Source organism: Myotis lucifugus, unplaced genomic scaffold, assembly GCF_000147115.1.
Source record: "Myotis lucifugus unplaced genomic scaffold, Myoluc2.0 scaffold_133, whole genome shotgun sequence".
NCBI lineage: Eukaryota > Metazoa > Chordata > Mammalia > Chiroptera > Vespertilionidae > Myotis > Myotis lucifugus.
The window spans coordinates 3,601,182-3,673,270 of NW_005871181.1; the positions used below are offsets into that span (position 1 = coordinate 3,601,182).

The 72,089-nt window shown below is 42.4% G+C and overlaps 1 protein-coding gene across 1 annotated transcript; it reads left to right on the forward strand.

The window, feature by feature from the left end:
* Positions 1-42,234: 42,234 nt before the first annotated feature.
* Positions 42,235-56,905, forward strand: RGS18 (regulator of G protein signaling 18). The gene is made up of 5 exons (XM_006094324.3): positions 42,235-42,596; positions 43,180-43,281; positions 44,256-44,317; positions 54,737-54,903; positions 56,553-56,905. The coding sequence occupies exons 1-5, from the start codon at positions 42,478-42,480 to the stop codon at positions 56,808-56,810; spliced, it is 708 nt and encodes a 235-aa protein (XP_006094386.1). The 5' UTR covers positions 42,235-42,477; the 3' UTR covers positions 56,811-56,905.
* The last annotated feature ends 15,184 nt before the right edge of the window (positions 56,906-72,089 follow it).

Sequence of the window (72,089 nt, forward strand, 5' to 3'; positions counted from 1 at the left end):
TTAGCACCCAATCTCCCATTGTCTATGGGAGGGCACTGCCTGAACTAGAATAGGAGATGGATCGACTCCATCACAGAAGCCATAGGCTGAGTCCCCAGGGCTGTGAGGATAGGACATGTGGGCGTCACTCATTCACAGGGTCGCCAGGAGTCAGAGCCCATAGCCGACTCAATGGCACATCACACCTGTGACAGGGTGCGGTCAACTCCTCTTATTCGTGGACCAGTGGTTGTTTCTCTTGAGAACACGTATGGAATGGGTTGTGTCTGCTTGCCTACGTCAAGCTAAGATTTCTTTCTGTCTTTGCAGCCCTCTTGGTGCATGGCCAGTGATGGGCAGCATATTCTGCTTCCATGTTTCTTCATTAAGAAAGCTCAACCTGTCCTTTTTTTCCCCCTCTTCTAGCTTCATAGAGAGGTTTTCTGGGTGGGAAGGAGATGTTATTTTTAATTATGTTCCCCCAACACACTGCAGGGTAACTGTTCTGTAATCACTGAAAATGTCAAGATCGTGAAAGGAAAGAAAAGCTGGCGACAGGGTCTAAACTGAGGAAAACGGAAAGACAGCAGTTAACTGCCATGTGAGGCTCCAGGCTGCATTCTTTTGAATGGACGCACATACCAGGAGCTGTTAAGCCTTCAGTGGAGCCTAAGTGTCAGATGTATTGGGAGTGATTTTCTTATTCTGGTGGCTTCCTTGAAGAATGTGTTCGGGTGAAATACTAAAGTAGGTATGAGAGATGCACGATTATTTTCAAATGGTTTAGAGAAGTTATTTGAAATACACTTTTCTCTACATAGGAGACTGGTTCACAGCTGGTATTGGAGGGGGAGGGTGGACAGATACAAAAGATATCCTGTTGCCCTAACCGGTTTGGCTCAGTGGATAGAGCGTCGGCCTGCGGACTGAAGGGTCCCAGGTTCGATCCTGGTCAAGGGCATGTACCTTGGTTGCAGGCACATCCCCAGTAGGGGGTATGCAGGAGGCAGCTGATTGATGTTTCTAACTCTCTATCCCTCTCCCTTCCTCTCTGTAAAAAAACCAATAAAATATATTTTTTAAAAAGATACCCCGATATACTCATCAAAAAAGATAAAATTTGTTTAAGTTTCTGCTAGTTGGTCCTTTCTTTAAATAAGCACAGTTACTTTTAAAGTTCTATTTTGGATTCCTATATTCCCTCTCTCAAGACAACTCTTATGTATCATACCCACATAAGCTTATATAATGTATGTTGTTTTGTATTTTAAACCACCCAAGTGGTATCATACTTGCCCACACTTTTGCAGCCTGTCTCTTTAGCTGATGTTATTTGGGGATGTATACACTTTTTACATCTTGCTAATATTCATTTCTCACGGCAGCATCACATAAGCCCCCGCTTGTCCATTCCTCTGCTGACAAACAGGTTGCTTTGATTGTCCCCACTATCCTAAACACTGATGCCTCATTATATAAATTTTAAATATATCTTCTCCCACGGTGTGGTTTGCATGTTCCCCTTAAGAACTGACATTTGACACACAGGAGGTTTCAATTTTAATATTGGCCCATTTGTTGACCCATTTTTTAACGGTTTGTCCTGTCATTTTATGAAAAATTATTTTTTTTGTGTTCATGTATTAAGAATATTTTTAGAGGTACTGCAGGGGGGAAAAATAGAACGGACTTTGAAAAAAAAGCTTGTCCTAAAAAGTAAAGAATATAAATTAACTCGCTAATATACGTATATATTTATCTAAACTGTAGGGTCGACAAACTTCTAAAATAAATACTCGCATAGCATTCCATGTTATGTAAAGAGAAGTTTGAAATTAGTCATTTTCTGTGTTTGAGAAAACACACTTAAGATAGTCAGACTTACATTATTTATCTTTTGGCTAATTATGTGGGGAAATGCTTGAGAATCTTACTATCTAAATCTACTTCTAACTGTCATATATTTATTCTCTCATGCACCCATGCAAGCACACATTCATTTAGTCAACAGATATTTGACGTATTCATATTTATCTTAGCACCTCGTGTCTGCCACAGAGGTCTAGAAGTAAAACAACATTTCTGGCCGCAGAGATTTTGCATTTTGTTGAGAAAATACAGGCCGTAAACAAATGAATCTGCCTCTATAAAGTGGTTGGACCCTCGTGCACTGCTGGTGGGAATGCAGACTGGTGCAGCCACTGTGGAGAACAGTATGGAGTTTCCTCAAAAAACTAAAAATGGAACTCCCATTTGACCCAGTGATCCCACTTCTAGAAATACATCCCAAGAAACCAGAAACACCAATCAGAAAGGATATATGCACCCCTATTCATAGCAGCACAATTTACCATAGCGAAGATTTGGAAACAGCCTAAGTGCCCATCAGCAGATGAATGGATTAGAAAGCTGTGGTACATCTACACAGTGGAATACTACTCTGCTGTAAAAAAGAAGGAATTCTTACCATTTGCAATAGCATGGATGGAACTAGAGAGCATTATGCTAAGCGAAATAAGCCAGTCAGAGAAAGATAAATATGACATGATCTCACTCATTTATGGAACATAATGAACAACATAAACTGATGAACCAGAACAGATCTAGAGACAGAGAAGCATCTATCAGTCCGTGAAACCTCAGAGGGAAGGTAGGGGAGGGGAGGAGTAAGGGGGAGAGATCAACCAAAGGACTTGTATGCCTGCATATAAGCCTAACCAATGGACACAGACAACAGGGGGGTGAGGGCATGAGTGGGGAGTTGGGGGGATTATGGGGTGTTAAGGACACATATGTAATACCTTAATCAATAAAGAAATTTAAAAAAGAAATAAAGTGCTTGGACGATAATGATACAGTGGCTAAGGAGAACAGCAAAGCAGCAGGATGGGAAGGGCGAACTTGGCTCTTCTTTCAGGCAAGGCTTCCTAAACCGGAAGAGGAAGGTGGAGAGAAAAAGAGGGAACAGCATTGCAGAAGAGGGAAGGACAAGTACAAAGGCACTGAGCTCAGCATGCAGCCTGTGAGCCATCCTACCAGGGCGCCTGAGCAAGCCCCATCCCCTGCAGCTGGAGGAGGAGTTCCGCTGACCCCTGCAACTTGCTAATAATGAACATGTAAGAAAATTCATTAGTAAATTACCCTGACTTCTAGGTCCCAGGCCCAAACTTGCTCCTGTGGGGCCATGTTGTTTTGAAAGTGTGAGCTGCACAGATACTCCAGCTGAAGTGTGACTTTTTAAATCATCTCCAGAGTGGGTGAAATACTAAGGAGTGTTGTTAGCGCTAAAACACCCGCATTGCCTGGGGGGATAAGAGAGCTGGAGGCTGGAGGAACAGTTTTGTGGTCTTTTTGCTGTTGTTGCTGTTGTTGTTTTTTTAGATCTCATTGATTATATCTCAGTCTGTTTTAAATGGCAGTTTATAATATTTAGAAGAAAGCATACAGAATGATGTCAAACTCAGCTCAGGTCATGGCATTGATGGGAAAGAAATTGACAGTGTTCACTTAGAAAACACCATAACTACTGGTCAGATGAGCTCATTACGCTGCCCGCTGACTTGCTAGTATCAATATAGATTGAATCAAGCTAAGCCGAAATGGAATTTTATTTTAAATGCTTTGTGATTGAAACAATTTGCAGAAAATATGGGCCTTGTTAAGCCAATATCCAGTGAATGCTACATGCAATTTCTACAACACTACATATATAGTGACACACTCAGCAGAAATAATACATTTATGCATTTCTGTCCTTCTGGGATTAGAAGGTACGAACAGAAATGTCAACTGGACCAGTTCTCCATCTTTCATGTTTTTCTTCCCCAAAAATATTCTATGGAGTAACCAAGGTTCCAAATTGTTGCAAGCAAAATGAATAATTTTTTCAATGAATTTGTTTACTATCAATCTATCTTCACATTAATATTTATAGGAAGTTTAAGAATCTAACTTCATGCTTTAACTGGCAAACATCTCTATTTCCATTTTACAAAAAGAAATTATCAGGTGTGAAATATAACTTATTCTGCATCCAGTTTGCAAAATGCAGCATGCATTCCGAATTATAAAGGAAACTGGAAAATAAAGTGATAATTTATTTTCCAAATCTAAAGTTTTTTTGTTTTTCTAAATACTCTGGTCAGTGTGAATCTATAAGCACTTGGGAACCTAGATGAAATAAAGTAATTACTGATACTAATTCATTAACATAATTAAATAACTATCTTAACTATTATACAAAACATTTTATTTAGAAATAAACCATTTGTTTTCCTTCGTTACCTTGTATTAAACAATATAATTTAGGCTCCTGACTGGCAGTATTACCATCAAGCCCCATAGAGCCAGTTTTTGCATCATCTCACACAGTTTTTCAGAGTACGCCCTCTTTTCTTTCCTCTGCATTTAAATATATGTGTGTGTGTGTGTGTGTGTGTACATACATATATATATAACTCTATTTCCTTATGATACATTCATAATAGAAATGTAATCCCAAATCCCAGTATCAATTGGAGTAATATCAACACATGTATGCCCCCTCCCCAGAACTTATGAAGGTACTATATGTTTCCTACATACAAATCAGTACATTGCTTTTTTTTTATATTTGTATTGATGTCAGAGAGGAAGGAGGAGGGAAAGAGAGATAGCAACATCAATGATGAGAATCATTGATCAGCTGCCTCCTGCACGCCCCCTACTGGGGATCGAGCCCACAATCCCGGCACATGCCCTGACCTGGAATAGAACTGTGACCTCCTGGTTCATAGGTTGACTGACGCTCAACCACTAAGTCATGCCAGCTGGGCAGGATATTGCTTTTAGAGATGAAATTTTAGAATCCTGTTTATCAGAAGATAGAGACACCTGCCATTGTCTCAAGGAGTAACCACCAATCCCTGTTAAAGGTTTTTGTCTCATTTTACATCATTCCTGAGCTGAGTCTGCCAATCAGCCCCCTCCCCCTTCTTCCTAAGTGCTTGTCTTTAGTGCCTGCTCCTTCCCTGCCTCCCTCTTCACTGGCACCTTCACTTCAGTATCAGCTCGCTCATAGTTGCAAAATCTCTCACCATCCCCAGCCCAGGCTCGTGTAAAACCCATGGTTTTCATAATATTCACATTGCCAACATTCACCCCCATATCGATTCCAATAGGCAGCGAACGGTTTGTCCTAATAACGCTGTGTGTGCTGCTCTCGGGTGACTGAGGAGCAGGTCAGTGATTCACCTGAAGGTGCTTTTCAGAGTTTCTCCCGACTCGTTTTATGAGGCGAGTATTACCCCGATACCAAAAACAGCCCCCCAACCAACAGGCACTCATGAATAATAAGGTTAATTCAGCCAAATAAAAGTGATTGCTGGCTTGAGCCACAATTTAAAAAAATGCAATGTTTCTCTAGTTAAAGGCGATATGGCATTTAAATAGAGCACCCCCTTCAAAAATCAGTGACATCATGGTGGCTTGCTAGTGTACCTGTCAGTAATGAGACACTTGTCAAAGGGCCGGATGCCAGTATAAATGCAAGCATGCACCTCACACACCCAAGGAAGTAAATAAATAACCACCGTAGTTTTCGGCAAGTCAACTCATCGCAGCCCCTCTGTATCGAGGCTTTGAATAAATGGCATCTTTGCAGACAAAACAAAACTCATCGTGAACTTGAAGCAACCCTCCATGGCAAGAGGAGAGTGAGAAAGGGATTTGGAAAGTACTCCTCCATCTCCCCTGAAACAATCCACCTCCAGGGGAAGTTAGCAACGTCAACCTCCTTAGCTGAGCTCACCTGAGAACCAGGCGGGAGGAAAAACACGGCCTCGATCTCCCATCTGAGGTTTGTGTCTGGAGACTGAAAAAGAAGCGACAACACGAAAGCAATTAAAATAGTTCTTGGGACGATGTCCTCTGTTAATTACCTTTACAAAGAATCGCTCCTTCAAAGTGACATGCCCTGCCATGAATTAATCTTAAAGGAACAGGGAAGTATACAAGCCTGGCAAGGTTTATTTCATTTTACTCAAAAAGAGCATTAATCATCAACCAGAGTGTTAGCCTCAAGACTGACATTATTCTCGGGTTCTACTCAGGAGCCAGGGGGCATGCATTTATTTTGATGAAATATTAATTTTGTCTTGGTTTATAGACTTCTAGACAAATCATTCCTTCAGATGTAATTACCTCAATAAAATTAATATCTCCAAAAGTAAAATTTAGAGGTGAGGAAGGGCTATAAAATCTATTTGAAATTGCTTTTACGGTTAGTTTTATAATTTTTATCTTACATTAAAAGTGTATTTTATGTTTATTATTACCATTTGCTCATGCAGAGAGAAATTCCCTAAACAGGAGACTTTGTAGGGGAGACATAACATTTTCGTTTTTAAAAATTGGTCGCCCGTTAGATTAGGTAAGGTCCTGTAGCAGACGAGCTGCTGTAACGAACAGGCCCCAACTGTAAATCTGCCCACGCGTAACAGAATCACGCTTTTCCCGTCAGAACGTGCGTGTTCAGAGGAGAGGCCTTGTCCCCTCCAGCTAGCGTGTCAGGAGTTAACCCTTCCCTTCAATCTCATGACTTGGTCCTTTACACATACAACATTCACTGATTTTATTTCTCAAAGGGAGGAGGTGAATCCAGAAAAAGTCAACTATTAAGTAATTGGAGCATAAGCCGTTTGACTGGCTCACAAATAAGGCATGTGGCTGTTTTCTAAGTAAAATTCTAATGAGTCAACATGTTTATTGGTGGAGCCGGCTAAGGCATGGAATTGGAGTGTACAGAGATCTAAAGCCCTTCCAAGGTTACCTTCCTGTAAGTCAAGTCACAGAAAAATGCAGGGTGTCCCCCCAAAATGTATACACACTCAGCAACTGATAGCTCCATGGATGTGTCTTTCTTTTTAGATTGAACCCACTGGAATTAATAGTTATTCAAAGTGTGCATACATTTGGGGGGGCACCGTATATTTCAGGATGAAATGCATGTGGGGTAGATGGGTAAACGATCCCTCTACCTCTCTCTCTGTGAACAACTTTTCTTAGCACCTTTTATTTCCGCCACTTTTTCAAATACACACGCTTCCTAGACAAGGTAGCAACTTCTGGTGCTGCAGACACTGCTGAGGGAGAGAACAGTGTAAAAAAGACACATTCCTCTCACTCCGGAGTGTCCTGCGGGTCATTAAAACGTGTATTAGATACATAATAAATAATAAACTTTATTCCCAGTTATACAAAAGCGGAAATCCTTTTAATAGACAGCAGTAACATTAATCCAACATGACGATTAATTTTATTTAATTTTTTTATATATTTTATTGATTTTTTTTACAGAGAGGAAGGGAGAGGGATAGAGAGTTAGAAACATTGATGAGAGAGAAACATCGATCAGCTGCCTCCTGCACACCCCCGACTGGGGATGTGCCCACAACCAAGGTACATGCCCTCGACCGGAATCGAACCCGGGACCCTTTGGTCTGCAGGCCGACGCTCTATCCACTGAGCCAAACCGGTCAGGGCAACGATTAATTCTAACAAGAAGACGGCGGGTAATGGATGTGGCACAGGCCGGTAATACAAGAAGAGGAGTAACTTTTCCCCATAGTTTCATTCTTTCCCTCTGACATTCTTCTGGAGCCATTGCTAAGTGTGTCTAATCTATGTGCATATGGAGTCACATTTTTAAAATATTACATTTTTAAACCATTTTTGGCATAACTACCTGGCTGGTACCTGGCTGGTTCAGGAGGTTTCATGGTCACCAGACCCTCGCACCACCCGGGCTGGAGCTGGGGGGCCACTGACCCCAGTGGGGTCCACACTTCCCATCGGGGATTTCGCACCTGCAGATTCCACCAGCCTCACATGGTGTTCACATCTGTGGCTGCACATTCTCAGCGCAGATGGAAAACACTGTTTTCGGTCCCCGGTTGGTGGAATCTGCGGGTGCAAAAGGCTGGATGCAGAGTCGCCTGTCAGATGTGGATTTGGGGCTGCACCGGAGGCGGCTGTATTGCTCTGTGGAGATGCTTCATCGTTTCATCCATCTCTCAGAATGGAAGAACTGGACCAGGGGCGAGTGACATCCAAATTATGGCACTTCTGTTTACGTAAATGTGTAGAAATCGTTATAATGCCATAGATAGCCTGCGGCCATACATTCCCCTTTGTTCTTGAGCAATAATATACGTATTGCTCGCATCAGATAGCAAACCACTTTTCAAATATATTCATTTAGATGATTCCCACAGGAACCTTCTAGAAGCAAGGACTCTTCTTTTTCTTCCCACTAGCCTCCTCATCATTATTTTATCGCTGAATGAACAGTTGCTCAGAAGAGAAGATCAACGTTTCAAGTCCATGTAGTTAATAAATTTTGGAGACAGAACTCCGGCCTACATGTCCATATGACAGATTTTTATGCTTTACATAACGCCATGCATCTTAACAATTTCCTAAGATTTAATATAAAAATAATTGGTGAAATAGACATGAACATGCTGGCTATGTGGGGAGTAGTCTTATTTCCCATGTAACTATAATCAAGGTCTGTGGAGAGCTGCAGATGGCAGATGCGGCCCAAATTCATGAGACAGAAAACTAAGAAGAAAGCATTCAGGTTTTCTGAATGAAGGGAACTTTGAAAGTTCCTCAGCATTATGGACAGATCTATGAGCAAGTCAGCAGATGGATCTAATATTTATTGACCTCTAGTATGTTATTCGTTTTCATTTCACACTCAGCTTATGTTATTGGCCATGTTGTAATTTGTACTCAATAAGAGGTAGCTGTGGTATTTTCTTTAACGGCATTGCCCCACAAGGTTAGCACAATAGCAGTCATGTAGCAAGTGTCCAATTGGATTAATCAAATGTATATATTTTATACCATTTGATTTATAAAGTGGAAGATGATGAAATTAAGGCACAGACATCCTATCTAATAAAAGAGTAATATGCAAATTGGCCAACACTCCAACACAGAAGATGGCTGACCCCATGTGGACACAAGATGACCTGTAGGGGAGAGACAGTTGGAGGGACCCAGGCCTGCAGGGGAGGGCAGTTGGGGGCAACCAGGCCTGCAGGGGAGGGCAGTTGGGGGTGACCAGGCCTACAGGGGAGGACAGTTAGGCGCAACCAGGCTGGCAGGGAGGGCAGTTGGGGTGACCAGGCTGGCAGGGGAGGGCAATTAGGGGCAATAGGGCCGGCAGGGGAGCAGTTAGGTGTCGATCAGGCTGGCAGGCGAGTGGTTAGGGAGTGATCAGGCTAGCAGGCAGAAGCAGTTAGGGGCAATCAGGCAGGCAGGCAGGCAAGTGGTTGGGAGCCAGCAGATTGTGAGAGGGATCCCAGATTGTAGAGAGTGAAGGCTGGGCTGAGGAAAACACACACATACACACACACACACACACACACACACACGCGCGCGCGCTCCTGCATAAATTTCGTGCACCGGGCCTCTAGTTTTCAGATATTTGCAAGAGATCTCACAGTAGCTTTGGAAGAGAAAAAAAACAAAACAGGAATATTACCTAATTTGTGCTGTGTTTTCTTTAAGATCAAAACCAGTAAAAGACAATAAGAATCAAAATTAAAGGCCATTTCATTGATCAATATAGATACAGACATCTTGTGATCATTTACAAACCAGTAACCTACATAATGTGTGTAGGTGTGCAGGTGTGTATATAACTCCAGTCATAAAACACATACGTGAGTATATCAAAGCCTTCTTATGCACACCCATGTCAACAACAAATAAAACAGCAGACTAAAGCACACAATTCAGAATATTTCCCTTGACTGGCTGCTCTTCATTTTACATATTTATTTATTCTACTTCCTTCAAGGCAACACTTTTATCTTCACCCTTTTCCATTTCTTCTCTCTCTGCAGCGCCTGTCAAAGGCCTCCCTAACTGCATCTTGGGACTATTCTCGAAACGGTTTACTTTGGGCCTGGCCTTTTTAGTTTATCTATCAACTCATCTCCTGCCTCACTGAAACCCTTTTGCAATTGGATTTCCACGTGTCTATGCATTTCCAAAAATCTGTAAATGACTATCATTTTTCTAAACTCAAGCCATCTCATCTTTTAAAGAATTATCTCGGCTTTATGTTATAATGCACAGAAGAATATATAAACCGCATTCTCTCTCTGCCTGTGTACAGTCATGGGAGTGTATCAAGAATGAACTTACCACTGCAGGGCCTTGGGTTTGTTTACAAAAATGATGACTTGTATAGGTTAGTCAGACATCCTACCTGTCTTCTCTGAATGATGCCAGACCAGGAGGGATCCCTAACAAACCTTCTTTTGAGTCAACAAATACTGAGTTTCCATTTCTTCAGAGCCTGGTATGAAGCCACAGAGACACAGCAGTGAGAGGGTAAGTGAGGTTCTTGCCTCGGATCACCTGACCTTTTAGCCGACCAATGGGCAATATGCTTTCGGATGGCGTTTCGTTCCTATTGACACACATGTCTGTCTTCACACCAGTTTTGTAAGGAACTGAAATCAGGTGGTAAAAGTTTCTAAAATTTCTCCTTCTGAGCACTGTTTTGGCCATTTCCAACTACCAGACAAGAACAGAAGGGCCGGCTGCCTCGCGCTCAGCTTCACCTGGGTGCTAATGGCTGTCTGGCCATCGGCACGGATCCTCCGCCTCCAACTAGTAGTTTGGACACAAATCAAAGAAGCCCTGAAAGAACTTTTATAATTTACAGTTTCCTTCCAGGCTGAACACTCCCAGGAATCAGCGCTGGGCGTAGTCTTAGCGAGTTAATGCCCGTGCTTAACATTTATATGGGATTCTGGTTATTGGGAAAACCCTCCACTCCCGCTGACATCTTGACGTGGCTTTAAGCAGCTCCGTGAGGGATTATCTCCGCTCTGAAGAAAGGACAAAGAATTCTGCTAATTGCAGAGGAATCTTAACGTCCTTTCAGCATCGTGCTCCCTGAATGCGCTCAGAACTTTCATTAAAGAAAAGAAAAAAACCACAGGAAGATTAGTTAATGTTGAATAAAAACACAGGTTAAGCAATTCTATCCTTAGATTATCCCCTCGTGAGGTTAGGTTATTTCTCTCTCTAGTTCCTCTCTAATATTTTGACATTTCTTTTTATTTTTATGACATTTTTCCATCCTTAGCTACTTTAAGTGGATTCGGCTAATTTACATATTAGGTTTAAATCCAGTTTAGGAAACCTCTATTAGAAGTACAGCTGGTTAAGTATTTCTTTTCACCAATAGACATTTTTAGAGAAACCCAAAGGGTAAATATTTTCAATAACAAATAATTCCTGCAAAATTTAAACACATTATTTACTTTTGACTTAAGAAAGTGGGATAAAGATGATTAGTTCTGAGAGGCATTAGAGCAGTGGTTCTCAACCTTCTTAATGCCGCCACCCTTTCATACAGTTCCTCATGTTGTGGTGACCCCCAATTTCATTGTTACAAGTTGAACATAATTAAAGCATAGTGATTAATCACAAAAACAATGTGTAATTATATATGTGTTTTCTGATGGTCTTAGGCGACCCCTGTGAAAGGGTCGTTCGACCCCTAAAGGGGGTCGCGACCCACAGGTTGAGAACCGCTGCGTTAGATTATGATGGGGAATATGAGACATTTTTTGGGGGGGGGTTGGGGACTAGCAATCTGAATCTGTGCCAATAACCTGCCTAAGGCACACTCTTTCTGGCTGATAATTAACTCCATTGATGCCTCTTCTGTCTTGCAGAACCTGTTTCCCAGAATACTCCCTTGGGCCATAAACAAAGAATGGAACAGCTTAGCTAGAGGGGAGGTCCCTGGCACCGCCCACACCAGGCATTTGGATACAATCTAACTCCCCCATTCTAAGGGACTCAGGGGGGCTGTGGAAGCCCACCACAGAAGCCTGTTAGTTAGGAAACAGAGAGAAACCAAAGAAACCAGAGGGTATGCTAGTAAAAGGTAAAGCTTCCTCCATATTCACCCACTCAGGGATTTGGAGAACTGACCTGCTGAGTCACGGTACTGGTACATCCAAAACATCTGAAAATAAATGGGTTTATCCTGGATCTCTGAGTACTCTGTGTATTTTTCGGTCGCCTGATAAATTCTGTAACAATTACTTATGTCAATTCAGTGCTGCAGCATAACTGCATAAAAATATTTTTTAAAAAATAAGTGTACAATCTGACCTCTAAGGTTTAGCCTTGTTATTAGAAAAAAAAGCAATGGGAGAATTCATTGTTAATTGGAGCTCACATCTATATTTTAAAGCATATCGGACCCAAATTACCCACCAAAATTTTACTATTTTTTTCTACACGAAAATTCAGGTTATGGTGAGAAGAAAAGCATTTCCTGGTATCTTCCTAGGGGAAAAGAAAAGAAAACATTGGCCAGAAGGTGTATAATTTTTACTTGCTGGAATGACTACCTAATCTTGGTAGCTTGATGAAGATGCACTGGCTGGTGAGTAACTATGACGTAATTTATTATCTCTGGGACTTACTTTTCCTCAAATCGTACTTTCATTTCCTTTACAAAACTCCAAGATACATTAGTTCTGGGACCTCAGAGGACACGCAAAGGCCGCGGCTAATAGCAGAATTTCAACGAACCCTTTAACAAACCAACTACAAACAATGACATTCAAATAGCATGCTTTTTATAAATTCAGTTCTGACAAAAAACAAAAAAACAAAACAAAACTACCAATTTGTTACTGATTGTCCCGCTGTTAACGGGGAACATGGGATCATCAGCAAGTTTAGGAATCTAGAGAGAAAAGTGCAGAACCAGAAAGGGAATATCAGAACAGGCTATCGGAAGGCTAGAGAAGAATCTTTTGGGGGGTCTCGTTTACAGTATTTGTGATGAGGAGAAAGTTTCTTGCCTCTTTCTCCCCATTTCTACTTCATTCCAGGGACTGGGTTACCTTCTAGTCATGTCAGCCGGAGGGGCCTACCAGAGTCAACCAAAGTCAAATACATTGGCTGTGTACCCCCCGCCACCCCCCATGGAAGGGTGTCTCATCGTTGTCTGTCTCCCTTTTTTTCTCCAGGCTTCTTGGTAACAGTCTCCGCTGCTAATATCACAAAGGAACAAAAAGGATTCTCTTGTCATAAAAGCGCTTCTAACGCTTTTCTTATTATACGCCGCAGCGATAGAACCAGCTTAAAAAGTAATCTTTCAAACCATCAAGAGAGGAAGGAAGCACAGCGGAAACCCCCAAAAAAGGCCGAAATAGAACGAGTGTGAAAACTGCACCTGATCCCGTTCTGATGCTTTCAAAGGCTTGTTTCCTCTTTCGGAGGCTGGAGAGCTTAACGTTTGCAGACTGTTAAGGGTGGACAAAGAGTGACAAATAGAGTCCGCATCTATGGAACAGGTGAACAAAAAGCCAACAAACCAACCACATCAGTCAAGCAAGTGGTTGGTTTTAAACACTATTCCCTCTGAGCCTTTAAAAAAATCATAAAATATATAAAACAAAATTCATTTGTATTATTATAAAGGTTTATTGTCCGTGTGTGTGTGTGTTTAGTGATTTTTTTTTCTAACTAATTTGTGTTGAGGCCTCTAGTTTTCATTAGAGCAAGGTGATACTAGGGGATTTTAGGATACAAGAGGTATGATGTAGCTCTTAGGAAAACAGGCTTTGCAATCACACGTGGAAAAACTCTGGACGCTGGTTCTGATTTTAGCTCTAACGGAAGCCCCAGCTGCACGTCTTCTAGGTCTGGACTGAAAGAAAGGGGACTTTGGACACTCAGGGGTGTAATTCCATCCAAATAAAAAGCATTGGTTCTCCAGTGCAAGTCTCAGAAAATTCTCTTTCTCGGGATATGGCAAGAACCCCACTCCCATGAGCCACCGGGGGAGGTGAGCCCCTGTCCTACCCTGTAACAGGTGGGTGTGCACATGACTTGACTTGGGGGACCCCTTCCCCTGGGAAGTCTAGCACTCCGATACCATATACATTTCGTAGCAACATCAATGTTACTGACTAGAAAAAGCACTGTGAGGAGACAGTGGCCGGTGCGTTGCAATGGCAGGTCCATGTGCAGTCCCGATTCTCAGCAGCCTGCCTCTGGCAGGGCCCTTCCTTCCCAATGGGCCTTGGCACGAGTCTGCTCTCTGTCAGACTCAGTCTGAGCCAAGTCTGACGAACATCCAGTTCAGCTGCCGGGGGCCCGTGTGAACGCCAAAGGGAAGAGGTTGTGTGTGGGCCTTTTCCCCCCCACATTCAATTCAACAATATTTTTCAGAATAAAGGGCAAAAATGAGAATATGACTATTTATTGTCAGGCTCCTTAATTAATGCAAAACAATCCTCAAACAGAGCAGAAACGCAGATGGAGGCAGCGACAGAGTAATGGACTGGGACTGCAGAGACCACAGGGTCCCGGGTTCGATTATGGGCAAAGGGCACGCACCTCGGTTGTAGGCTCCTCCCCAGCCTGGGCCCTGGCTGGGGCGTGTGCAGGAGGCAACCAATTGATGTGTTTCTCTCACATCAATGTTTCTCTCTGTCTTTCCCTCTCTCTTCCACTCTTCCTAAAACTCAAAGGAAAAACATCCTCAGGTGGGGATTAACCAAAAATAAAAATAAAAATAAAAAAACCCACATCCTTCAGGGTGGAAATCAGATGCAAGCTTTACATTTTCCCCTCCCTGCTGTGAGAATAACTTGACCTGGAGTCCTGGAATACCCATCCAGCTCACCTGAAGAAAGGTAACCTGACTCGGCCGGCTTCCATCACCTCTCTCAGCAAACCCTTAGTACTATGAGACTTCTCCATGGCTTCCTTCCTATTAACCAAGTTCTTGATGTTACCAGCATCCTGCAAACACACACTCATAAGCCTAATAAAACCCACATAATTATTGTGAGTGGAAGATTGGGAGGTGACGTTGGAGTTATTTCTACTCATCGAGGACTAGAAGCAACCTGTCTTTTATTTCATGGGTAGCCCTTCCTGCACTTAAAATAGAGGACGTCTCAATTATACCCATCGGTGATCTACACAGACTAATCAAACCTGCAATAGGAAAGTTTATAAATAATACAATGGGAGACCTTGTTAATAGACCAAAAAAAGAGAGAGAAAGAATAAATGCATCTGTCAGAAATACGGAACATCCCCATCTTGTTTAGTAATTGTAAAATTAAGCAATAAAATCATATCAGAAAATGTATTATCAGCTACAGAATCAGAATAAATGGCTCAGCCAGTGTGGCTCAGTGCTTGAGCATCGACCTATGAACTAAGGCAGTGGTCGGCAAACCACGGATCGCGAGCCACATGCGGCTCTTTGACCCCTTGAGTGTGGCCACGAAGTTTCAATCGCACTGTACGTGCACGCCCGCACGTGGTATTTTGTGGAAGAGCCACACTCAAGGGGCCGCAGTTTGCCGACCACTGAACTAGGGGGTCACAGTTCCTTTCCTGGTTAGGACACGTGCCCGGGTTGCAGGCTCCATCCCCAGTAGGGGGTGTGCAGGAGGCAGCCAATCAATGATTCTCTCTCATCATTAATGTTTCTATCTCTATCCCTCTCCCTTCCTCTCTGAAATCAATAAAAATATATTTTTTTAAAAAAGAATAAATGGAGTTGGTGGTGTTGTGTAATATAAATAGGAGAGAATATTACATATGGTTTAGAGCCAACGGCTCTGTATTCACAGACTATAGTGGTAAATTAAGTTTTTGTTCCTCTCAAATGCTTCTCTCTGCGTAGCCTAGAAATATTATCTCAAAAAATTTGCTTAAGATGGGTTCTTGGAGTAACAGGATAGTGATAGTAATAAGATGAGTAGTAAGATAGTGATGATTGAGGACTGTCGGTGAAATCCCAATACATGTCTGAAACACAGAAACATTTATTTTCCTTTTTTTTTCTTTTTTAATAACTGGCTTTCCTGAAAGTGAAAACGGATGTATAGGCTGACAAATGAGTAACTTTGAAAACAGAAATTTAAAAAGAAACAAAGCTAATGAACTTTGTTTACTGTTTCAACTTTAAAGATTAGCCAGAGAGAGAGAGAGAGAGCATCGGTCTTGAGGATCAATGCTGATGCTAGAGATACAATTTCTTTTTACGCATGATCGTGCCTGCAAATTGTCCCATAGAAAACATATTCAACTTAGGAATATTTACATTATCAAAGTGAAGGAGGAAGCCAAGTGAGCATAGCATAAATTAAAACTTAAAATATAGCCATATTAATCAAAAAAAGAAGCTAAACTCCTAGAATTGGTAATGAAACAACAAAGCGTTTTTGCAGATTGTTATACTTCTTCCTATTCCAAGAACAGAGTCAGCACCCTAACACTATTCAAACGCTCTTAAAAAAACAACAACAAAAAAACACCCCAAAACTTTTAGATGCTCAGCACTTAAATTTTGGACTCGACGTATTGCTACCAGGCTGGGCTGTTTAGCTCTTAATCCTTTATTGTTTGATAATCTTTCTTCACAGCTGGTGACATGCAAATTATATTTCCCCCCAGTAAATAGTGCTGGGAGTGCAGATTTAAACCTCAATAAATCAGATTTGTCTTGGGCGGCGATGAAAGGGAAGAGAGGGCCACGCGGGCCTGCCAGGCTTCTTGTCTCATTCCACGCCGTATGGCCTTTCGGTTCCTAAGCAGGTGCAGAGTCACCCAAGCAGATTGTATCTCAGTATTAACTCGATCTTATCAACTGTGTACATTGCATTAGGAGTGAGGACTTGTCAACGCATATAATTACTGGACGATGTCCGTGCCCGCATTGCTGGGGGTGAAGGCAAGGCTCGCTGAACTTTGGCAGACTTACAGGATGTATTCAGCAAAGTCCCTCTTTATCAGCCGTCAGCTCCTTTCCACTCCCAGGCGACACAGGTGACCCCCTTCCCACCGTGATCTGGAAGCCCTGCCCCTGAGCTGTGGTGCCACCAAAGAAAGTGGCTCTCATTCAATTCGGTGGTCCTATCCAGACTATGCACATAATGAAAGGCTAGGATGCCAAGAACCTATCTATCTATAGTAATAAAAGCCTAATATGCTAATTAGACCAGACAGCCGGACAACCTTCCGGATGACCTTCCCGACGAAGCAGAGGCGGTTAGGGATGATCGGGCCAGAAAGGGAGGGCAGTTGGGGGCTATCAGGCCAGCAGTTGGGGGGGGCAATTGGGGGTGAGCAGGCCAGCAGGCAGAGTGGTTAGGGGCAATCAGGCAGGCAGGCAAGCGGTTAGGAGCCAGCAGTCCTGGATTGGAGAGGGTGCAGGCCAGGGTGAGGGACACTCCCCCCCCACCCCGTGCATGAATTTCGTGCACTGGGCCACTAGGCCACTAGGATATAGATATAGATATAGATATAGATATAGATATAGATATAGATTAGATATAGATATAAAAGGCTAAGTGACTGTCCGACCAGCTGGAACATACGATGCGCACTGACCACCAGGGGGCAGTGACTTGGCAGCGGCAGTTCTCGGTTGATGCATCCCGGAACCAGAGAGGAGGGAGCCCGATTCCTCGCGGGGCTGCGCGATTCCACCTTCAGACATGGGTTATGTTGTTGCCGGGGCACTGTCGGCCCCAAATCTGGTTTACTGCTGAGCTGCGGTGACTGGGCAGCGGCAGTTCTCTTCTCATTAATTCCCTTTCAATGTGCAGAAATCCATGCACCGGGCCACTAGTTTTAAAAATAAGAGGTAAGTCGAAGGTTTTTTTTACATGTAAGGTTCTGCCACCATTTCCTCTAATACTCAGAGCCTATCCCAGGCCTTGCTCTGTCCTGGAGACAGAGAAAAGAAAACCCATAGCTTGGCCAGTGTGGCTCAGTGGTTGAGCATCGACCTATGAACCAGGAGGTCGATGCTCAATTCCAATCAGGGCACATGCCTGGGTTGTGGGCTCGATCCCCAGTGTGGGGCATGCAGTAGGCAGCTGATCGATGATTCTCTCTCATCACTGATGTTTCTCTCTCTCTCTCTCTCTCATTTCCTCTTTGAAATCAATAAAAATATATTAAAAATAAATAAAATCCACAATGCAAATCTCTTTATAAGTCGGATTAGCAAAATCAAAATTTCTTTCCCCCCAGGCATTAAATGCCCAATCTAACGAAAGCCCAAAGCATCCCGTCCTGTTTCCTCCTTCGTCCAGCCTCAGCCAGAGGCTCTTAAAGCCTGTGTGGACTTGCACGGCTCTCTCACTCCCTGGGATATCTATTATGAAATTTTTATGGCCTCACAAGTTGGATTAATTTCATGTCAAGTTTCTGATGTACCTCACTTTTAAAGAACACTTAAAGATGACAGCATATGCAAAATTAATAGCGAATCAGTCCCATCCTCTCCAAATAAAAAAACATGCCAACTCTTTTCCCAAAAGCAGCTCCTCAGGCAAAATTATGTTCCTATAATCTGGTGCCTCGTGTTGCCAAAGAGCGTGGCAGAAACTCAGTCATTTCTGAGAAAAAAGTGGCTTGAGAGAGTGAACTATCAGATCGATCCTCTCTGGGATGTTTTCAGACTGTAAGACTTGTGAACGTAAATTCCACTGGGAGAAGTCTCCCCGCAGAATTTTAATTTTGGCAATATGCAATAACCATTCTGGGGAAATCTAATTTTGCACACTATCTTCTCTCTTAGGGAGGGAGCATTGCTGACTACTTGCAAAGTTCTAAAATATAGAATAACGGCATCCAAGTCCATTAACCAAAGTATCTCAATAAACAGGGTTATCCAGTAACCTATGTCCATTAGCCAAAGCATCTCAATAAACACAGTTATCCAGTAACCTATGTCCATTAACCAAAGTATCTCAATAAACACGGTTATCCAGTAACCTATGTCCATTAACCAAAGTATCTCAAAAAACACGGTTATCTAGTAACCTATGTCCATTAGCCAAAATATCTCAATAAACACAGTTATCCAGTAACCTATGTCCATTAGTCAAAGCATCTCAATAAACACGGTTATCTAGTAACCTATGTCCATTAACCAAAATATCTCAATAAACACGGTTATCTAATAACCTATGTCCATTAGCCAAAGCATATCAATAAACAAGGTTATCTAGTAACCTATGTCCATTAACCAAAGTATCTCAATAAACAAGGTTATCCAGTAACCTATGTCCATTAACAAAATCATTTCAATAAACAAAGTTATCCGGTAACCTATGTCCTTTAGCCAACAAACACAGTTATCTGGTAATCTATGTCTGGGTCGACTCCCTATTATTGAAAATTCTGGTAAAATGTTAGACGTTGAGTCTGGTGGAGAAGATAATCAGGAACCGTCCAGTTGAGTTCAAACCATGGTCTGGTTTTAGCACTTTTTGAGGTAAAACCCGTTTCTTGAAAGGTGACTGGAATGTTTGCCTTGCCCCTCTCATGTAAACACTCAGATTGCTCCCCCAGGAATCAGACTGTTAGAAGACACATCGAAGATGTGAAGAGAAGAATAACGGGAGTTTGACTACAAGAACGTAGCCGTCTAGTTCATAGGCAACAGAGGGAAAACATTAAGCTCTGTGGGATCGGTGCTAGAGTATGAAGCCATTTTCCTTGTTACTATAGCAACAGCAAAATGTCAACTATTTTTAGAGCTTTGTTCCAAGATTCAAGCAGCCATGCTAGTTATCAGTGTGTTTAAAGACGCCGGAAACATATGCCAAGCAATAGAGCTGGAAATTTAAGTGTAAAAGGTAATTTATTTCCTCTCAAACATTTTAATAATACGCATGCCTCCCCCCCACACATTTAATGCTTTTTTATGCAAATATAAATCCACATGTTATAAGAAATTATATAAACAGTATTAGTGTATCTACATGCAGTTAATAAGTTATTCCGTGTATGGTGTTTCAACAGTGAGTATAACATTAGAGCGCTCATAGCTATAAACACTGTAATGAACTTGGTGTTCAGACGCTCCATTCGTTGGTCGTAGCTCATTTCTTTCACCTTCAATAAACACCTACTGAAAGCCAGACACCCCACTAGGTTCTGGAAATATAAGGATGACAAAAGTGCCATATTTTTTGCCCAAGTACATAGTTCTAAACCTGAGTTTGACCTTAAGATGCACAATAGGATAAATCCTGACAAAAATGTTAGGACGCACAAATGTGAGCTAAGGAGCTTTTTCTCCAGAAATAAAACGTAGGTTCTTAATTTTTGCCAAGAAGCAGAAATGAAGAATGGGTTCGTCTCTGTGCGGTTGCCTTTGTGTTTGGTGCTTAATGAAGCTCCGCTGGCAAACGAGAAGCTAAAAGCCATCTGTGCAGAACACTTCGCAGATTCGAGCGTGATGGGAAATTAGCGACTTTTATGTTTTTATGGGCGAGATGCAAACCATGCAATTAGGAAAAATGATGCAGTTACAGACATTTTGAATTACCCAATGTAGTGTTCACTCCGAGCTCTGTAGGTCCACGGTGTTTGTAATTCATGATCTTCACCTTCCCTTCTTATATTTTAACGTATAGTGTACATCGTGGGGTTTCACAGACAGAGGTAATTATTAAAAGCCATTTGAGAAGAAAGTGATCTGGCAAATTAATCTCATATTGAGACTTACTTTCTTAGGTTACCACTGTCCCCTCCTGAATGCTACAGACATAATAGAGTAATATTTTAAACTAGAGGCCCAGTGTATGAAATTCGTGCATGGGTAGGTCCCTAGGGGCTGCCAGCTGCCGGCAGGGGCCTTCCTTTATTCCGTACCACCCCCTGGTGGTCAGCACACGTCATAGCGAGCGATGGAACTCCCAGTCGGTCAAACTCCCAAGGGGACACTTTGTACATTAGGCTTTTATATATATAGATGCCTGTATATGTCCAGTGGCCAAAACTCTGGAATTGAAAAATACATCGTTTCTCAGAAGTACCTGTTTTTTGAAAACTGTGAGGGGTCAGGTTTACTTAGAATCATCTATTTAATTCTAAGGTAGTCTTAATGTTTTACTGTTTAATATCCTGAGTACACTTTGAGACATATTCTTTTTCCTTGGCTGTAGATGACCAACAATGAGTGAGGGAATCACTATTGGTCTATTCATGCTCTCCTAAAGGGAAGCCTCAGGTTTAAGAATAACTATCTTATCACATCCGGTGTCCTTTAAAAATGGCTTTCTATATAGACATGTAAGTAATTCTTGTTTTACAAGAATACTCAAAATAAACAACTTTTGAAAGTGAGTTCAAAGTTTATTTTCACGGAGTGGATGAGAAGTTCCTTGGGGGTCAAAGGAGGAAAAAGAGCCAAATTTCTTGGACTTTAAAAGATGAGGCTCCAGTAAAACTGATAAAGGAATATCTAAATTTAAAAATAGATTTTGTATCACCTATGGCTTTTTTATCCATCCAGTTACCAGAAAGTTTCCTTTTTGCTTATTTCTTTTCTTTTCTTTTTCTTTTTATTGATCTCAAAGAGGAAGGGATAGGGAGAGAGAGATAGAAACATCAATGATGAGAGAGAATCATTGATTGGCTGCCTCCTGCACACCCCCTACTGGGGATCAAGCCCGCAACCCGGGCATGTGCCCCGACCTGGAATCGAATTGTGACCTCCTGGTTCCTAGGTGGATGCTCAACCACTGAGCCACACTGGCCAGGTCTTGCTGCTTATTTCTGAGCAACATCATCACTTGGTATTCATACAGTAAAATGTTCTCGTTGGAAGCATATCTTTTTAGTTTTTGTCATTGTGAGTGTTTGATGCTTATGAAAAGTGTCAGATTGACATTCGTCGATACCAAAGTCCTCAATCCGTGCCTTATTTAAGCCTTGGGGAAGCAGAGCCTTCTCAGCATGGCTACCACAGAGAAGTTAAGGAATACCCCAATGGCTTGGGGCGCGGCCTCTCCGCACAGTCTGTCAGCCGATGCACCAATTAACTCAACTACGATTTTTATGATGTGGACCAATTTCGCTGGAAAGTGGAGCCATGGCGGTCGGTTTTACAGTTGCCTCAAGAAACAAAGAGCCTGAACTAATTGCAAAAGCTGTCACTGGTGTCACGGAGCCACTGAGTTGGAAAGTTTACTGAGCAATCTCTCGCAGTCGGCTTCGTACCTAAACACAGTGATTTTACCGACATTGTACTATTTGCCTTAAAGCCGAACATGAGACCAGGAAAAATTAATTGAATCATTATATCAACGTAGACCTTCAGTGTTTTATTTATATGGTCATCAATTTCAGCGGGTAAGTTGAGCAATCCGGTCCTTCTCGGTCATACTGCTTAATCAGTGCATTGCTGAAACTCTCTGTCAAGCAACATTTGGTCTTCATGCAAGGCAGTTTGCAAGGTGTATAAACATATTCTGTGTAAGATTAGTTTCTACGTCTTGATGATAATTCCTGAAAAGAATAAACACATGGATGCCTGTCCTCTTTCGGTGATAAAAATTGGACAGTCTGTGGATATGTGAAACTGACATGAAAACGAGAAACCGCCCTGACTGGTTTGGCTCAGTGGATAGAGCGTCGGCCTGCGGACTGAAGGGTCCCAGGTTTGATTCCGGTCAAGGGCATGTACCTTGGTTGCGGGCACATCCCCAGGGGGGCTGTGCAGGAAGCAGCTGATCGATGTTTCTCTCTCATCGATGTTTCTGACTCTCTGTCCCTCTTCCTTCCTCTCTGTAAAAAATCAATAAAATATATTTTTTTAAAAAAAGAGAAGAAAATGAGAAATCCCCTAAGCCAGTGGTTCTCAACCTTCCTAATGCCACGACCCTTTAATACAGTTCCTCATGTTGTGGTGACCCCCAACCATAAAATTATTTTCGTTGCTACTTCATAACTGTAATTTTGCTACTGTTATGAATCGTAATGTAAATATCTGATATGCAGGGTTATTTTCATTGTTCGCGACCCACAGGTTGAGAACTGCTGCAACAGAAGAGATATGACCTGAGGTGAATATCTGGGTGGATGGGAAGATGGTTGGTGGACAGTTAGGAGCGGAGGAAACTTTATGCTGAGGGAAAATGTGGATGCTATTGTGTCACTCCCATAATACCCTGGGTGGGACATGGTCCACAAAATGTACTTTAAACCTCAAAAAAACACGTTTTCATTTTGAGCATATTTGGAAAACAAACAAAATTGTGCATACTGTCAAAAAAGAGAGACAACAGGCTCAAAATGGAGTCAGTGGTGCTAAAGCCACATTCCCAAACCAAGACCTAATGCCTCATTTAATTATAGGCTCGGCCTCCCCGAGGAGCAGACTCTTACCCCAGTCCATCTGGACTCACCTGGTGAGCACTAGGCAGGGCTTCTGCCTGACAGACCCTGTCATTCCATGAAGAAGGTGACCTCGCCACACACCACACTCTTCGCTAGGAGCTGCCGTGGCCCGCCCCTTCGGCCTAGAGCAGTGATGGCGAACCTTTTGAGCTCGGCGTGTCAGCATTTTGAAAAACCCTAACTTAACTCTGGTGCCGTGTCACCTATAGAAATTTTTTTATCTTTGCAACCGTAGTAAAACAAAGACTTGTATTTCTGATATTTATTTTATATATTTAAATGCCATTTAACAAAGAAAAATCAACCAAAAAAATGATTTCACGTGTCACCTCTGACATGCGTGTCATAGGTTCGCCATCACTGGCCTATACAGCTCTTTCCAGGAGACCCTTTCAATCTTCTAAAGGAGATGCTGCCCAATCCATAGATGTTTGAATAAAGCCAATAAGATCTTTAAAACTTACTCAGTTGAGTTTTGTTTCTTAACAATGTAATCTCCAAGAGAAAATCTCAACAAATTTGACAAAATCAACAACTTAAAGTTATGTTTGCTGATGCTGATAAGATAAAAATTGAAATCATTAAGTATGACTGTATACTATATATATATATATATATATATATTACCTGAAGTCAAAATAAATATATCTATGCATATAGGTATAGATTGCTATCAAATATGTATTATTTGTTATAGAAATAAAGTTGTCAAGATTAATTAAAAATACTTAGAACCAAAGGAAAATGAAAACACTACATTTCAAAAGTATAGAGAGTAGATGATAAAGTGGGACTAAAAAGGAAATGCAAAGTTTACATATATTTGGTGAAAACAAGGCAAATTCTTAAAAATATATATCAAACTATTTAATTTTAAAAGTTGGTGAAATATCAAGAGAGTAAACCCAAGGGAGACAGAAGGGAGAAAATAATAAATATAAGAGTAGAGGTCAGTAACAATAGCAACCAGAGAAAAGGCAACAGGTAAGATTAACAGCATTAAACAAACAACAACTGTGTTTTAGGAAAGAACAATGAAATTTAGCCAAATCTCTGCCAAAAGCATAAAATAAGTGAGAACATGCAAATAAATTCTGAATGTAAAAAGAGGAATAATTCCAAGCACAATAGAAGATTAATAGCTTAATAAAAGAACACAGTGAACAAATGTACACTAATAAATTTGGAAACTTATGGAACTTTAGAGAAAACAAATAGCCTTTGATAGTCTTATATTTTTTTATCCTTTCATTTCCTGCAGATGACTTTGCATTTATCTCCTGGTGCATAATTATAAGGTCTGCTTGAAGTCTTGCCTTCATCTGATCATTTCCATGTCTGAGGGAGCTTGCCGCAGACATCTTCTTGCCTTTTCTGGAGAATAAATCACATTTTCCTGCTTCTTTCAATGTTGAGTGATTTCGACTTTCACCTCGTGCAAATGCTATATAAACTCTGGGTTCTGTCGTAAATCTCTGCAAAATATTGAGCTTTTTGTTTCAGGAGGCGATCAGTCGTGCTAGCCTTAGACTGCAAGTTGTTCTGTGCTCGCTCTTATGTGGGTCTGTTCCATTCTCAGTGCACCTTTCCCAGCCTTTGCTACGCTGGGCAGAGTCAGATCCATGCATGTGCATAGCAGAGGTGAGTCTGGAACTTCTGAGGGTTCACACCGGGAATTAGGGGATCTCCTTCGCTGGTTCTCTCCTTCTCCCATCCTCCCCTCATTTTCCAACCCTTGGGGGCTCCCTTTCCTGTCTTCTGGCCAAAGGATGACACGATTCTGTCAGTTCAATGGAGGGATTTTCTGGTTGAAAGAAAGAGGCTCTGGCCTGGCCTGGCGTGGCTCAGTGGTTGAGCGTCAACCCATGAACCAGGAGGTCACCGTTCAATTCCCAGTCAGGGCACATGCCTGGGTTGTGGGCTTGATCCCCAGTAGGGGGAGTGCAAGAGGCAGCCAATCAATGATTCTCTCTCATTATTGATGTTTCTATCTCTCTCTTCCTCTCCTTTCCTCTTTGAATCAAGATATAGATATAGGCATAGACATAGATATAGATTTTTTTTTTTAAGAAAGAGGCTCCGTTTGGCTTAGCTTAGTTCTTGTTGCCCCTGGAGATGCCTACACGTTTCTCAAGTAAAGATACCAAGTGGGCACTCGAGTAAATGCAACTGGACAAGGGAAGGTCCACGAGGGCTGGATGTCCACCATGAGGAGGGCATGGTGCTGGAGATGTCAGGGGCGGAAGGGACACTGAGCGTCACTGACTTGGTCCCTATTATTTTTCAGAGCAACCTCTGCAAATAGGGAGTTACAGTGACTGGCTTGGGGGACAATCCCAGGCGCGCCAAGAATCCAGTGCCGATATAGATCGGGCTACATCAGAGACATGAGCACCGTGCCCGCTGCACGCTGGTTCCAATGGTGCCGAGTCAGACTGTCTAGAACTGTGGTTCTCAACCTTCTGGTCCTTTAAATACAGTTCCTCATGTTGTGACCCAACCATAAAATTATTTTCGTTGCTACTTCATCACTGTAATGTTGCTACTGTTATGAATCATAATGTAAGTATCTGATATGCAGGATGGTCTTAGGCGACCCCTGTGAAAGGGTCGTTCGACCGCCAAAGGGGTCGAAACCCACAGGTTGAGAACCTCTGGTCTAGAAGCTAAAAATCACAGGCTCGCGTGCCAGATACGTGAGCGACAAGGTGGATTTCATTTTGAGACATTTTTTCAAAAGAGTCACTTTGGTGCTTGCTCACAATTTGTGGTTAAATATCCAAGGATAAAGGCAATGGATGGAGTAGAAAAATATGGGGAAGCCAGCAGAGGGGATGAAGGAATAGAACCTGAGTTTGACTAAACGTGACCAATTTGAAAAATAAGTACCTGCATTGAGAGCAATCTTTCAAGGAGGCAGCGTATATAAAAAGTGCCCAGCACAACCTCTGCAGCCACAGTGAGCTGCCACTCAAGCAGTGGTAGCGTCACCATTAGCTTAAACCAGGGGTCCTCAAACTTTTTCAACAGGGGGCCAGTTCACTGTCCCTCAGACCGTTGGAGGGCCGGACTATAGTTTAAAAAAAAAACTATGAACAAATTCCTATGCACACTGCACATATCTTATTTTGAAGTAAAAAAACAAAACGGGAACAAATACAATATTTGTATTTGCATGTGGCCCACGGGCCGTAGTTTGAGGACCCCTGGCTTAAACACACAGCAGTCCACCCGCCGAGGTTCTGCCTTCATGCTCATTAGCAGGGGAAGGACCATCCTGAACCTACGGCTACAGGAGAGCTGAGCACGGAGCTCTGCGAGGAGGAGGGAGCTCCCAGTGTGCCATTATCCCCCGAAGATGGCTCTCTTGTTCAACAGGTTTCTTCTTGCAAAGGAAACAAGATATGAGCCTCAATGCCCTCACCACTCCTTCCAAAAGCATGTAGGATGCTTGCGCTGGTTAGAAGGTGGCCCTAAAGGCTGGGAAGCCGGCGTATGGCTCCAAACCAGGGCTGTTCTGTTCTAAGAGCCCAAAGACAATGCAGAGCCTTTGATGATTGAGAGAAGACAGTCCTTCTCGTGTGTGGGTGCAATTAAACCTGCCCTCCGCGCTTTAACCAGGATGAATGCTGTGGCCCTTCAAGAGGATCTGAGTCCAGCTCCCCGAGTCCACAGGGCGACAGAGGAGCGGTTAAGTCGAGCGCTGTTTTATTGTGATTTTGGTAAATGTCCGTGACACGTCCAGTGACCAAAACCACGGGCATGGGACAAGCAGCAGGGTGTCGGGAAAGCAGTTAAGCCCCTGACGTGGAAGCTGCACGCCCGGGTGCCTGTCCTGGAAAATACTGTCCCCGCCAGGCTCGTCTGACTGACAGCCAGCCAGGGGTGCGTCTCTAATTGTGATGTATTGAGACAAGTCTGTGCTGATTAAAAAAAAACACACACACACAGTGATAGGCCTCAACCCTGGCAGTTACCAGCCTGCAAGCATTTGGGCACGAAAATGTTTTCTTAACTTCTGGGGATCAAGGCAGAGTTTGGACTAAAGGGCCTCGTACGGTCACTTGCACTCTAAGAATCTACGGTGCTACAATGTGTTCAACTATGCGCAGTTCATACCACATTCATTTCACAAATTTGGCTTTTACAAGTGATTCTACTTCCACAAAGGTTTCCAAGACTTAGAAAAAAAATCCAAATAAAACCTGACTGGAATAGACATCCTATATAATAAAAGGCTAATATGCAAATTGTCCCCTTGACCAGGATTTTGACTAGGGGGCGGGGCTGGCCAGCCAACTGCCCACAGCCCTTCCCCCCGGCCAGCCCTGATTGGCCCCTCACCCCTACCCTGATTGGGCGGGCTGGCCGGACTCTACCTGTGCCCGAATTTGTGCACCGGGCCTCTAGTATATAAAAAATGGGTGGAAGAAATGGATGATGACATCTAGAATGTTCTCGAGGCCTGCATAATTTTGGAGAGGAAGCTAATGGGGCCAGAAGAAAGAATTCTTCCTCAAAATTCAGCATAAAAGAACAATTAACGAGATGATAAGCTGCTGAACCGGAAGGAACAGCGGAAGTCACAAAGTGCAAACATTCGCTTAAGGATGGGCTGGGGCTGGGACTCTGGGTCCTTCTTGCATGTAATTTAAAAACACAGCTGTGCGGTGCCCTCTCTACGTTTAAGAACCTGTTTTCACAGAAACCTCCTTGATATCCCTGTCCTTTGTATCAGAAAGACCAAAGAAAGGATTAGAGTACAGACACACTATGGAAATAGTGCCAGGGGAACAAATGCATGTATTTCCAGGAGAGGAACAGAAATGGGTAAAAGAGTCACGTTTGGTGTGAAGGCATCAGCACCTCTTAAGAGCAACAGCCGTCTATCATTTCCAAAAAAGGGCCCATCCAACCATGCCAGATTTTCTGAAATTATTTTCTGAGAAAAGCAACAAAAAGATTTTTAAATCTAAAATATTTAAGAGTTAACTACTGCCCAGCCAGCGTGGCTCAGTGGTTGAGCATCGACCTCTGAACCAGGAGGTCAAGATTCAATTCCCCGCTCAGGGCACAAGCCCAGGTTTCCGGCTGGATCCCCAGTAGGGGGCGTGCAGGAGGCAGCCGATCAATGATTTTCTCTCATCATTGATATTTCCATTTCTCTCCTTTCCTCTCTGAAATCAATAAAAATATGTTTTTTGTTTTTTTTAAAGTTAACTATGCACTCCTCCTTTTAGAACATTGTGGAGGCAAAACAAAACCAGTGTTGCCTGGAGCCACCTGTTTGCCACCTCTGGTTTCCACAACAAGAGGAACATTTTGGGTTGCACTTTTTAATGCAGGGATTTTAACTCATGAAATGGCTTCGTGCTTCACACTGTACTGTTTTGTACTCTTTCGGAGGGGGTCACTTCCCTCTAACCGCTGTGTCCCTGAGGGGAGAGAGAAGCTTCTATTTCTTTGTGATTTCTCTCAGAAATGAATGCCCAGGAGGCATCCAGTACCTCCTTGCTGGTGGGATAATATTCTAAGGGTTATGCGCAGCCCAGGATGGCCCTTCTGAGCCCTTTGAACACATACCACAACTGGCAAAGGCAATTCGGAAAAGGTTCCACGGGATCCTTGACTTACTCTATCATTTTACTCTTAAATCAAAAGCAATAACACAGTAAACAAATCCTCCTCCAGCTCCATTTCTATGTGTCAAATTAAAAAGTCTGAATCGTGTTAAGTGCAGGCCTAAGCTTTTGATTAAATTCAACTTCATTTATTCATTCGGCTGCTACTTATTGAATTCCTATTAACTGCCAGACCGTCTCCCAGGTGCTGCCGATGGAGCAGTTACGACATTACTAAAGCCAAGTTCTTGCCTTTATGGCTAGAAGGTTTTTACAAGGGACTTTGCAAGTAATATGCTTGTAACAAGATCTGCTTTCCCACCCACCCCACCCCCGGTCTTGACTTGTTCTAATTTTAGGATATATCCAGTGTAGAAGATCTAATTTTTGGATGTATGGTCTATACTTCAGTGAACACAAGAAGCCCTCTTACAAACTTCTAAGTAATTATACTCAATAATTAAATGATCAAGGAAGATCCATTCTATGTTGTTTAAATGATTCAGGGGGAATTGGAAGTAACGGTCTGGCTGGTAGAACTGTGTGTAATTATTTTCCATTAATATTTCCAATAGACCAGAACTCGGGCTTGGCGATACACAGCGCTGGGGGGGATATTGCAGAAGAGACCTAAGCAGGCTTGTATACTGTGGTGCTCAGCAGCATTTTATCGTTGTTCTGTACGGAAACAACATCTTGCCGTGGCCATTACTGCAGCCAGCACGGAGATGCAGGCCTTCAGGAATCGCCCCTGGTGGGGTGACGCTAACTGAGGCTAGTATGTTGCTCTTAGCAACGCACTCTTGCCAACAACACAGCGTATGCTGGCTTTGACCATGGGGGAAACATCGGTTTCCTAAAGATAAACTGACCAACCTATAGAAAAGGCACGTGATTCCAAACTCATCCGACAGAAGACAGCTTAAATAACCGGCCTCAGGAAATGGGCATGTAAAACGGAATGCAGACTCATGTCCTGCTCCCAGGGGCCCTGCGCAGAAGGGGCACGTGTCAGGAGGGTGCCTATGGCTGCCACAAGCACTTCCCTGGTTTTTGCTCGGGCATCTCGAAGGCCACAGCTCTCCCAGGCCGGCAGAATGTTATACCCCAGTGATGGCGAACCTTTTGAGCTCGGCATGTCAGCATTTTGAAAAACCCTAATTTAACCCTGGTGCCGTGTCACATATAGAAATTTTTTGATCTTTGCAACCATAGTAAAACAAAGACTTATATTTTTGATATTTATTTTATATATTTAAATGCCATTTAACAAAGAAAAATCAACCAAAAAAATGAGTTCCCGTGTCACCTCTGACACGCGTGTCATAGGTTCGCCATCACTGTTATACCCTGACCCTCATTCCCTCTGACCCCGCCTGCATGCTTGTTTCTGGGCGGAAGTGGGAGAGAAGTACCCCAGGTGGTCTGGGGAGAGCCTGGTGTGTGGACAATGAGTAGACTGACCTGCAAGGCAGGGTTCAAGCAGCCGTGGGTGATGCTGTGACGTCGGGTCTGTTGCTACTTCTCCTGACTGTGTCTCGGCCACTGGAAACTCCTCTTGCTCAAGGTGGCTCCCTCTTTTCAGGTCACCAGGCGACACCTTTGCGAACATAGTAGCGGTCAGTCAAGCCTCATGGAACAATTTTTCATTGTTTCTCCCCCACCCACCCCTTATATTGATAAACTTACACGAAGAAGTAGATGTTCTTTACTCCATATCGTGAGACAGTTTTATTATTATTATTATTATTATTATTATTATTATTATTGAGAGAAAGGGAGGAAAGAGAAACATTAATGATGAGAATCATTGATCAGCTGCCTCGTGTGCGCCCCCTACTGGGCATCGAGCCTGCAACCTGCCTGGGTATGTGTCCTGACCGGGAATCGAACCGCAACCTCCTGGTCGACGCTCAACCCACGGAGCCAGGCTGGCGGGGCGAGTGAGACAGTTCTTGAAAGAGAAAGTGCCCAAGAGGGGGAATCGATCTGTTTAGGAGGGGAACTCTTTAATCTCCAAAGTTACAATGAAGAATGGGGTGTGTGCTGAGCAACATGGTAACTGCTTCTTGTCCCTGGCAACGAACAGTCATTTCAAGGAACAACTTGTTCCTCGGGCTCAGAGAACAAAGTTCGAGTTAACGTGGGATAATTAATGGGGGAGACTGCAGAACAGGAAGCGACAGAATGAACTCCTGTTCCGAGTGTGCCGTGTATAGAACAAAGGATTGACTCCAAAGAGGTATTTGGAGAAGCAGTGGCAGCCACGGGAATCGACTTCCTGAAACCCCCGACACGGGGTTTTTATGTAGCTTTTCTGCGGAAAGGAACTGGGAGAGGCTCAGGGGTATACTGCTGCTCATGTCTGTTTGTGGCCACTTTTGTTCATCAGAAAATTCTATGCAAAACCAGCCTCTTTGCATATCCACCCGCTGCTGCTGATGGTTCTGCCTTGTGGAGTCACAAGAGCACTTGCTCAGACAGCTTACAAAGAAGCGCAGTATGTGGTGTGAGGGCAGCTCGGGGAACACAGGTCTGATGGCAGATGGTGAGGATTTATAGGAAAGAAAGTAAGTCACGAGTGACCAGATACACAAAGCTACAGAAGGTCAAGTGTCTTGGGAAGGTCTTTTCCCTGCTGTTGGGTTGGCTTTCTTTTTAAAGGTACATGCATATTTGTTCTTTCGTAAACAATCCATGACTCAGTGCATCCGTCTCTTGGGAGATAGATGGAGCCAGAGGAGACACAAGTCCCCACTGCCATCGTAATATTTTAAGAGATTCAAGTTGAGAAAAATATGTGAGCGATCTAAATATACGACGGATCACAATGCATATCATAAAATTATGCAACGACGCGACATATGCACCAGAGGGATTTGAGGTAAATGATAGAATTTTCATAAGCAAGAAGCGCACGCGGAAAAACAGGCGTGGTTTTAAAAACGTGTGATCTAATCACAGTTTCAAAGGTCATAGGAAGACATGATGAATTGAGGAACATTCTTAAATGCTTTACGAATTTATCTGCCATGGAAATGGTCTCTGGATCCATCTGGAAGGTGCTAATCACGTGACAAATGATAAACTCAAATTCAGACACTGACTCCATATAAATAAAAATAGATATATATTTTAAAAAGAATGTGATCACAAATTTAAGAGTGATCTGATATCAAGAGTGGGGTTAATTCTTGCTACACTGACTTAGCAGGATTCTTGCTAAAAATGGGGTACAGGCCAAAGATTAGGCCCAAGGATGAGGCCTACTCTGAGAAGTGCATGACTTTTGCCAGTAGAAAGTCTTTGTCAATAATCTATAGTTAATCACCCTCTTCATAGGAAACACTGATTACTTCACATCCTCACATTTATCTTCTTTTAATCTAAAGGCTAATAAAAAGGGATTTATTAGCTGAATCTCAGTGCTTTCTCTGGAAACGGCTCTTAAATTGTTGCAAAATAAAGTTAGGAACAGCAACTGAGTGACATATGATACAGGTTTTTTGGTGAAAGTGTCCCAAACCAACCTCTGCATATTCATCTGCTAGTGTTTGTCTCCCACGGTTAAAAATACATCCTTCGTTGTCAAAATGTGCGTCAAAGTTTCGGAGACGCAGAACACTGTGCTTACTCCCTCAGCGTTCTTGAATTTTGATTTCGCTCCCATTTTCACGTTCTTTTCTTGACTGTCTGCAGATTCTCTGACAAATGCAAATACGCCTGAACTACTCGGATTGTCTGCAATTCACTGCTGCCCCGTTTTATCTTCAACTAAGACCACACACCCACCGTGATATGTCTTCTTCTGGGAGGAGAGCCTTTGGGTCCCAGATCCTATAAGGAATTATGTTGGCAATCCATCTTCATCCTCTCGTTACTTTAACTTCTTTCCTCATTCCCCTCTTTAAACCTGTGAATGGTATGTTAAGCATAATATATATTGTCTTTTTGTCCAGGAGTTGACTTTTGGGAATGCCTATCTTTGTTTTTTTGTTTTAAATATATTTCATTGATTTCTGAGAGGAAGGGAAAGGTAGAGAGAGATAGAAACATCAATGATGAGTGAGAATCATTGATCGGCTGCCTCCTGCACGCCCCCCACTCAGGATGGAGCCTGCAACCAGGGCGTGTGCCCTGACCGGGAATTGAATCTTGACCTCCTGGTTCATAGGTTGATGCTTAGCCACTGAGCCATGCCGGCTGGGCGGGAAATGCCTATTTTTGCATGATTATAAGAAAAACCATCTTGACTTACCTGTAAAAATCTGAAAAATTATTCCAAGTTTCCTCCATAATTTTATTTCCCCACATTTCAACTCAGAGTCTGGTCTTGTGATGTACATCGGTGCTCAGTGAATCCTGACCTCTGACATTCTTGTAGCAAACTTTGGTGAAAATTCTCCAAAGCGATGTTGAATAATGTCAGAGGCTACTGTTTGAATGGCGTCCCTCTCATACTGTAAATGCCACTGTTAGCATGTCTTGTATCAGGGAGCTGGTCATTTCATCTTCTTCACACACTTCGCTAAAATAACCGGGGACATTTTTCCTCCAAAAGCCCTAAAAGTCTTTGTTCATAAACAATGCCATTAAGGGGGAAGCATTTTAATTCTTATAAAAGCTTGAGTGCAGAGCAACTGAATGGTAAATGCATATAGAGTGTTTACATGATATCGAGGAGTCAGGGAAGATTTCCTACAAGGGTGACATTAATCCGAGGTTGTAATCAAAGAAGGAGCTAGCCTTGTAAAGATGACAAAGAACATTCCAGGCAGAAAGAAGACCAAGGTGGCAGTTTCTTCTATGCCCTTCCTCTCTCCTCTAGGCTTAGCCTTAATGGTTAAATGACCAAATAACTAAAACACTCTATACCTCTCTAACCAATGCCCCCACCACACACACACACACACACACACACACAAAACCAAAAAAAACTTAAAGAGAAAGGAAAGCACATTGGGTGATATTTCAAAATATTTTTCTATATCTATCTAAAGAGTTTGCCATAGTGCTTGGCTAACATATTTTGAGAATTTTCTATGTGCCAGGTACTGTAATTTTTTTTTTTTGGAAGGGAGAGGAGGAGAGACAGAGAAACATCAATGATGAGAGAGAATCATGACCTCTTGATTCATAAGTCGATGTTCAACCACTGAGCCATGCCGGCCAGGCCAGGTGCTGTAATTTTAATTCTCATGACAACTGAGTAAGATGCTATTCTTTGCAAAAATGAAGCTTTATTCTAACTCGACTGCCATGATCTTTCCTTTATGTAGCTCCTAAAAATTATTTTTGCTTTGAAACTTCTTGATGAGACAAACATAGGTTTTCTCTGATGACAAAGTGATGCCTAGTTAGATCTTCATCACAATCACATTATCATGAAAGTGTTGGCAAATTAAGGCTTTTAGTAAAAGTAAACTTACAATGAATATGCATGTGATTTTGATAAATTGCCGAAACATTTCCTAGGAGCAGTAGGCTTCATTCATAGGTAAATTCATTCAAAACATGTAATTTTAACTTTTACCCTTCAACTTACACTGCAGCTAAAATGGAGTCTTTAAGCTATTCTTTCTTAACATCATAAATAGAATCACATCAGGGAGCAGGTTCTATGTTAATTCCAGCTCTACCAACTTCCCCTTCACTTAAATGTAATAATAGTTCAGGGCTATTACACTGTAGAACTTTTAATAGGCTGATAACAATAATTTTTTATGAAAACAAATTTTAAATTAAGTATCCAAATTCCATTGTGAATATCAAAATTTTGAAGGATTTTGGGTAGATCTCCTACTACCTCTCCCAGTAAAGTGTGTCTGGGGAAGGGATTGAGACTTCCTTTCTGTGTCACTCAGGATGGACACAGTCATGGTGTTGTAACAACTCCCAAATCTCAGTGATTGAAACCCCAAATGGCATCGTTTTAGCTGGTATTCTATGGCTCAGTTCATCACAGTCATCCCACATCCCATACCAATCAAGCCCCCTCCACCCAAACTGGTCCTAGTATCTGGGAATATTGCCTGCCTGCTTATCTTCCCCCACCCTCAATGATTCTGTGTGTGTGTGTGTGTGTGTGTGTGCAATTTTATTTTCTATCCTAGAGGCCCGGTGCATGAAATTTGTGCATTCATTGCGGGGGGCGGGTGTCCCTGAGCCAGGCCTGCGCCCTCTCGCAGTTTGGGAGCCCTTGGGGGATGTCCAACTGCCCCCTGGTGGTCAGTGCGTGTCATAGCAACCCGTCTTTCTGCGGTTCAGTCAATTTGCATATTAGCCTTTTATTATATAGGATTTTCTTCCTTGTCCCCAGTCTCTCTCTCCCTATTTCTAACTCTACAATTCCGTCATCCCAAATTTACAATTCGTTAGTTTGTTGGTGACCTCTCCTTTTAGAAGTTTCTAATTGCGGTTGAAAAGAAAGGGATACCATCATCCTTAGAGACTTCAGTACCCATGACGATGCTTTGCCCAGTACCCTGGCTTATCAGTTTCTCAGCCTTATCAACCCCAAAGATCTGGGCTGTTTATCTGACCTCACCCAGTCATCCACATCCTTATCTTGATTCACTGCATGAGTTTATTTCTTAAGCTTTTCCCTCCCGCTTATTGTTAAAATGTCACAATACTGTCTGTTTGCCCCAGATGGTGACCCCGCATGCTTCCTGGGCCTTTGCACTTGCTGTCCCCTCTGCATGGGAGTTTTCTAGATATTTGTGTGTGTCTGTTGCTTCCCAGCTTAAATTTCACTTATTTGTTCAGCACACTGTCATATTTATTTCTTTAAAAAATTTTTCAATGACACTGAAATACAACATTATATTAGTTTCAGGTGTAATATAACTTAGCAAGTGTCACTTTTTAAGAAAAGTGATACATTCCCTGCCTGTTGGAGATAAAAGTACGCCATTTTCTCTTATTACATTTCTTAACAATACTTTAAAATTATTTATGTGTCCACTTCCATTTCTCTCCTATAAAGTAAGGAGGGTTTGGGGAGTGTGTATAATTTTTGCCTGATATATACCAAGGGAGGAGAACAGTACCTTATAAGTGGAAACTTAAATACTTAAACAAATGCCCGGGAGCCAAGAGGGAGAAATGACATTTTGCCCAAAAAGAAAATGAATTTAAATAAACAACACAACAGCTTTCTTACGAACTAGATTATGGTTGAAAAGGCGATGCTGGGGCTGAGAGGTAAGAGGTGACAGCACTTTGGTCAGAAAGATGGAGCAACAAAGGCCTGCAAGAGAGAGTCAACCAAGGTCCTTTCTCCCCAGCAACGGAGGAGAGCTGTGTGAATTCCACTACAAATACAATAGACTGCAGTGCAGGTATAGAAAAGGCAATAGAACCATATTTGTTGATCTAGAAGAGTGATGGCGAACCTTTTGAGCTCGGCGTGTCAGCATTTTGAAAAACCCTAACTTAACTCTGGTGCCGTGTCACATATAGAAATTTTTTGATCTTTGCAACCATAGTAAAACAAATATTTATATTTTTGATATTTACTTTATATATTTAAATGCCATTTAACAAAGAAAAATCAAACAAAAAAATGAGTTCGCGTGTCACCTCTGACACGCATGTCATAGGTTCGCCATCACTGATCTAGAAAGATGTTTCTAATGTAGTGTTAAATACCAAAAAATATATATAAATATGGATAGTACCCTCTTCTTTTCTAAATGCAAGAGAAAAAAACAGGGGATATATCCCAATATTAAAATTTAATAGCTTACATTGGGAAAATATGGGTAATTTATTTATTTTTCATGCCTGAATTTTTATTTTGCTTTAGACTACATACATTAATTATGTTATAGGATGTATTCATGTGCTGAGAACCACCAGTTTGCAATAAATCATTCAAATGATCTACACGCATCCTTGCAAGTGAAAAATACACATGGAGTCACAGGTGAGGAGGGCAGGTCACCTTCAAGGGTCATAATCCTCAGAGCATGTGTCAGGGGCACGCTGATCAGAAATAGTATCTGAGAGATCAGAGAATGAAATATAAGATATAAGAGAATGGCATGTTCACTTTGGAGAGATTTCTAGAGAGCTTCGCTAGTATAGCAAGAAAAAATGCATTTTCCTAAAGTCACCCAGCACCCAGCATTTTTTTTTTACGGTACTGAAGCTCAAAATAAGTTTGACAGATCAAAGCATTTGCTTGAGTTCCTCATGTTACCCATTCTGAGAGTTTACTTACTGTGAGGTATGTTTCTGAGAATGCCCTCAAAATCTAAGAAAATTATATTAGCATCATGGTTTTCTTTTACTTAATCTTTACTTGTAGACAGAATTAGTATAGCCGCCATTTTTTAAAAATATGACTATGAACATGATACCTGGAACAGAGGCTATTACCAGGAAAGAACACAGTGACCAGCCCAGTAGCTGGAATGATAGCCACCCTGCTTTCCTGAGCCTGGGGTGTGGGCAGGGACATGGGCTCAGGGCTCAGGAGATCCCTGCATTTGTATTAATGCTCTGATGTTGCCATCTTGAAATTCTTAATGATTTCTGAATGAGAAACACTTGCTTTTATCTTGCACTGAACTCTACAAATTACCTAGCAGATCCTGCTTTTAGTAACTATAACTAGGTCTGGGGAGAGTTGGGGAAAGTTGACAGGCAGGACACAGAATTGATTCACTGTGTGTTAATACACGGATATTAGAGCCAAATCAATGCCTATTTAGGTATTGACCAAAGTGAATACTAGTTTGACATATATTGGGAAGTTTAGTTTTAAAAGAGTTGGTCGCCCTGCTGGTGTGGCTCAGTGGTTGAGCATCGATCTATGAATCAGAAGGTCACAGTTTGATTCCCAGATAGGGCACATGCCCAGGTTGCAGACTCGATCCCGAGTGTGGGACGTGCAAGAGGCAGCCAATCAATGATTCTCTCTCATTACTGATGTTTCTATCTCTCTCTCCCTCTCCCTTCATCTCTAAAATCAATTTTAAAAAAATACATATTTTTTTTTAAAGGTAGTTGGGTCAAGTCCACCTGAAACATATAATTTTAATGGAGGCCCGGTGCACAAATTCATGCACCAATGGGGTCCCTCAGCCTGGCCTGTGGGATTGGGCCGAAACTGGCTCTCCGACATCCCTCCGAGGGGTCCCAGATTGTGAGAGGGTTCAGGCCAGGCTGCGGGACCCCACTGGTGCACGATTGGGGCTGGGGAGGAACCATGGGAGGGCTCCAGGGCGTGTCCAGCCTGTCTCGCTCAGTCCCAATAGGCCAGAACCCAGCAGTAAGCTAACCTACCGGTTGGAGCGTCTGCCCCCTGGTGGTCAGTGCACATCATAGCAACTGGTCGACAGGTCGACTATCTGCCCCCTGGTGATCAGTTCACGTCATAGCAAGCAGTTGAGCGGCCTTAGCATATCATTAGCATATTACGCTTTGATTGGTTGAATGGCCGACTGGACACTTAGCATATTAGGCTTTTATTATATAGGATTAACCAATGTCACCCCCAATAAATTCAATTATCTATCTATATATATTAGTTTAAGATTTATATATAGGAGGGTACCTAGGCTGTGCAAACATGTATGACTAATTTCAAAAGTGTTTTGAAAATTGCTCCAATTATTTCCTGATAGAAAAAAAAACACTTCTGTGAAGGGTTTAGAATAATCAAATCACGGAGCAAAGCAGGATTTCTAGAATTGGCTGGGTTACTGGCATGACATGGTCAGGTCAGGATGTGTGACCATCTGAAGCTGGCAATTACAGGCAGCCCCTGGATCCCATGAGAGTGGTAGGAAGCACTTAAAAATGGGATCATGTTGCCTGTCCGCATCACCTACAGGATTTACTCGAGTGCTGCTCCTGCTTTGCCAGCGTTTTGTAGAAAGCCTTTCGAAGGGCAGGCTGCAAGCTGAGAGCGGGAGTCTGCAAGGGAGTGGTTAGGTCTTTTTTTTTAATGTGAGAGAGGAGAGATTTTCTCTTCCTAATAAAAGCAGCGCGGAGCTTGGTGACTATGATACCGTCTCTCGAATCCATCAAGAACGGAAGGCCTCGCAGTTTGAAAATACCTCAGGAAAATGTCCATGCGTAGCCTTTCATTCCAAGTCATTTAACTTGCATTTAAACATGCCAGCCCAGCAAAACCAGGCTGCTGGTTTCATTGGTGCAAATGAGAGAGATCTGAATGGAGTGGGGTTTGGGGAGAAGAAAGAAAATTAGAAGTATTGCCTTTAGGAAAATAACACTTACATAACAACATTTTTTTAATAACTTTACCAAAAAAAAAAACCTCTTTTGAACGAGTTTGAATTCAAGCAATTAGTGGACTCAGAGCTAAGTTAGGGCGTGTGTACCTCACAGCGCACTGCCCGTCTGCACCCCTGGGCTGGCTGCTGGGCTTTCCTTCAACGTTGTTTGAAGACTAAAGGTGAAATATATGCGAAACGATTGGCACAGTGTTGATGCACAACAGACGCAACTACTTCTTGGTCTCTATTTTTATCCAATAAAATAATATACACATATGCCGCATGCACAAATACTTGCCTATCAGGTTATTATCTGTCTACTCGGTTGGCATAAAAGAGAATTCAAGGTATCTCTCTCTCTCTCTCTCTCTCTCTGTTTTTGTCTGTCTCTCTCTATGTCTCTGTCTCTCTGTCACTGTCTCTCTGTGTTTCTATCTCTCTCTCTCTTTGCCTCTGTCTGTGGGTATCTCTGTCTGTCTGTCTGTCTCTCCTCCACTCTCCTCAATACTGTAAGTCTCCTAACTCCTCTGACCTCCCCCAGGATCTGACTTGTTCTTTTTCTCGGCCTCTGACCCCATTAGTTGTCCCATCATGTTACTGGAAGAGAAAAGAAGGTGTAGGGTAGGAATTCCATTTGGGGGGTGGTGGGGGGCTGCCCGTGCAACTTTGAAATGAAACATCTACCCAACTCCCCACAACTCAGACCGTCGACCACTTGGCACTCTCTTGGCCGTGCTATATGCTAAGGAGAGTCCCTGTTTTCCTCTGCCAGCCCCCCTGGAGACTGGGGTCTGCTCCCCCAGAGCGAGGGGGCCAGGGCTAGAAGGGAATATGGTGACACCTGCTCTGAGAAAGGGACAGTCCTGGGAGTCAGGAAAGTCCAGCCCAAAAAGTGCAGGGAGGTGCACCTATGAAGACAGCGTGTATTTCACATAATCAATTGGCTGGTAAGGGCGGTGCACGGTGAGCATTTATTGGACAAATGGACTTTCCTGAGGGGTTTGGATGGTTTTACGGTTGGGAGAGGAGAACAGCGAAGCCAGTGCTGTAAATACCGATCTGAGCGAATCAGGCGCGGACTCCACACCAGTTAAACCTTCAGAGGCCCTACTTCCCCCTGAAAGTAAAAGCACGGACGTTATAGAAACAGAGGGAAGCAGAAAGACCTCTGACAGAGGTGGTTAAGGAAGCCCGAAGGGGTCAAAGGAAACACAGCGGAAAAGAATCCAAGAATCACTGCTTGGAATTCTCCTTTGGAAGCTGAGCACGGAAACCTAAGGAATATATTACAGTCAATTTCTGCTCCATGGGACATTTTCATGTGTCCAACGACGACAAAGGAAAGAAAAGCAGTTCAGCTGTTTAACAAAATTAGCTGAATAATGTGAAATAGGTCGATATGCCCCCCTATTTTTGGTCACTAGGCAGATCATAAATTACAGGCCCGGAAAATGCTATAGCTCAGTGAGATTACCACATCCAAGGATTTGCCAAAATGGGAATGTAAAGCCTTATATTCTGACCAAAACTATTTTTAGTTCCCTTTCATATTGCAATATGTTTTAATTAATTATTATTTTACATTTATCTTTATTGTTATATTCATTACAGATGTCCCCTCTGCTTCTTTCCCTCACGGACCCCTCCATCCCGCACCCACCCCACCCAAGCCTTCACCACACTATTGTCCGTGTCCATGGGCTCTGTGTTTTCATCTTTTATGTTGTCAAATATAAAACCTGTCAACATACCCAAAGAAGCTGAAAAACCCGCTTCTGTAGATTCACAGAATCAAAGCTATGGATGAGCTCCAGCCCACCGGTGAGAGCATCGAGACTGAGCAGAGGCAGATGGCACGCTCACAGCCAGCGCATCACTGGCCGAGGGAGAACTGAAGTGGGATTTGTATAACCCTCGGCCTTCCTGAGGGTCACCTGCAAGTGGCTCAGGGCGTTGAGCTGGGAAAATGCTCTGCTCATGTCCCAGGCCTGAACCCCTCTTCGCTGGGGACTTGGGAGACATCCCTGGGGTTCCTTTTCCCCGCCCATTGGGGAGAAATGTCTTTCCACACATCCTGATCCGTCAGGGCCCACTGGCTTCATGGGGTGAACCCCTTCAGAGCATCCCAGGTGTCGATGCGAAGGGTCAAGGGTCAGTAGCAGGGACCCGGGGTGGTCAGCAGCCAATGGGCTGAGTCCACCCCGCTGGCGGCTGTGATGTGTTCCTTCTCCAGAGGCTCCACCACTAGCACTGCTGCTCCCTGGGGGACATCGGCCTCTGCCCCTCCCCAAGCTGGGACCCAGGTTCTAGGGGTGCTCTCCCCTCCTGCAGTTTTTGCCACTGCGCCCAACCCAGGACTTCCCAAGTCACTTCAGAACTTCTCTCTGCTTCCCTGGTATTTGCCTTCTCCAAAGTGTCTGAATCCCCGTCCCACACACCACGGAGGAATTAGAGCAGCGGTTCTCAACCTGTGGGTCACGACCCCTTTGGGGGTCGAACCACCCTTTCACGGGGTCGCCTAAGACCATTGGAAAACACATCTATAATTACATAATGTTTTTTGTGTTTAATCACTATGCTTTAATTATGTTCCATTTGTAACAATGAAATTGGGGTCAACACAACATGAGGAACTGAATTAAAGGGTCGCGGCATTAGGAAGGTTGAGAACCACTGAATTAGAGCATTCGCCACTGGTGATCGAAGGCCCTGCTAATGTCATGCCTCATCCCACCTCTGGGACTTTGTAAAAACACATCACATAGTACCTACCACCTCGGTTTCCTTTTCCATGACCTCTGAGTTATGGACTAGATCAGAATTTCTTAGCTATCGATCTGGGTTTCATGGAAAAGTTACCGAGGTGAAGGCTGAGCCAATGGGGAGCTGCCATTTCTTGGTTAACAAGGACATGAGCACACACACACTGTCATCATCTCTAGGCGTGACGTGGAACTCGGCCGCAACACATCTGAACACGTACTCCCCACGTTAGAGGTCTCTCCCCAGAGTTCACGTGGCATCGGGCCTATCCAGGCATCTGGCTGCTTGCACACACCAGAAAGGGAAGTCGTGCTGTGGTGAAGCCAGCCTTTATCTCAGAGACCAAGAGCCACTTTGCAAATTTGTAGTATCATTTCCCTAAACAACCGGGGCCCGAGCTGTACTTTGGTTCCTCAGTTCTGCATGTTCCTGCCTCTGTGGAGGCAGAAACCCGGCTCTCGGTCTCTTGTTTTCTTTTCAATTATAAGAGCTGCCCCGCAGAGTTGAGCTCACAACTCTTCCTTCCATCATGGGTGACTATGGAATCGCATTTACAAGCGAAGGATGGGGTGGATTAGGCCTCTCTTCCTTTTAGAGAGAAGATGGAAACATCGTTGCTTTTCTTTTCTCAACGGAATATGTGGGAATCAAAGGAAAAAACTTTTTTCAAGTTAATGCCTGGTTCAGCCAAGGAAGAAGCAAGCAAAGAAGCCAAAATCAGGTAAAAGTCGAATTTCTAAAACCTGCCTTATACTTGGTAAAAACATGACTGAAGATATCTCCTAGGCCTAGGGTATCTTCATCTAGTGCAAATGAAGGATATTGGCTAGCCCTTGTTTTGAAAATATCCAATTGAAAATATATTGATTGTACTGCTCCAATTGAAAAAAAAAGTTTTTATTAGAAGCAAACTGTTAAATCGTGTTTTCATTTCTTAAAATTTTTTTAAAAATCTTTATTGTTGAAAGTATTACGTATGTCCCCTTTTTTCTCCCATTAACCCCTCACGTGTTTTCATTTTTTTAAGAAAAAAAGGGGGGGCAACACTTTTAACCACACAGACTAGCAACAGTCTTTACTGAAATAAAATCTTAAATACTTTGCAGTCACGGAGGGAAAAACCAGTATATTTCACATATGCTACCCTAATTCCTCCCTGAAGTACTTAAGTGAAGTTAAGAAAACCACTCTGAGGGTGGGAGGTGGGTGAGAACGGGTGACCAGGTCATTCTAAACCTGAGGGTCACCAGGACAGCTTCTGTCACCCAAACTTTCCTGACACTAATTAATCCCTTTCATGACAGAGCGAAGGAGAAACGGAACCGGCTGAGCCTCCTCCTGCAGAAATCCGAGTTTCATGAGGAGCCGCAGGCCAGGAGGTCTGCGCACTTGGCCGGAGTAACCAGGTGAGTAAGGTTTTGTTACCTGGGGGGTGAGAGGAATTTTGCTGGTTCTATCATGAAAGGTCTAAGAAAGAGGAAGTCGGGAATTTCCATTTTATTTGAAAACTGCACAGGAATGAATATAGGAAGGTTCGAGATCTCATTTCAGAAAAACAAGGAATATTCTATAAAATGTAACCACTTTAATAGTTTGAATTACATAGTCTAATAAAAATTCAAGGGCTCTCTTTTAAAATGATAGAGCTGTCCATTTTAAATGATATATTTGACTCCTTGTAAACTAATACTCATTAAGAGTTCTCACAGTGTACAGTCATAGAGAAGAGCTAGCCACATCTTCCCTCGGTGGTTTGAAAAAATGTTCTAGCTATGACAGCAAGTAAATTACAAAAAGGAGTATTTTGTAATATTTAGCCATTTCTTTAATTCAAACAGAAAATGGAAGAGCCTTAAATACTTGTATAAATTCTTCCAAACGTGAAATATGACCAATAAGAGATCCAGGACAAATATACTCAACTCCCTAAATGATCAGCATTGCTAAAAGAAAATGTTTTCTATTGCTTATCCCTTTAAAAATTCATTAGTCAAACTTCCTGTATCTGTTAAAAAAAAAAAGCTGCATATTGTGGTCAGAGTTTCAAGGAAATTGCAGTTTACAAAAAAAAAATGAAAGATACTATCAGTGTAGGTCCTTCTATTTGCTGAATTAAGAAAAATAATGGACCTGAATTTTCCCCCTTGGTTTTTAACCTAACACACACTCAGTTTATCCTTAGAAGATAATCAAAGACAAAAGTGAAAAGCAAGTTGAGCGGTGTTCTTGAAGCTGCCAGTGTGAATGCAGATTTCGTTATGTAATAGGCCAACGAGAACCCGTGAAGGCTGGTGGGAAGAGCAGCCTCGCAGCGTCTGTAGTGCAGACTCTAGGCAGACTTGCCGCACGCTCCTTACAAAACATGTTGTGTCTTGAACAGAGTCTGCCCGGAAGAAGCAATACGATGGGGTGAATCATTTGATAAACTGCTTTCCCATAAAGGTTAGTGGTATTTTTCCCAGCTACTTTATTCCTTCATGAAAAAGTATCCTAAGTATGCATGGAACTATCTAGATAACAGAGGCCATCATAAAAATTGAGTCTGATGGGTAATTTGTAGCAATCTGAGTTTCTGATTGACAGATCTCTATATATAAAAGCCTAATATGCAAATTGCCCCCATGGGAGTTCAACTGGGAGGCTGATCACTCGCTATGATGTGCACAGAACGAAGGAAGGTCTCGGCCGGCAGCCGGTAGCCAGGAAGGGAGGCCCTGGCCTGCAGCCGGAGGGCCCTGATCACCGGCCAGGCCTAGGAACCCTACCCATGCACGAATTTCGTGCACCAGGCCTCTAGTAACTAAATAATAGTCAACTAATAGAAAACAATCTCATTTTATTAAGAATTACTTATTGTGGTTGAAATATCTCTTTGTGCTGTGGTTAATAGTTTCAAATCTATTCTTTTTTTAATTTTAAATGCAACCCTTGGTTTTATTAAATCCCAGGTTATCCGTGCTATTTTTATTGTTAAGTGAGCTAAAATTTAAAGTAATGCTCTGGATGGACATTCAGGAAACCCTCATGAAACTAGTTTCTTTTTACTTTTATAAATACTTTACTCTCCCTATCAATCATGTGTTTTTATTTTAGTTATTGTTAAATTGATTGGGGTGACATTGATCAACATGAACATATAGGTTTCGTGTGTGAGTTGCTATGTTACAAGATCTGTACGTTGCACCGAGTCAAATCTTCTCCTGTCACCTCATATTAGGACCTCCTTTCTCTTGCACCACCTTCCCTCTGGCAGCCACCACACTGCTGTTTGTGTTCCTAAGTCTCAGTTTAATTTCCCACATATGAGTGAAACCACATGGTTCTTAGCTTTTTCTGTCTGACTTATTTCACTTTGCATAATGTTCTCACGTAACCCTGTGTTTTTAACGCGGAATTGTCTAGAAGTGGTCTGTGCAGGTGGAGCTTTGCAGGTGTGATGGGAGGTTAGGACTGACTTGGAGCCCCCTTTGTCCTACCCTGTGAGAAAGCAGAGGTCAGAGGTCAGGCTGAGGGTCCATTTACAAAGGCAGCAGGTGAGGGAGCTTCTTTGGTCTTCACTCGGCCCAGGATGTATTTCAGGTGGCAAAGCTGACAGGCTGACGTGAGTGGCTATGGAGCGGGGCAACCACAGGCTCCTTGTTCACACTGAACCAGGCAGCGTCTGCTTTGTCATTACCGAAGAGCCACGCACTTCCTCAGGCCTGCAGCCCTCACCGGTATCTCAACGTTTTCCTGTTCCTTACCTCGTTCTTTGAAACCAAAATGCTAAGCAGCCACTTCCCAGGTGAGGCTAACCAGGCTGTTCACAACACTGCTAGTGGGGCTCACATTCCCGGGTGCCTCCTGGAAGAAGGGGTTCCCATCGCTGGGGCAGCGGGGGCGGAGGGGCAGTAATCCAGTGTGCATTCCTTTGGAGAAAACCCTGACTTTCACTTGTTTGTTTTTATTTTCTGTGTGTTTTCTCCTCCTCAATTGTCTATCCTCCTATAAGGCATTGGTGACCAATTCATGTTCCTCTGAATTTAGTGACCTAGGAATCCTATTTCTGCAGACTATTCCTGAAAATGTTCCCTCTTCTAGGGAAAACAGATTCTGTAATATTGACTCTCGAAATAAATTTAAAAAAAAATAGGTAGCGAAATCAAGACTTAAATGTAGACAAGGATGTAATCAATGAAGATGGAGGGCAGGAGTAAGAAAAGACATTCATGCTAACAGAATATAACCTGTTACTCTTTCCCCCTCATTGCCCTGGTACTTCCTACTCTCAGCACCCCCTTTGGAGAAGAGTAAGGTAAACAGGTATCCTCAATGACTTGACTTCATTCCCTATATCCAATCATTTCTGAACTACAGTTAAAATTCTTGCCAAACAGATGTGGAACCTCGCCCATCCTCTCTAATTCCGCTGCCACTAAATTGATCAGTTCTCAAGACGAATTACAACAACCTGTGTAAAATGTTCCCCCATAATCCATGCCCCCCAAATTTGCTTTCAAAGAAATCCTATTATTTCCAATATTTTGGCACACCCAAGCCCTTCAGCTTCTTAGCCAGTCAGAGCAAGGGGCGAGTGGGGGAAAGGGAATTCACTTGGTTTGCAACTTGACTGTTTTTTATAAGGAAGACTAGAGGCCCGGTGCACAAAATTCGTGCACTTGGGGCAGGGGGGAGTCCCTCAGCCCAGCCTGCACCCTCTTGCAGTCCAGGAGCCCTCGGGGAATGGGCCTAAGCCATCAGTCTGACATCCTCAGCGCTGTCGCTGAAGCGGAAGAGGCTCCCGCCACCACCGCTGAGCTCACCAGCTGCGAGCCCGGCTTCTGTGGGAGTGCACTGACCCACAGGGGGCAGCTCCTGCGTTGAGCATCTGCCCCCTGGTGGTCAGTGCATGTCATAGCGACTGGTCATTCCGCTGTTTGGTCAATTTGCATATTAGCCTTTTATTATATAGGATGTCTTTTAAGCCAGCACATCACCTGATCAATATTAAGTACTCAACTAAACCAAATTTGTTGCTAGGAGAAGTTCTCAGGGTCCCTTTGAGCTCTGAGTTCGGGTTCTCTTCTGCAACATAAAGACTGTATCATCTTAGTTCAGCTTCCTAATTACTCTGACCTTCAGCTGCCTCCAAGGCCAAGGGAAATAACAATGTCTTTAGCTCCAGTGGAAACAGATTTCTGGCAGGATTAAATGAGATGGCAAATACGATACCCAGGCCTGCTCGCTGCCACACAAATTTAAATGTCACTGCTGTCATGAAATAGCAACAATGGCTTTAATTACCTTTTCCTGGTTTTTAGTTCACTCCTCACTGGACAAACATGGACAGGACTACATTTCCATTGGGGGGAAAAATAAAGCATACACTGGATTTATTCCTTTAACTTAATAAATCGGTACCTAGTAATTCCATCATACTCTCACAGCCCGTTCAGAGAAAAGAAAGGGTTAGCTAGCGAGGGTAATCAGTCCTATAGAAAATGCTCACCGGGCAGCCTAATCACGCTGCTTTACCAGGAGTCAGAGCCAAACAGAGAAAAACTACATCCCTCCCGTTCACTGGTGGGAAGACTACAGAGCTGTGCAGCGGCAGCACGCGAGGCAGGAGGGGGTGACACGAATAACAAAAAATCCGCCGTGACCCACTTGGACGCTATTATGGGCGCTCATGATCAAAGTGCTAATTAAATTATACTGAATTCACCAAAAATTGTGCGACGGGTGTTCTTTTAATCAGCCCTCAAAAATCCAATTATTTTAATTGGACAGCTTATTGTAATGTTAAATTATAAAGCTTAAAATAATCAGCTACAGAAGTCTGTTGGTGGCAATGGTTAAATTCAGCTCGTTTCTACTGACTTCACTCTAGCCATCCCCCACCCCACAAAGAAAAGGAAATATCTTAGCCCTAACTGGTTTGGCTCAGTGGATAGAGCGTCAGCCTGCGGACTCAAGGGTCCCAGGTTTGATTCTGGTCAAGGGCATGTACCTTGGTTGCAGGCACATCCCCAGTAGGGAGTGTGCAGGAGGCAGCTGATCGATGTTTCTCTCTCATTGATGTTTCTAACTCTCTATCCCTCTCCCTTCCTCTCTGTAAGAAATCAATAAAATATATTTTTTTAAAAAAGGAAATATCTTATACTTAGGTGTGTACACACACGTGTACACACACACACACACACACACGCACACAAAGGACCTTGATCTATCTATCAAATTTTATAGACTTTCCCTTTGGTTAAATGTGTAGGCTTCTTAAATTCTGTATGTCACATGTATAAAGAGGAAATGGAAATTTTATTCAATTTAGTCAAATGGGACATGAAGTGAACAAAACAGAATAGAAATTTGAATACTCAGCTTGACAAAAAACAGCAGCTACTAAAACCACTAGAGACTGGTATTAGCATCTTCAGAAATGGGGCCACAGGAAAAGATGGTTCTTACTCTAGATTTTAGGGGATTCATCAAAATTCACCATCTGGACAAGGAGGAAAAGAGAACATACAGGCAGAGAGCCAGCACAGGCCTGGGGAAGTGACCAACGCAATGAGTTTAGGGAACAATAAGACATAATCCCTTATTGAGGAACAGCATTTGGAAAAAGGTGGCTTAAGGTAGCGGTTAATAGCCAGATGAGACTACATTAGAGAATGTTGTTGCTGTATTCCACAGAAAGCAAACAATCCAGGAGTTTTTGGTATTTCCACTACCTATTCAAATCCCGTTCTTAAAATGTAGTTTAATTCTTTTGACATTTAAGAAAACACAGTCGGTTAAAATCTAAGGAAATCTAAACCAAGAGTGGACTTTAAATAATAACATATTAGTATTTCATAATAGAAGGGAATTGAATGTGGGATATATGGGAACTGTACTATCTTCATAACTCTTCTGTAAATCTAAATTTATTCTAAAATAATTTTTTTTAAAATAAGCTCAAACACATTTAGTAAATTACTGAAATCCCTCAATAATTTAACTGCTGTTCTCCCATTTGTTCCTATACAGGTATTAGAATACATTTTTTGCCATTCCTGTTTGTTGACAAATTTATCTGAAATTGCAAATGAACCATAAAAATCTATAACTTAACTACTTATATAATTAATAATTACTAAATGTTGCTTAGTAAAAACAAAAGGCATGAAAGACCAACATCAGACTATATCCATCATTCATAATTATCGATTTCAAATCTAGTCATCATTTCTTCTCACTGGCTGGCTTTATGAAAGTAAATGCTATCAATATGAAGTTAACCAATCAATCTATTCCAATTACATTACTTATACATGTGTATTATAGGTTTGGTTTGTGCACATATATGTATATACTTCTGTGTAAGACATCTTTGAAAGGAAACACTACTTCTGAATATAAATAATTTTGAAAACAACTGGCTAAATACATTAAAAATGATAAAAAATGTTGCGATCTATCAAGAAGGCTTTAGACTATATAGATATGTGCAAGACTTTAATGGGCAGAAGGAAAGGAAACTTTGAATAGAGAAAAGGGCATGGAAAAGGGTTGGGAAATAGGAGTTTGGGTGCAGCCTGGAAAAGCAAGCAGTTCACTTCCCGGGGCAGAGAGTAGTGACACCCACACTAGGGAGTCAGGGTGGGTGCAGACTTCGGAAGAGTTTGTTAGCAACCTGATGGGTGGAGAGCTAGAGTTCTATGCTTGTCAGAGGGAATACGTATGAGGCTGTTACTAACACAAAAGCTAACCTCAAGGTAAGGACTGTCTTGGAAAGAAAATGGATGGACTCGGTGACTCACTGTATGTGTGCCTACGTCCTAAAGGGAGGTGATGAAGAAATAAGAGAGGAGCCCGGCCCGCATGGCTCAGTGGTTGAGCGTCAACCTATGAACCAGGAGGTCACAGTTTGATTCCCAATCAGGGCACATGCCTGGGTTGCAGGCTCGATCTCCGATGTGGAGCATGCAGGAGGCACCCAATCAATTATTCTCTCTCATCATTGATGTTTCTATCTCTCTCTCCCTCTCCCTTCCTCTCTGAAATCAATGAACATTTTTTAAATAGATATTATTGATTTTTTACAGAGAGGAGGAAGAGGGAGAGGGATAGAGAGTTAGAAACATCGATGAGAGAGAAACATCAATCAGTCGCCTCCTGTACACTCCCTACTGGGGATGTGCCCACAACAAGGTACATGTCCTTGACCGAATTCAAACCTGGGACCCTTCAGTCCACAGGCTGACGCTCTATCCACTGAGCCAAACTGGCTAGGGCTAAACAGATTTAAAAAAAAAAAAAAGAAATATGAGATTAAAAAAAAAACATTAAAAAGATCCCCATATTCTATTCCATATTAAGAGGACGGTGGCCGTGCCTTTCATAGATGAGGAATGGAGATAGAACAGTATATGTGAGACGATATCAGGTTAGAGTTCCAACTTAATTGCCGGAAACCTTCTCAGAAGTTTCGCAGGGTTTTGGAGGCCCACACCTAGAAGGTGGAAGACAGCTTGATCACACACACAGATTCTCTAACCCTCTCACACAGCCGATAACTGAAGATGAGGAAGAGAAGGGATCCTATAAGGGATCCCCATCAAGAGGAGCATCTTCCGACAACTACATGGCTGTTTATTCTCCTCTGCACCCTCTTTCCCTACTCCCGGCGAATAAGTCCAATACTTTTAACCTTTATCCTTAATGACTATTTGCTGGGACTCTTTGCGCCCTGAATTGTGGTCCTACTAAGCTTAATGCTGAGGATAATGAAGAAAGACAAGTAAAGGATGTATGTCATGGCACCCCCTTGATTTAAAAACATGAACTGATGAGACTGTGGAAAATACTTATTACTGAAGTTGAGAGGAAAGGCTACAAGGAAACGAGTGCTTCTCTTTTGGGGAAGAAAAGGGCTACTTCTCCTTATGCTGTTCATCTAGTGGCTTTTGAAGTTGCTCTTCCCCATTTTTAGTTACTGATTTTCTGTGAGATAAGGGATTCCGTTGTTCTGCAAAATTAAAATTTCTGAATCAAGCTTACCCATAACAACACCCAATTCCTTAATCATCTAAAGGATAAAAATAAGTAAAATCCACCTTAAGTTATAAATGGACCGTGTAGGTAAATTATGATGGCGACAGCAACTCCAGTGTGTGGGTCACGCCCGCTGTTCTACAGACTGTTGTTCTGGTTGTGGTTTTGCTTCAGAGACCTACAGGCCGACCACCTTTCGAATTCTACCTCAGCTTTGAAAGAGGGGTTGCAAGGCTTGTTTTGCCTTCGTCTCTGCTTTCCTTCCAAAATCAATATAGAAAGAGGAGGAAGGGGGGAAAGACAGCAATAAAACCAGAAATGATGCAACACAACCACCTTTCCTGTCTCAGAAATAGAAGAGGAAGAAGTGTTCAAGCTGTTACCAGCCAGTGGCCCCAGGATGCTCCTGCCACGCATCCCTGAAGTCTCCGGCCCAAAACTCCAGGTCAGGAGAGGGTGCTGCCACCATTATCATAATCGCTTTCGACCATTAAAGGAACCTCATCTCAAATAACAACAGCGACTCTCAGCTTGTTTTCACAAGTTCCGGGGCTGAGATAAGAGGGTGAAAGGAATTGTGGGGAAGGAAACCAAACAGAAACACCCTTGAAAACCAACGATCCCGTGACTTTGCTGTGAGAATAAACCCTAGTGAAACCCACGCGTCTGACTCCTACACTGTTCATCTTGGCAGAGATTTCGGTTTAAAAAAATACTAAAAACAGAACTAGGTCATTAAGTTTATCCTGAAGTACATACAGTTCTAAGTATTTGGGGGGAAATCTCTCTGTCAAAGTTTTCAAAGGATAACAGTGTGGTGTTGGGTGGCAGGGGAGGTGGTAGAAGGCATAGAGGGGATAAATGGTGATGGGAAAAGTAAAAAAAATAAAAGTAAAAAATAAATAAAAATAATAGTAAAAAAAAAATTTCTTCAAAGAATCATTTGTCCACTCCTGTTTCCTGCTACCTACTGAGAAAAAGCACCAGACTTAGCTTAAGAAATTCATCTTGAAGATCAAGCTCTAAGCTGGAGAAACAAGAACAAGTGTGCGAATCATCACTCACGCTGACCACTCCGGCTTCTGCTCCAAGATCAGAAATGAGTCCATTCGTTCAGGAAGCGCGCAGCACTATGGCCTCCGTAAGACGGTCACGTTGGGCCAAGAACGACCTTACTACAGGCATCTAATGACGGAGACAAGTCCTGAGTCGCGCCCCAGACGCACCATGTCTTCTCCAAGTCTTGTTGAGCCCGACGCTGCTTGTTTTCCTAGTTCCTTCACCAGCGTTTAATCACCATCAGCTGGTGCCCTGGGCCAATTTACTGAGGAGAAGAAATGGCGGACCCTCTCCTCGGGCCAATGAAGACACCCAGGTGGCTCTCATCGAGGTGGGGGTTGGAGCCATATCGTATCTGAGACTTAGGTGATGCCTACAGGGCAGTGGTTCTCAACCTTGGCTGCACATTAGAATCACCTGGGAATTTTTTTACAATCCTGATGTCTGGACCTCATCCTCTGGAAATTCTGTTTCTTTGTTACTAATGTTGTGGCCCCACCCCATAACAAAGAAACAGAATTTCCGGAGGATGAGGCCCAGACATCAGGATTGTAAAAAGATTCCCAGGTGATTCTTTTTTTTTTTTTAATATATTTTATTGATTTTTTACAGAGAGGAAGGGAGAGGTATAGAGAGTCAGAAACATCGATGAGAGAGAAACATCGATCAGCTGCCTCCTGCACATCTCCTACTGGGGATGTGCCCACAACTCAGGTACATGCCCTTGACCAGAATCGAACCCAGCACCTTTCAGTCCACAGTCCGACGCTCTATCCACTGAGCCAAACCGGTTTCGGCCCCAGGTGATTCTAATGTGCAGCCCAGGTTGGGAACCACTGCTCTAGGACGTCACATCTCTTCTAACTACCGGTTTCTCAAACATGACGTTCCTGGATCCCTCATATATTCAAAAGATTGCTCACAACATTTTTTTTAAAAAGGCTTCATAACAGAGAGGGCAAGTTCTATACGTAGGAAAAAGAAATGGGGATGCGGAAAGCACAGTTTGAGGACTGTATTCGTTTTCTGTGGCTGCCATTACAATTTATCACAACTTGAGTGACTTAAAACAGGGCACATTTATTATATGACCGTTCTGTAGGTCGGAAGTGCACTATGGGCCTCATTGAAAGGAAATCAAGGTGTCAACAGGCCGGTGCCCTTTCTGGAGGGTGTAGGGGAGAATCCCTTTCGGGGTAATTTGGGTTTGGGCCAGAATTCCGTTTTTTGACGTTTTGGATGAAGCTCTCCATTCTCCTGCTGGATCTAAACTGAGGGCCATTTCCACCTTCCAGAACCCACCACACGCTTGGCTCATGACCGTCTTCTGCCTTCAAGGTCAGCAATGGCCCTCCCCACACTGCACCTCTCTGACCCACTCCTCTGACAACTTCTTCTGCTTTTAGAGACTCCTGTGATCAGAGCGGGTCCACCTGGATCCCCCACGTGCTCTCCCTTCTCGAGCTCCTTCCCATGGTCCCATCAGCAAAGCCCGTGTCCCCTGTGAGGTCACAGTCACCGGTTCTGGGGATCGGCCCTGGGAGGGCTGTCACTGTGCCTTACCCGAAAGTGCTGCCTTCCAGAGCAAGATCCGTTTCTAACATTCTTTGTTTGTTGGACAAGTAAGGCCTGGAGCAACTGGACGTATCTGAAACTCAGTTTCCTCGTCAATGACGATGAACATGGGGTATATTCCAGGCATTGTTGTAAAAATTAAATGCAGAAAGGAGTATAAACAGCCCTTAGCCCTCACAACCCCTCCACGTGTTATCAATGCAAAACCCTGAGTTACTGCCATGATTCTACCAAAAGATTTATTCTTCTTGCTTCCTTCTGTATTGAACTGGTTATGTTACAAATAATCACTGACCATGAGAAATAGTCCCAGGGCAGTGATGGCGAACTCGGTGTGCCAGCATTTGGAAAAACCCTAACTTAACTCTGGTGAAATTTTTTGATATTTGCAACCACAGTAAAACAAAGACTTATATTTTTGATATTTATTTTATATATTGAAATGCCATTTAACAAAGAAAAATCAACCAAAAAAATGAGTTCGTGTGTCACCTCTGACACGTCTGTCATAGGTTCACCATCACTGTCCTAGAGGGTAGTGAACATGAGAAATGAATATAGCCCTGGCTGGGTAGCTCAGTTGGTTAGAGTATCGTCCCGATAAGTGGATATGCCAAGACTGTGGGTTCAATCTCTGGTCAGGGCACATACAAGAATCAACCAATGAGCACATAAGTAAGTGGAACAACAAATCGATGTCTCTCTCTCAAAAAAAATCAATAATTAATTCAAAGAAGTGGATGTAAGTGAAAATGAGTTGAGCAGACAAACCCTGGAAAAAGAGTCTTAACCAGGGAGATCCAGAGTCCTGGGTACCAGAATATGGTCTAAAAGGGGAGAAGGGGTCCTGGTGGAATGGCTTCTATAGTATAGAGTAACACACACACACACACACACACACACACACAGGAAGAGGCATGATTGAAACAAACCCTAGGCAAGTTCCAGAGTGGGGGTCACTCTTACTCAGGTCTAAGTATGAGCCCAGCCTCATTTCAACAGGAATGATATCTTTTTCACAGCTGTGAAGATTATAGCTAATTTCTATGAGGTCCCTCATGGATACTGTTTAAGAAGTGGGTTGCTGTGCTGCCTTGGAGAAGACCTAGCTGTTCTGTTCGTATTTCTGGCTCTGCTTCAATACCAGGCAGTGCCTTTTCTCCGCATTAATATTTTATAGTTAAAATATGTCACTTCCTTTCTTGGTAGATGGACTGGAGACCTTCACCCGATTTCTTAAAACCGAATTCAGCGAGGAAAACATTGAGTTCTGGATGGCCTGCGAAGACTTCAAGAAAAGCAAAGACCCTCAACAAATGATCCTTAAAGCAAAAGCAATATATGAGAAATTTATCCAGAATGATGCCCCACAAGAGGTAAAGACAACTAGGAAAATGTACAACTGTTTGAAAATTTGGGGAGAGAATCTGCCTATATCAAATTGGTACCTTCCCCCCTACATTCCACCAGAAAGGCCAGGATTTTGTTGAAGCAGAATGGGTCTTTTTAGATTTCTCCACTCAAACAGAACATGTTGTAAGACATTGTCACAAAAAAAAGGTATAATCGAGGTTGCTCCTCAGGGTTATTTTGATTCTAGATGAAAAGTGAACACAATTACTTGCGACATTGAGAGTCAGTCACTTATTCATATTAATCATCTTTTTTATCATAATCTTTATTTTTTTTAATATATTTTACTGATTTCTTACAGAAAGGAAGGGAGAGGGATAGAGAGTTAGAAACATTGATGAGAGAGAAACACTGATCAGCTACCTCCTGCACACCCCCTACTGGGGATGTGCCCGCAACCAAGGTACATGCCCTTGACCAGAATCGAACCTGGGACCTTTCAGTCTGCAGGCCGAAGCTCTATCCACTGAGCTAAACTGTTTAGGGCCATATTAATCATCTTAGCGTAAGCAAACTCTCATAGAAACAAAAGATAAAGGCAAGAGAAATCAAGAAGTTGGTATCATGAACTACTTTAGCTCATCTACCTATACAAACTTTTATTTGCCTCGAAATGATTATTCCTCCTCCTTATGATAGACTAAAAAAAAATCATAATAGATGAGAAAAACGTAATTTGGCAATGGTCCAAGTGACAACACAATTGTGACTGTCTTTGACTGCAAACTCAGTGTGAGGTAATTGTGTGACACAACTGCTAAAAATAGCAAATATTACCTACCCTCAAATATGAATTCAGTAGTTTCTATATTTTTATTATGTGTTCAATAAATAGTGTTTCTTTGCTGAAGGGGTAGATCTAGCAGTCTACACTAATAAGAATTCTACTTGACTACAAATTTGTGTGGTCCATGAGGTGACCTTGTCTATGTGGATATTGGTGCACACTCAAAATAATGATTGTTCTCCTTGCTTCGGGATGTTTCATTCTGTTCTGTGATTCAGTGTATGATTCTGATTTTCCCAGGGCCAACCTTAGACACAGACCAAGAAAAGGCAGCTAGGTGTAAGGAGTTACCCAGGAGGGAAAAGGAAAAACACCCCTGAAAACTCACCCCATCAGAACCTGATATATCAGCGGCGCTCTGATGAAAAGCATTCAGCGATTTACATTTTTTAAACATATTCATTCTCAGCACACATGTGCTTTGTAGGAAAGCATCATCATAGCATGAAAACAAGCGCTGGGATAAAACAAAAGCCCCACTTTGAAATCCCAAATAGGCTCTAAACTCCCTGTTGGCAGTCACTGAACATGATTTTACTAATGATTGAAAATGAGTGGGACCTAATGACCTCTATGGTACTTGCTATTACAACGACCCAGTATTCGATTAGAAGTGAGGGGCAAGGACCGGCAGCATCGGGAGACAAGAGCCACATGAGATGCCACCTAAGAGTCAATCACCCAACCCCTCGACCCATGACAGGCTGAGCACCCCAGCACCCAAGCACATGCCCACTCCAACATTGAATAGTCGTGTGCTGTTTCTCAAAGGTGTTTACTTCCATCTACTGACCCTAATTACCCTTTTGTGACATTATGTTCCAGGTTAACCTTGACTTTCACACCAAAGAACTCATCGTGAAGAGCATCACGCAGCCCACCCTGCACAGTTTTGATGCTGCGCAGAGCAGAGTGTATCAGCTGATGGAACAAGACAGTTACACGCGGTTTCTGAAATCTGACATCTATTCAGACTTGGTAGAAGGAAGACCTCAGAGACCCACCAATCTGAGAAGGCGGTCACGTTCCTTCACCTACAACGAATTCCAGGACGTGAAGTCGGATGTTGCCATTTGGTTTTAAAGAAAATTAATTTTGCTCATTTTGGGGGCGAGATTGTACATCTGCCTCTAAGACATAGCATATGTGAACAAAATAAAATATGTCGTGTAAGAGGATTTTAAGAACATAAATCAAAACTTTTATTCTAACAATACATACTGTACCTACCAGTATATTCAGTCACACCTTCCACTTGACTTCATTCCATACATAATCAGAAAAGTAGATGTGAACAGATACTGATAAATGAATATCAACCAAAAAATAATATATATGACACCTGAAACAATTAAGTAAATTCATTAAAAGATCAAGATTCAACCAATAAAATTTTATTTATCTACTAGAGGCCCAGTGCACAGATTTGTGCACCGGTGGGGTCCCTCAGCCTGGCCTAGGGGATTGGGCTGAAACTGGCTCTCTGACATCCCCCAAGGGTCCCGGATTTCGAGAGGGCAGTTCTCAGGTGCCACACCCCAGAATCGGTCTCCAGATTTGAGAACCACAGCTGCCAAGTCACTGCAGCTCCGCAGCTCCTGCGTTGAGCGCCTGCCCCCTTGTGGTCAGTGCACATCATAGCTACCGGTCAGAGTGTCTGCCCCCTGGTGGTCATTGAGCATCATAGCTACCAGCCAGTTGGCTGGTCAGCGGGTCAGCTGGTCAGCCAGTCGCTTAGGCTTTTATATATTTAGATATAATTCCTAAGCCCATCTATTGTGAAATATAATAAATACATTCACTTTAAAAAATCACGTGAAGGAAACAAGAATTTTACAATTGAGTCTGTTAATTTACTTTTTGTTAGCCAATTTAGGACACGTTTTCTTCTTTTCTGTTTTTTTTTGTTTTTCTTCTTCTCCAGGTGGCTATTTTGACAAGAATTTTAGGTAAAAGAAGTTTTCAGAGTGTTGCACCTACACATAAATAGATCTAGATCAGCAGCTTGATTTTTAAGAGATAAATAAAAATTATAATTATTCTTCAGTCTACTAAGTATAATTGCTCTGCCACAGCACACTATTTCTCCCTCATAAAGGGAAATCCTTAGGCAGATGTTGCAGGTAATATAAACAGACAATATTTATACTTTGCAGAGGATTTTGATTTAAAAATTAGGATTACAAATAACAGATAAAAAGTAATTGGAGAGAAATAAAATCAATAAAACAACTAAATATTGTGTTCTAAAAAAGTCATGTGAAAACAAGTATTTTTTTAATCCCTGAATACTGAAAATATTATTGCATATGTTCCAGCAAGATCAGAGTCTGTCTTAAAAAAGGAAAAGGTATCTTCATTTTCAATTTTTCACACAGAACCTCGGAAGTAGACAGGGGCCTCCGGTGAATGCCTGAGTCAGAAAACGCATCTCTAAAGGTGGCATTACATAGATACTACATAGTTATCACAGCAAAGTAATTGACCAGTGCCCACTAAGTATCAGGATTCTCTTATAAAATACAATATCAGGTGAGTATATCAAATACACCAACCTGTCAAAAAAGTCATCTTGCTTGTTGTACTGGAAATTAAACCTTAAGTCAGAACTCATCCTGAAACGAGGTTCTTTCTTTCAAGGGTAATTTTGCTGATGTTATAAATATGTGTAGTGAATATACACATGCATATCCATCATTATTGAAAGAAATACAAGCTATATTTAAGAATCAATTGTTTTTAATTTTATTTTATATATAAAATGCTAAAGATACTACAATTTAATTGAATGTAATATCTGGAGCAATGAAAGTTCAGATCATTTTATTTTGTGGGGGAAAATGAACTATTCTTGCTGGCATAGTATCTAAACATGTTAGCCATTATTTCTAAGTGAGTTTAAATTTTAGTCATATATGTATACAGTTCCAGGCTTCCAGATTTTTTTAAGGGCTGAGATACTCAATTAGTTTTATATTAAAACTGCATAGTTGATAAATACTCAATATTAAAATACTAAGCATAGATAGTTCTATCTGGCTTTTATACTGAAGATATGCATTACATATTAAATGAGTTGATCTCTTAAAATTCATTTTTAAATAGAAGCTACCTTAATTTTCAGATATTGGATAATTTTTAAAAGACTTAATTAGAGCTGTAGATTTATTCTTTTGTTTTATAAAAACCCCTACTGATTCGTTTTAATACTTTCTAATTGCTTCCAAGAGCCTAATATATCTATGAAAATAAATGCAGGGATGACTAACACTAGTTAAAATTAATATTATAAAAAGTGAAAACTGAAAATGATTATAAAGGTTAATTTTTGTCTTCTACTTTTCAAGGCTAAGTCTTTGGCCAAGATATAAACTGTTTGGTTTGCTTAGGTCTCTTCCAAGTGTAAGTGATGATTCAGACCAGACTTGACTTCAATGAGAAGGGGGGAAAAGGGATTCAGATATCAAATGTAACACCATGATGATAAATTTGCAAGTTTTTTATGAATATACCCTTTTAAAAATTTCTAATTATGCTACACAACATGGCATTAAAAATCATACCAAAACGATGAATCACATAGAAAGAAAGGTGTAGCTTTGACAGAAGTAGGGATTGGGGGTATGGTGGTGTGTAGGGCAGGGGGAGAAGCAGAGAATGAAGAAAGAATTGTGTACATACATTAATATGTTGAATGTAACTGAGTTATAGACATCATTAAACCATTATGGAATCTGTTTGTTTTTATTTTACAAGCCCCGAAGTCAACAAGCTTGACAATTCTACTACTTCGTATGCTATTCTTTTTTCTACGTCTTTTAAAATTAAAATTTCTAAACTATGAATCGAGTCTCGAGTTATTTTACAGATGGGGTTGTTTTCTCTCTCAGACTCCAGGCTTCCTAATCTAAGTAGTAGTTTATGGAGATTATTCTAGAAACTCTCTCTTTGTAGGTGCGTTCCCTTTAAACCTGGCTTACACACAACACTGTTTCTGGGTGCAAAAATAAACACCCATACTTCTATTTTTGATCCCATGCATACCATTACATTCCAGGAACACTTTCAGATGAAAATTGAATCAGGATCTTTGGATAAAGGAAGTCAAATCCGTGTAATATGATTTCAGGGTTTTGAAAATAAGATGCTGTGTGAATTTAAAATAAATGGCTCAGGGGAAGACCAAAGTTTTCCTTCTTTAGTATGCGAGGCATCAACGCCACCGTGCACCAGAAGGTTACGGTGAATTTTAGGAGGCAGCCGAGATTCCGTGAACAGAAAATACACAACCTGCAGTTTTATTTTCCTCAGAAATCACCAGGTGTAAAATTCCCCTAAAACACTCTCAGATAAAATAGAAAGTAGTTTATTATTTGGAACTACATGCCAAAAAAAATTATCATTTTTGTGTCTAGGTATCCAAGACTGCTTTTGTCTGTTTGTTTCTTAGGCTAAGAATATGTTATTGGAAGCATGCATTGAGGATATTCAGATTATTTACAGAATCAGAATATCTTTCTCTCAATATGCGTCTCCCCAATTTCAAGCAGCCAGGGGAAAATGTCAAATATGCCAGTATATGGTATAAAAAGGACCCTCGAATCCTGAAAATATTAAGTTAATTGTTGCAGGCACTTTCGCCCCCCCGCCCCACCCTCCTGCAGTATGCTAACAGTTTAAACCTTGCTATTTCCTTTCCATCCTGAGCAAACAAAATATTTTCATTTAATTTAAATAAAACGGCAGGTTGTGTATTTTCTGTTCACAAACAAAAATGATTTAATTTTTTGACCGATTACCTAGGTTTTTATTTCATTATGTAATGGGGTTGGTGACTTGCAAAGCTAAACGTTTCTCTTAAACCTGAACCATGTAGAAGAGCCATTTTCCTCCCAGAGACACCTCCTAAACAGGTTCCCTGTACAATTTAATTTCGTTCAATGAGGGAAAGGTCAGTGAGAGGCTATAAGAAAGTCAATTTGCATGAGGTACGCACACGGAATATGAAAATAATATAGTATGAAAAATTCATCATTCCAGCTTTAAAAACCAACCTCAGGGCTAAGAAAGCAATTATAGGAAATGGCTCAACAATTACAACAAACTTTTTCTGATGATGTCAACTACTATACTCTCCAGGTGAGAGACACCGAGAGACAGTCTTGGAGAACAGATTCTAGAATTCGCAGGCCTTTGTAAGGCCTCCTTCACAAGCCCACTGGCTTCGGGAAGTGTTTAGCAATGCTACCTTTGTCCTCCACTAGCCCAATTCCCTATGCAGGTCCACCAATCAGGTCCTGTAATTCATGTCAGTTTGATATTTATGCTGATTATCTCTTTGTAGCTCAATACTTTTTTTAATCATGCAACCAACACTCTCTGCTCTATTGGCTATGTCCCACATTTATTTATCTTAACAGGATTGAAATTGCATTCTTATTCACAATAATGTGGCAGACACCCGTTGATCTGTTTATCATAGATAGATAGATAGATAGATAGATAGATAGATAGATAGATGATAGATAGATATATAGATATAGATATATATTTCTTGCTTTCAGAGAGGAAGGAGAAAAGAACAACAGAGAAACATCAATGATGAGAGAGAATCATTGATTGGCTGCCTCCTGCATGCCCCTACTGAGGATCGAGCCCCAACCCAGGCATGTGCCCTGACTGGGAATCGAACCTTGACCTCCTAGTTCATAGGTCGATACTCAACCACTGAGCCATGCTGGCTGGGCTGATCTGTTTATCCTAAATTATCTCAATAAGAAGACTGTCATAGGATGACAGTCTCTCTCTGGGTCACTTGAGTGATTCCTACCCTATTCCCTTCAAATAAGAACAACTCACAATCCTTGATATTTCTTGAAAAAGAAGTCTGATTTTTCTGGAACTCTATTTTGGGCTCCAGAATTTCTTGACATTTTATAAAGGATCCTACAAAATATTGATTCGGAGACATGACTTTGTTTCTCTGCTGGTCTGCATTGCTAGGACACCTACAAAGAAAGCACACTGCATGGCTCACACTACCTCCTCCAGGTTACTTCCTGCGGGTTTGGCTCCTGGTGTTAAACCTCTCACAGTGCCTGCCTGCCTCCCTCCATCCTTCCAGGGCCCCCTCCACTGGCTCCAGGAACCCTGACGTAGAGTCCAGATTCCTAGCCATTCATCAGGCTTTGTAGTCTCTGCCCCAGATGAAAACAAGTGTGCTGTGGGGACAATTAATTCTGGGAGGGCCAGGGGACATGCTGCTAAGAGATAGGGAACAGGCACAATATTATGGCAACCTCCCAGTCAGTCCTTGGCACCTGGAGAGGTGGCCTCCATTCCTTTGGAAGAACCAAAATCAGGGAGGGAGGGAGGGAGGGAGGGAGGGAGGAGGAGGAGGAGGAGGAGGAGGAGGAGGAGGAGAGAAAGAGAGAGAGAGAGAGAGAGAGAGAGAGAGAGAGAGAGAGAGAGAGAAAGCATTTGCTACATTTTTGTTAGCTTCTTTCCCATGGGCTCCAAGTCATGTTATGTCACTAAATAAAACGTGTGTCAAACGTTTATCCTTCACTATCTTCTATCTGACTCGAGGGCCACAATGGGTTCTTAAACTGGACTGGAGGGCCGGAACAAAAGCATGGATGGAGTGTTTGTGTGAACTAATGTAAATTCAAAGTAAACATCATTACATAAAAGGGTACGGTCTTTTTTTTTTTTTAGTTTTATTCATTTCAAACAGGCCGGATCCGGCCCGCGGGCCATAGTTTGCCCACGGCTGCCTTACCCAGTGGGGTTTGCTTCTGTTGAAGTGTTCGTGGTCATTTTAAGATTTGATCCCCTCCACTCCCGGGTTTTCTTGGTCAATGCACTGAGAAGCTGGACGGCGTAGCACCAAGCAGGCCTGAACAGAAGTCACTTGGAATGTGGAGTTCATTCCAGTCGGCGTTGCCCTCCTCTGGGGTGAACTAACATAAACAGGGACCGTGCCAGGGAAGCGCCGGTATATATCCGTGCCCTTTTGGTGTTTTCTATACTCTTTTATCTTCTAGTAACTCTAACAATCACATGAATAACCCCATGTCTTGAGTCTATAATACATGTTAAGCATAGTATCCTATAGGGCCACTTCCCGTGTATAGACTCTGGCACTTTAATTTCTTGTGGCTCTTTTTTCGACTAAAAAACGGTAACAATAATGTTACCCCCTCACCAGTTTCTGGGGGAGGCGATGACCTAGTGCAGTGGTCGGCAAACTCATTAGTCAACAGAGCCAAATATCAACAGTACAACGATTGAAATTTCTTTTGAGAGCCAAATTTTTTAAACTTAAACTATATAGGTAGGTACATTGTTATTAACTTAATTAGGGTACTCCTAAGGCTTAGGAAGAGCCACACTCAAGGGGCCAAAGAGCCGCATGTGGCTCTCGAGCCGCAGTTTGCCGACCACGGAACTAGTGCATCTAAAGCGCTGAGATGCATCTCTGGCACTACAGGCAAGTCCTCTCATGTTCGCTACTATCCCACGAAACAGCTGATCCACAGGCAGAACAGAACTGCCAATCCTCTTTCCTATCCCTATTCCTGCAAGGAGAGAACAATGAAGGAACAGTAATGATATTTAAATGACGGCTTTCCTGGACTTTGCCTGTGTGTGTGTGTGTGTGTGTGTGTGTGTGTGTGTGTGTGTGTGTGTGTCTGCGTGCGCACACTTACTCATTGTGGTTGGAAGAAGTCTAAGATGGTCCCTCAAGGTTCTCACTCCCCCGTGCACAGGTCTTGGACAACCACCTGGCCTTGAATGTGGATGTCCCTGAGCATATGAGGGCATGATCACTCACATGTCGACACAACCCTGGCCTGTGCTTTGGTTTCAGCCTGCAGAGACCTGAGCGGAAAACCCAGCTGAGCCCTGCCTAGATCCCAGATCTACTGCTAAGCTCATGGGAGTTTGCTACGCAACAGTAAAAGCTTCTTCCTGTATCTGTAGAACTTGGATGGCCTTCATATAGCCACCACCTGCTATTATTTCGGGTGTTGAATATTTATTGAACAGCCATTGTATATCATGAACATAGAAGAGGCGCTGGGGGTACTGGAACTGGTGATAAATTAAACAGGATCGACTACTCCTTTTTAAAATGTTACACCCAAAATTGATCAGATACATCAGATGATTTCAGACCAGTGCAAAGTTCAATGGGACCATTGATCTGACTGTACACTTTGAGGCAGGCAACGGTAGCCATAGATTTCAGGAGGCTATTTATTCAATGTTAGGTCATTTATTCCCACAGAGAAAATTCTCTTTGCGATGACGTTTTTTAGAGAGGAGGTCTGTTTCATTGTTCAAGAGTTACTGTGAAGCCGTACAAAGATATTTTTAAAAGCACTTTAAGCCTCTTGAAGTACACTTTGCAAATGCAAAAAGGAGATTACTAATAACAAAAGGCATTTTAATGATCTTATTTATAGAGTCTCTCTTATCCAAGTACACTGCCATGGTGTCCTATTTAAGAACAGACTTAATTTTTAGTGACTTCAGCAGATCAAATACATTTCTCTACCTTTTGCAATGATCAGTTCTGGAAATAAATATGAAATGACATTTTGTAGGCATCGTCTTAACCTTAATTTCAACAGGCATCAGACTCATCGCTGACTATGGGTTCATGATTTCAAGGAGTATAGTAAATTAAAATACAACCTTAACTTTAATGTTCATATTTGGAATTCTCAAAACAGATGTCAGATTGACGTACTATCTAACCTGATCCTTCATTATTATTTTACCACTAATTCCTATATACCTCCCAAAGAGACAATTGCTATATTGAAATTCTAATTTCCAATTGCCTGCTGCCATAGTCTATGAAACAAGACCTTGAGTCAGGCTGCGATTCGAGATAGAAAAAAAAACAAACAAACAAAAACAAAACAAAACACCACACTAGAAATAAAGAATAAACACACCCTTTCAAAAACCTACTGAAACCTGACCATGATTTGATTTGGGAAAAAATTGGTAAAACACTTGCTTTTCATCCCGTACATATACACTCCCATCTGTCTTTAGCTTGAAGTGGAATAGTAAAATGTCAATTACAAGCTCCTGTTGGTTCTATGGAGTGAATCTAAACCAGAAAGCAGTTGACATTTCTAGAAACATCTACTGTAATTGTGATTGGGTGACTGATGCATAGTAAAAACTATCTTATAAGCAGCATGCAGGAACTTCTGAACAACTCTTTAATGTACGTTGAAATTATTGACATTTTAAATAGTTCTATGACCTCTGAAAACAAAATGGTAGGCATGAAGCTAGAAAGCAAATATCCTTCATGTAAAGGCTGATGTTTGGGGTGGTTTTTTTAAGCCTTATTGAACTTTTATTTTACTCTTGTGACCAAAATGTTGCTTACCCACTAGGAGACACACTACATTAGTCCCCTCCACTCCCATCTATGATTTTGCTTTCGATGGCATTAGTTACCTGCAACCAACTGAAGTCTGAAAATTTGAATATATAGAATATGTTTATTTAGAAATAAAATAAATGGCTGCTGAAATATTTGGCTTTTTTAAATGTGGTGAAGGTGGGGAGCTCAGGGTAGAGTATGTTGGTTTGTATTTCAGTATTTCATCTGAGCACTGAGTGTTTAGAACTAACATTTTTCTAGTCACAGAATTCGCTGGGCAGTCTATTTAACACAGAGCATGCACACTTGTATTTAGCAAATACTATATTTGAACTGTGTGAGCAGGAGTATATACATGTTGTGCTGAGTTACTGGTAATTGAGTTTAAATGAGCTATATCCAGGGACTGGGGGCTGGGGTTTCCCTGGATATGTATATTAAAATACTTATACATTTATTTATGAGAATATATTGTTTTTATCTATAATAATAAAAGAATAATATGCTAATTAGGCCGGACGTCCTTCCGGGCATCCTTCCAGATGACCTTCCAGATGAAGCCGGGGCTTCGAGGGAAGCCGGGGTCCTGGGTGCCAGAGGGAAGTCAGTCCCGGCAGCCAGGGGAAGGAAGGCTTAGTCTTGCACGAATTCATGCATCAGGCCTCTAGTGTTTTATAAATGGCATAAACTTATATGTTTATGTGTATTTAACTGCTTAAGTAGCAGTATCCAGTGGTTGTTGTTTTTTAATGTGGGTTGCATTCATCTTAACTTATTCTTTATTGTCTTTTGAAAGTCACGAGTCAGATTAAATTAACAGACTTATACCAACAGATTTGTTAAATAGACTGGACAGACCAGGTGAGGAGGACTCTTTTCAGAATAATGACTCAAACTTTCATTTCCAGACAAATTCATTCACTTAATGAAGACAGTGTGAAAATTCCTGCAACAATTACGAAGGTTCTAACTCCCTCTCCAACTCACTGCTCCTGCCACATGGCGTAGCTGTGATTACCAGGTGGACGGCCTATGACTTTGGTACATCATTTCTCCAGATCGGTTGCTAAGCCCTGTGTCCCAGCACTTGAGCTGACAAGCCCAGCTTTGAACCTGCAATCTTTACGGCATCGGAATTCCCTTCCTGGGAATAAGCAAAGCAACCATAATTTGGTGCAGCTAACTTTGAATCTCTATCCCAAGACTTCCCTGTAAGGATTTGCCCAAGATGCTAATTGCTTTCTGCTCATAAGTTTTCTCATTATAATGACAATGATTATTCCTACTTCATTTAATTGTTTGGGGAATCAAAGGAGATAAGACATTCACCCGATTAATATTTGTTTAGCATCCACTTTGTTCCAGGCTCACTGTACTCAGAATAGAGAAGCTCTTTCATTTCATCTTCAAGAATATTTCTACTGTCTGTCCTTTGTGTCACCTCTTGATTTTGTCTTTGCCATGTACTGGTGCGACCCTCGTATTCTTTCCCACCCTTTTGCCAACACCACTCCCTGCTCTGCATATACTTTCTACTCTCCGAACTGTGGCTCAGGTCATTCTTTGAAAGGTCCCAGCTCTCTCCTTGGGTAGAAATAATAGACATTTCTCAAGATAAACACAGGGTCCTCCCCCTTGTTGCACTTCAACTCCTGGCTGTTGGAAATGCTCTAAATTCTAAAACACACGGATCGCATTCCGATGTGATCGTCTCTGAACATATTTATGTTCTTTTTTTACTCTCCCTCTTGTCATCCTTGCTATGGAAATGGCTCTTTGAAGATTCTGACTATGGTTTATTCATGTTTGTATCCAACATGGGGTCTCCTATAGAGTAGAAATAGAAAAAGTTTCAATGAATGAATAGATGTCTGTGCTGAAAAGCAGACATTGACTTTTTCAAGACTTTAACACGAAAAACTAGTGTTTAGGGGAGGGTTTGTGGGTGGGAAGTGATCAACCAAAAAACTTGAGTGGGTGTGATATATATATATATATATATATATATATATATATATATATTTTTTTTTTTTTCAGACAAAAGGGTGGTGAAAGCCTGGGGCAGGGGACATGGGTGGGCTGGAAGAGGTCAATGGAGGAAAAAAGGGGACATATGTAATACTTTCAACAATAAAGATTTTTTTAAAAAAAAATCTACTTTAATATCCACCCTGTTTTAACGATTTGAAGGTGATAGTGGTTGGAATAGGATGAGAAGTCAGATCCAAACTCAAATTTAGAGTTTTTCCAATTACAACATCCCCCCTTCATTACTTCGCTCACCAGAAATGACAAATGAAAAGTGCGGAGTTGGAAACAGTTAAAACTACAATCATACCACTGGTGAAAAGTTTTACTGAGAGTTTTAAATTCAAACTGCCGATTGTATCTAAAATAGTTAGACTTCTAGTCATTTAAATCTACAGAAGCAATGTAACCAGAACTTTAAAAAAAAGAAAAGAAAAAGAAAAACAGAGAGGACCGAGAAGGAATTGGTGATTTCAGATGCATTGTCACATAGCAGACCCAACATACTAGGACTTTGTTTCTGAAGCTCATCTCCTTGGAGGTGTCTGATGTTCTCATTCCTATTCTGCCCAAACGCCTGCCATTCACCACCTGCTGTGCAACGCCCACTCCGACTTTTAAAAGCTTCCCGAGTTATGTAAAAACGAAAATAAAAAGTTTCTTCCAACTCAGTTAACCGTGCTTCAAATGTCACCCACACCTCTGCGTGGCACTCAAAGAAAAGTCCCCACGTGAGAAGGTAAATAACGAAGATTTACTTCTGCCTCCCACCCAAACCCATAAATCTTCTGCAGGCTCACATAATATATTTTAAATTATGCACAAGAGTTAGAGAGGGAAATGAGCCCAGCAGAGAACGTATACAAGAGCCCTATGTTTATAGCCGGTGGACCCGGGAGCCAGACCACAGAAGACATTAAGGAGACCATAATTTTAGGACTGACACCAGCTCTGGGCAGGAGACCTGGTACCACCTGCTATACGATGCTTGTGCCATCGAAGCCAATAGACTTATATTCATACTAGGGGCCAGTGCACAAATTCATGCACCTTGAAAGGAACTGTGGGCCGTGAGGCTGCAGTGGGCAGAGGGGTGGGTCTTGGCCCATCCTCCATGCCCCTGCCCGGGCCCTTCCGCCACGGTGACTGGTCCCCTGTCTGCCAACAGCCCCGCTCCCGCCTCTGCCACTGCTGGCCTCATTTGCTTGCACCTGCTGACAGCAGTGAGCGATTGGGGCCGGCGCCAGCAGCATGTGCGAGTGGCGGCTGCTGCCCCAATCACCCCTCAGGAGCAGGGGGAGGTGGAGAAGCCCTTAGGGGTGATTGGGGGCAGCAGCTGCCGCTCCTACCTGCAGATGGCGCCAAGTCATTGGGACCAGTGCTGGTGCCAGCAGCGGGTGCAAGCGGTGGCTCTGGCACTGGCTGCAGGTGCGAGCGGGGCCATCGCCAGCAACAGGTACAAGTGGAGGCTGCCGGCCCTGATCGCCTCTCAGGAGCAGGGGGAAGTGGAGAAGTCCTAAGGGGCCATCAGGGCTGGCAGCCACCGCTCGCACCCGGTGATGGCGCCAAGCGATCGGGGCCAGCACTGGACGCCGGCAGGGGGTGCGAGAGGGGCCGGTGCCAGCAGCAGGTGCAAGCACTGGGTGGGACCGTGGTGTGCAGGGGCAAAGAATTTTCAGTAACCACCAGAGGCTGCCCCGATGATAATGATGGCACCCTGCCTTGGTCTAGCACACCCGCTCACTTGCTCCACCATCTCACCATAGCCGACACCCGCCATGTTCTGCTCTATGCCGCCTGCTGCCAGCACCCGCCATGTTTTGTGCATGCCCCCTGGTGGTCAGCACACGTCATAGTGACTGGTTGTTCAGTTATCCCGTTGTTCTGCCCTTCGGCATATTAGGGTTTTAGATGATAGATAGATAGATAGATAGATAGAGATAGATAGATGATAGATAGATAGATAGGTAGGTAGGGTAGATAGATAGATAGATAGATAGATAGATAGATAGATAAGCACCTGGGCAGGTGAGCCACACTGGCTCCTAGGGACAACCCAGCTGGCTTCCACTCACATCTCACAAGCTGGGTGCTGAGGGCTGTGCAGGCTCTGGCTTCAGCCTGGCTACTTCACCCCAAAAGGAATGGAGTCCATGTGTTTAGAAACTTAAAGGAACTCCTTTCTCTTTCATGGCTGTGACCCTGGGACTTCTCATGTCTGGGGGACAGAAGGTGGTCAGGTCAAGAAAGTTTGCTATGGAAGTTATAGTGGCCAAGTCACAATCACACACACACACACACACACACACACACACACACACACAAAAGTCTACATACATGTGAGATTTTTCTGAGGGTAACCGTTACACCCACAATCTCCCAGGAGGGCAGGTGCCAGCAGGGGGAGAGCAGGAAGGCTCACACACAGCACCTGCCCTGGTTCGACCTCCCTACAGACACCTGGGTCGTCACTGTCCCTGCCCCCACACTCCGGCATCTTCCTTGCCATTTAGAAAACTAATGAAAACCCACTTCCTGTCAGCCCACAGGGAAATCGTAGCACTATGTGGATAAGACACATGATTTAAGGAGGAAATTTGGGATTTTTCTTTTTGTAAAAGTTCAATTTTCAGAAATGTATCTGTCCCTGTAAGTTCTCAAGTTCTACTTGTGCAGACGTGGGCTCATCCCACCTCGGCGTTCTTCTATTGTTGCCAAAGGCACTGGAGGTGCATTAAATCAGTTAAGTTCCACCGCAGGGAAATATAATAGAGTTAATTCTGAAAAGAAATTTCTTAGCAAATAATCTAATTACCGTTCACAATATCAAAGGCAGGAACACAGTTTTCTTTCATTTCAAATATGCTAATAGGCACAAACTGCTGACAAAATAAAGATTTACTACTCTTTCGATCAAAGAAGAATGATTTATTTTTAATCTAAGAGGAAGTTATTTTAGCCGTAAAATATGATAAGAATGACTAAACAAAGAATGAATAAAACATAGACAGCGCACATGGAGGAGGCTGTCGTGGTTGCTAAAATGCACAAGGCTTGCTCAACCAACATGCTTGACAAAGGTCGGACTACATCTGCCTTCAGAATTAAGAGGTGGCAATTTATATTTTGTTCTTTCTTTTATCTGTGGGCTATTGTGTATCTTCCCTGTTTTTACCGAATAATATGTTCATTCAGAGCAATTCCATTCTATTTCTGCCATAAAAATTTCCGCATTTATTTATATTTATTGTTTTCAGCGAGGAAGGGAGAGGGACAGATAGAAACATCAATGATGAGAGAGAATCATTGATCGGCTGCCTCCTGCATGCCCCCTACTGGGGATCGAGCCTGCAACCAGGGCATGTGCCCTGACCAGGAATCAAACCTTGACCTCCTGGTTCATGGGTCGATGCTCAACCACTGAGTCACACCAGCCAAGCAAAAGTTTCAGTACTTAAAAATTAAGGTGAACATTGCCAAATCATTATACAGGGTGGGGCAAAGGGGCGTTTACAGTTGTTCATATGGAAAATAATACAATAATCAATAAATACTACAAGAAGAAGCACTGTGTTTCGCATACTCACAACTATAAACATAATTTTGCCCCACCCTGTAAATGATTTTGTTAGTACCCACCCTGTACTAACAAAAGGTTAATAAAATGCATAACACAGGAAAGTCAAGGAAACTTGATGAAAACTGATGAAGGCGACTACCTTGACTTTCTAGAAGGTCATCCCAGGTATATGGCTTTGTAACAACAACAAGAAATAAAGGTCCGAGTTATTATTGGACCAAGGTGGATCGTTTAGGTTGCCTTCTTTATTCTGGGTTCCGAGTGCCTGCCCTACGGAATCTCTCTTTGCCATGGTCATCACAGCTGAGTCCTTGACACAGTAACATGAAATCCTCCCTAAGATGCTTGTCCAAAGTGATATTTTTCATTTGTCTTGAACAGCCACTGGCTATTACAATATAGACACTGACATCATTATTGCTTGAACGCTAGCGGTATAAGAAACTTGAGACCTACCTTAGCTAATGAGCAGATGAGAGAGATGGAAAGGGATCATTTCAGACACGTGAGGGAAGAAGAGCCAAAGTCTACACTTGGGCCCTAGCCGGCTTGGCTCAGTGGATAGAGTGTCAGCCTTTGGACTGAAGGGTCCCGGGTTCGATTCCAGCCAAGGACACATGCCTGAGTTGCGGGCTCAATCCCCAGTGGGGAGTGTGCAGGAGGCAGCCGATCAATGATTCTCTCTCATCATTGATGTTTCTCTCTGTCCCTCTCTCCTTCTCCCTTCCTCTCTGAAATCAATAAAGAAATGTATTTTTTTTTTAAAGTCTACACTCGGGAGTGCTTGTTTCATTCTGAGAAGGGCTGGTGCCTGGGAACATAACGGTACAGGAAGCAGGAGACGGAGGTGGCACTTTGTGAGGGGAGCTTTGTGAAGGATATGGCTGGAAACAGACTTAGGGACAGATGAGAAAGAGACTGCATGGTTGCTGAGTTTGGGAAAGGAGTTTGGAATCTGCTTGTCATTTCATCGGTCATTTAGTCATTATTTCGGGGCATCTGTTAGGTATTAGGTATTGTTCCAGATGAGCAGATTCAGCAGTTAAAAATAATAATAATAAAAGTCGTAGTATTTCACAGAACCGGGATGTGACTTGAATTAAAGTCTTTCTCTTAGGTCTGCTTTTGAGGCAACAAAATAAGAAAGGAGTTAAGGTGAAGAGGCATGTGGGTGGTCTGTGTGAATGGACATGAAGTAGGAAGATTTGTGTGTATTGCGTCAATGTCCACAGGAGAACATGTACTGCAGGGAAGATACCGAACAACTGGGCAGGTGAGATACCTTGTCCAGTAGGGGTCAGTCTGCCCCTGTCCTTGGCCATCCCACTGCTCACACAAT

What these genes read in the sequence shown, in the direction of transcription:
- RGS18 (XM_006094324.3), top strand. Translation starts at nt 42,478, where the DNA reads ATGGAAACATCGTTGCTTTTCTTTTCTCAACGGAATATGTGGGAATCA. An exon ending in AGCAAAGAAGCCAAAATCAG is followed by an intron (nt 42,597 to 43,179) that starts GTAAAAGTCGAA and finishes CTTTCATGACAG; the next exon opens with AGCGAAGGAGAAACGGAACC. An exon ending in AGAATGATGCCCCACAAGAG is followed by an intron (nt 54,904 to 56,552) that starts GTAAAGACAACT and finishes ATTATGTTCCAG; the next exon opens with GTTAACCTTGACTTTCACAC.